General features: G+C 44.3%; 2 protein-coding genes, 1 long non-coding RNA gene and 4 pseudogenes across 3 annotated transcripts; 3 read left to right on the top strand and 4 right to left on the bottom strand.

Moving 5' to 3' along the window:
* Positions 1-4,410: 4,410 nt before the first annotated feature.
* Positions 4,411-5,120, top strand: LOC136500301 (uncharacterized). The gene is made up of 3 exons (XR_010770002.1): positions 4,411-4,520; positions 4,614-4,686; positions 4,767-5,120. It is a non-coding gene; the product is annotated as an uncharacterized lncRNA (long non-coding RNA).
* Positions 5,121-5,869: 749 nt separating this feature from the next.
* LOC136499618 (heterogeneous nuclear ribonucleoprotein 1-like) lies at positions 5,870-6,936 on the top strand (annotated as a pseudogene).
* A 15,215-nt stretch (positions 6,937-22,151) lies between these two features.
* Positions 22,152-24,438, bottom strand: LOC136501722 (F-box/LRR-repeat protein 3-like). Its single transcript, XM_066497247.1, is given in 7 exon segments — positions 22,152-22,578; positions 22,916-22,969; positions 22,971-23,168; positions 23,261-23,555; positions 23,632-23,761; positions 23,835-24,228; positions 24,317-24,438. Coding segments are annotated over 6 exon segments (1,119 nt in total). The 5' UTR covers positions 24,217-24,228; positions 24,317-24,438; the 3' UTR covers positions 22,152-22,518.
* Positions 24,439-24,738: 300 nt separating this feature from the next.
* LOC136499617 (protein FAR1-RELATED SEQUENCE 5-like) lies at positions 24,739-26,629 on the bottom strand. The gene is made up of 2 exons (XM_066495211.1): positions 24,863-26,629; positions 24,739-24,774 (listed from the first exon to the last, which is right to left on the bottom strand). The coding sequence occupies exons 1-2, from the start codon at positions 26,627-26,629 to the stop codon at positions 24,739-24,741; spliced, it is 1,803 nt and encodes a 600-aa protein (XP_066351308.1).
* A 6,306-nt stretch (positions 26,630-32,935) lies between these two features.
* On the bottom strand, positions 32,936-33,739 carry LOC136499616 (germin-like protein 8-11; annotated as a pseudogene).
* Positions 33,740-39,522: 5,783 nt separating this feature from the next.
* LOC136499615 (putative germin-like protein 12-4) lies at positions 39,523-40,331 on the bottom strand (annotated as a pseudogene).
* A 6,892-nt stretch (positions 40,332-47,223) lies between these two features.
* Positions 47,224-48,290, top strand: LOC136499614 (heterogeneous nuclear ribonucleoprotein 1-like; annotated as a pseudogene).
* Positions 48,291-72,089: the final 23,799 nt, after the last annotated feature.

Here is a 72,089-nt window from a genome sequence, read left to right as displayed (position 1 = left end):
AAAATTAGTTCTAAAATATTAGGAAGTAAACCATAAAATGGGGTTATTCCTAGTACACTAGTAGAGAATTGACCTTTCATCCTCTTCGATTTTGGGCTTTAGTATTGGTATTTTTTGCGTCCGGGAGTAAAGGAAGAATTAGTCCCGGTTGGAGCTACCAACGGGGACTAAAGACCCCTGTCCTGGCACGTTTTCGCAGCAGGCCACCTTTAGTCCCGGCTGGTAATACCAACCGGGACTAAATGGTGACCTTTTAGTCCCGGTTGGTGTCACCAACCCGGATTAAAGGTCTCCCACCCGGGACTAAAGGTACCCCACAGGTCAATTCAAAAGGAGAGTGTCCAGGACCCTGTCACATGTGGTGTACAGCTGAATTGATAAGTAGTTTATGCATGAGGAAAGAGGTCCTGGGTTCGAATGTCACACATCGCAAGAGAGGTCTCCCTACAATTTTGTTTATTGTTCTCCTGAGGATGGACCTTTAGTCCTGGTTATGTGACCCGGGACTAAAGGCCAGAACCTTTAGTCCCGGATTCATAGTTCCGGTTGGAAAACCGGGACTAAATCCAGTTCCCAACCGGGACTACAACCTATTTCTCTACTAGTAGTAATTACGAATATTTATCTAAATTAACACAGGTCAATGAGTCGTTTTGGACGGCGTGATTTGTTAATTGTTACCAGGTAAGATACTTGTTTTGTAACGGTGATTATGACATTCCCAGTAATCACGTTAGCTGATGGTGGACTGTGATAGTTGCGTAAAGAACAATATTGGATCAAATGGTCGATCCATGCGTTTGTGCTTACATAAGGATAGAAAGAGTCAACTCCTCATGTTTCCAATGTTTACTTGGTCACCATTTTATCGGGAGCTAACATACATAAATTAATCGAGTGGAATGCGCGCTTCTGTACCAAGGTGGGGACGAACTGGTAAAGGGTAGCCACCGCGCACGCTTTACTTTTGAGTTAATCAGGTGAAGCTTCTGTCTATCAGTACAGTGAGGTAAGCCATTTGGTTGCCTGCTCCCTGACTTTTTCAGATTATATCCGCAATTCATTAACGTCCTGCTGCGTCAGGTAGCGACTTTTTTTTTTTTTTTTTGATCGATCAACCATTTGGTTGGGTCAGCAGTGTTGACCTTGGCATTTCGATGGTACGGCAGTGATGCGCGCCTATTTCAAAATATAAAAAAGAATGGAAAAACGGGACTGTGCCTTCACCCCCGCCACACCTAACCGTGTTGAAACAAAAATTTGGGTCCAAAGGTAAAGAATCACTACCTGTCTGAGTTACCGGTTGACAATATCCGGCAGGGAAATCCTACCTATCACTGCTGGTTGAAGCTTCAAACCTTATCACCGCCGGTTCCAAAGCAATGAGCAGTGATGGCCGATAGTGATTTTATATTTTGTAGGGGTGGCTTATGCCAATATGCCAACTGTAACAAGATGCATTATTGGGGATGTTTAGTCATGCTTTATAAGAGAACTTATATAAAATAAACACTAGTTTACACTACTGCACAACTTCATCTCACTGCCGGTTCAACTATGTACCCCAAAGTGAGCTGTGTTAGCGGGTGCTATCTCGTCCCTTATTTCTCGTACACTTGTCGTCCATCATACTTGTTTCACCGTCTTGTTTGTCACATCTGGTACTGGGAACACCTTTAGGCTAGCAACCAGAACAGTCCCTCCCTCCCTGATCCCATCAACAAGGGAGGCGAGCTGCCGTGAGCAGGCCGAGCACGCATGGGGCGAGCTAGCTGCGGCGGCACACACGTGGCGAGCTGCATCTGCTGGACGGCGAGAGCGGCTGCATGGGCGTGCGATGGCGGCAGTGTTAGCAGGCGGGCAGTGGCGGGGCGGGACAACAGCACTGGAGTCATGGACCATGATGGCGACGTGGGGTGCTTGTCGCCGGTGAAGGGTCCGGTGAAGACCTGGTGAGGGGACCTACGAAGACCTTAGCACCTGGCCTGCGCCGGAGGCGATGCGAAGCAAGTAGCAGCGGGATGTGTGCTGCGGGATGGCGGAGGGTGGAGGTTAGCAGCATGAAGGGGCAGGGGCAGGCCGTCAGCGTCAGCTGGGAGGACTGGGAGGCACCGGTGCAGGGTGTGGAGGAGACATGGCGGCGTCGGTGTCGGTGGTAGGGCGGGGCATCGAACGGGGCCGGGTTCATGAGGATTTCGAGGTTTCTGTTTCACCCAAGAGACTTTTGCCTTCTTTTTTTTTTTACAAAGGCCCAGTTTAGTTCCCCAAAAATTTTGCAAAATTTTTCACATTCCCCGTCACATCGAATCTTTAGACGCATGCATGAAGTATTAAATATAAATAAAAATAAAACTAATTACACAGTTTAGACGAAATCCACGAGACGAATCTTTTAAGCCTAATTAGACTATAATTGGACACTATTTGCCAAATAACAACGAAAATGCTACAGTGCCCATTTTGCCAAAAATTTTGGAACTAAACTGGCCCAAAGCTGAGCGGACCGGTCCTGGGGAAAAGGATGAGACAAGACCGGGCGTAGCTTACTTGGGGTTGAAGCGAAGGTAGCATGGCAGACGATATCTGTTTCATAATTTTTATAGTTGTAGAAGAGACGAAGAGATGGACCATCTGCTGCGATAAAGGAGCTCTATATAGTCTAGATTTTTTTTGTCGAATACACAAAAGATTTGCGTATCATTGTATTAAGTAGAAGAGTTTAAGCAAATATACAACGCGCTTCTATCGAGCGCCGAAGGAGGTTGATCTAACACAGCCGTAGCTGGACCATCCTAGCAAAATACCTCTTGTTTCGATATTACATAAAAGGAAACAACCAATGCCGATGCAGCGATGCGACCTAGGAGATGGCCTTGGACGAGCCCTTTCCAACTGCCGGGAAGAGCGTGTTATTATATGCATCTAGTGACCACCTATGATACTTGACTTTCGTTATTATATGCATCTAGTGGAACACACTGGTCGTGTGGCTCCTAGGCCTACTGGGTTGATTAATTTAATCTTAGCTGCCGGTCGATAGTTCAGTTTAGCTTAGTAATTTTGACGGGTCCATGCAATATTTGTCTCCAAATTACGGTCCAAAAATATTTTTTTTGTGTAACAACATATCATATAAAAACAATATTCAATAAATTTTGTTGGATCCTCACGTAATTCTGTTTAAATATTCGAAAAAGGACATGGTGGTATAGCTTGCAGCAGAGACACAAAACAGTGATTGGTTACAAATATTTCCCATTTATTGTATTATATCTCGACCGTAGCATGTCGTCGTTACACACAGGAGTATGCAAAATGCATATAAACGTATCTTGGTACAATGAAGTGAGTCTCAATTTACTTAGTAGTGGTTGTTCTCCCATAATTGACCTTGGAGCCAATCAATTGTTCCCTTTTGCACCTGGAAAGCTTTGGCCAAGACATCATATGAGATCGATGGTTTTGATCCAAAGACTGTGTTGGCAATAGTAATAGCCCCAGGGTTCTGGCTGCTTAGTGCAGCGATTGCGACAGCTGGCTTGTCATGGATCGGGTTGAGTTGGAAGTGTATGAGCCCTTAGGGGAATACAAACACGTCACCCTTATTGAGAACCTTGGCGAATCGCTTGTTTTCCGGGCCGTAGGAGGTGATTTTTATTTTACATCAGTTTTGGCTCAATCCGTATGTAAAATTAGTGTGCACACTAGCTGTCGGTGCAGAAAGTGACCAACATGTAAATATTTGTAGTTTTGCCGTACGTTGTGATCGGAGGTGGCCTTGCACTCAATGACACAGGGTTTATACTGGTTCAAGCAACGTGCCCTACATCCAGTTTGAGTCGGTCGGTGACTTTATTCCTGAGCCCAGGTGCTCGAAGTTTGCAGTGGGGTTACAAACGAGAAAGAGAAAGATGGGGGGTATAAGAGGTCTGGTCAGAAGGGCCGAGAGCGACGGGAACTCCACTATGAGCTAAGTGTTCGAGCGTGTGCTCGTGGTTTAAACCTGGTGGTGCTGTTGTGTAGTAGTGAACTTGATCGATCTAATGAATCTCCCTGTTGGAAGAGAGCGCATCCCCTTTTATAGATAAAGGGGATGGCCTTACAAGTGAGAGGGAAGGAGTACCTTTGCTGCTAAGTCTTGCTTCCCACGCCAGTAGGTACAAGGTGATTATAGGCGCCCACAATACTGTTGGATGTCAGATGCACGTGGGAAGTTGTGTTGTCTTCTTCGGGTATGGCAGACGTCGGTGCATGCCACACTGTTGATACCTGGAGGCATGCAAGGGGTTTTTGCTCCAATACTCCTCTTTCAAAAAAGAAATTTTTTACAATAATTGGGGAAAAATTCGATGGCTGACATCGACCGAGAGCGGCCAATCCGACGGCAACAAAGGTAGGAGGCAACGGGAGGCAATGGGATGGAGGCAACGGGAGGCGATTGCTGTGTCTATGATCAGTGGGCCATATGCGCAAAAATCGCCTTCCATTGCCTCCGCAAATGTGGGGATTATGACTGGGCGGTAATTCCATTCTCGTAGTTTTTTTTTTGATAAAGGGTAAAATGGTAACTCTATAAATGCAGTACTAATAGTTTTTTTTCGTCATCCGCTCAGGAAGGTAACACGAGCGAGATAGCCTCAGCTGGCAGTGCCAGCCATAACGTCGCCGGAGAAGCACTTTGTAGAGGTAAACTTGGGATGGAAAGATTGTCAACCTTGTTGATGGGCTTTGAATTGCCGGTGTTCAACATGTACTTTGTTCGTCAGGCTATTAGATACTCCATCTTAGGATTTGGAACGGATGAGGACACACTTACCAGGGCGATCATCTCAGGGTCCGAGATCGGCATGAACAAGATCAAAGAGGAATACAAGGTCAGGTTCAAGACCACAGTCACCAGCGACATTGTTGATGACACATCCGAGTATTACAAGGACTTACTGCTGACCTTGATAGGGAGTGAAGATTAAAATTAAAACAACCTGCTTTTGTTGGGAAAGATGTGTAGAATGTGTATCCGCAACCACCCAAAAAAAAGAACTTTCATCAGAGAACATGTACAAAGACCGAAAATATTCTGATGCATTCATGCATATGCATCCATTCTTTACAAGATTTTAAAAGGTCCATATCACGTTCAGATAAACCAAACCATTCTCTCCTTTGTGTTTATTGGATAGTTCTGAAAAGCTCACGTTCAGATAAACCAAACCATTCTCTCCTTTGTGTTTATTGGATAGTTCTGAAAAGCTCCTTTTCCGCTTAAAAAGTCATTAAGCAGAACGCTTTGAGGCCACACAAAAAATTCACAGAAAGTAAAGTGCAGCAATTTCATATTGGCGACTGAGGAATGAACTCATCTAGGAAACTAGGATCCGGGATCAGAGTATTATTATGCACTTTGTTATTCTACTATACTCACAGCATCTTCTGCAGCAACACAAAGTACAACAATCGAAATGTTCCTGAGCCTCATCCTCTACTGTTAAGAATACATTTATCTCTCGTTTGGACGCAATACAAGGTTGGTCTCACACGCAAAGTACAGGAAAAAAGACAAGTGAGCACCCCTTCACACTGAGCACAAAAGTGATGATCATATGTCACCAAGCTTTTGCCCGTCTTGATTTCTTATTCACTTCAAGAGAGAAGATATCTTCATCTTCTCCTGGATGACGAAGAAGCCGCAGCAATTATACCACCAGCAACAAGACCCACAACTCCAAAGGCGCCTGTGATGATAGCCATGCCAATCATACCATCTGCATTTAACCATCAAATAAGCCGTTAGCCCAAGTTAGACAAACCATAAACAGTGCATTGGAATGACTAGAGGTTTGCTCTATTGTTCTTTTCTAATATTTGAAACATGGATACATGGTAGATAACTTTATTAAGACATGATGTCTTGATCCCTACTGCTTTTCAGGGTCCATGGCTGACAGCAGTGGTTGGGGAGGTGAGGTCTCAGATTTGGGGATATATGTGAAACTTATCTCTTGATCAATACAATTGATATTTACATTAGCTTTGGGTTCATCACGTATGATTCAGAAGATGCCATGGATAGGGCATTATTCAAGACACTCCATAAATTGAAAGGTAAGAGGGTCGAGGTCAAGCGAGCTATTTCTAAGGAACCGTCTCCTAGACCTAGCATGTGCTCTCCTATCAATGGGTTCAATTATGTAACTGGTAGAACCAATAGCTTCCTTAATGGATATACCCAGCATTACAATATGAGTCCATTAGGTGGCTATGGAATGAGGATGGATGAATGTTTTGGTCTTCTATTAGGTGGGAATAATGGTTATCCATCTTTTGGTGGTAGTTATGGAATTGGAATGAATTTTGACGCATGGATGAACCCATGTACTGAAAGTGGCTCTAGCTTCAATAGTGGTATCCAGCGTGGATGGCATCTTAATCCATATTACAATGGAAATTCAGGTGGATTCAACAACTATGTTAGCTATGGTGGAGTCAATGAAAATAATGGTTTACTGTTTGACTCACTAGTTAGTAACCTTTTGGGGTATTTTTGCCCTTAATCACTCTTCTAGTTCCACAAGCTCTAATTTCTTTGTGCCATTTAGAAATGGGGACCTTCTTAGTGGAATTGGGAACAATAATGTGAATTGGGGAAACCCTCATCATGTGCCTGCTCTAGGTGCCAATAATTGCTCTGTTTACTGTACTAGAAACTTTGGTTATGGGTCCAATGAAAGCAACTTTGGTCAAGGTTCCAATGTTTATGGAAGGAATGTTGGATCAAGTGGTGTCAGTAACTTAAACCAATCAACCAATGGGTATGCAAGGAACTTTGGAGATTCATCAATAGGTGGTGGCTCCATCTATGGAGACACAACTTCGACATCAGGATCTTTTGAGCGTGATGTTACAAAAATGGTTTCAACCGGTTACATGGGCCATTGACTAATAAAGGTTAGATAGTTTGTTTCTTGTGTCATGATATCATTATCCAGCTTTCAACACTTCATTAATTTATTTTTGATAGTTTTCAATTATTAGATCCAAGCATCTTGACTATGTTAGTGTGCAATGTCGATTGAACTTAACAGACTTTACTTAATGCATCCAAGATTTGGTTTTGGAATTTTTGTGTTGTTTTTCTTTTGTGATCCTAGGTCTCCCTATGGTTCCAAAATTAGTAACCATGTTAAATGTTCTCTAAGATTATTCCTTGCATATGTGCCATAAGAAGAGTTTGTTCAATTATGTTATATGATTGCCCTTTTGTTTGGTACAGGATGGTGTGTGAATTGATTGAGTTTACTTACAGAAGTTGGTCTTTATGGGACATAGACCTATATTTTGTTCTTTTGGGAAGCGATGGTTATAATTGGCCTTTTTTCTGGATTGTGGACTTCTAATGTGTCTAAACTTCTAATGATTTTACAACTTATCTCTTGATCAATACAATTGATATTTACATTAGGACATGGAGAATTACTGGACACCAGCCCTGTTTGCTTCCGCTTATAACAGATTCTCGGTGGAAAAAAAACGAGAATCCCACCAAATGCCTTGATTATCTCAGCTTCTGCTCACCACCGATTCAGAACTTTGAACTAGCAAAATCGAGAATCGAAAAACATCCCTGCATTACGGCGATTGCAAACAGACAGGGCCATCATGTTGGCATTATAGTAGCACATGATAAGCTATTGGCCATTCATTTTCCTAACTTGGTAGTGGACATTATAGTAGGAGATGCAAAATCCATGGGCATCCATTTTATCATTTTAATACATGTCAAATGAAGTGGGTTGTGTAGTACAAATTACATGCAGCCGTGCAAGAAGATACCTGGTGGTCTGACACATCCTCCTCATCACTCCAGTCCTGACACCCATTCAAGCATCTACGGATCTCATGGCTCCAGCAGTTGCAGCACCACGCCAACAGGTCGTCGATGCCACCGACAGGATTTAGGCATGGAGAGACATTGTTCTTGCAGTTGCGGCACAGATACTTATTGCATCGGCCATCGTCAGGGCAGAATTCATGATTGCACACCTGAAATATAATGGATCATATAAAAGAGCATGCATGAGCTATGGACTCGATTGCATAGAAACAAACAGGCATAGGTGTTTCCAATTCAACTACAAACAGATCTCTAAAAATTCGTCGTTCCACAGACATACCTCGTTGGGTGACCTGGGCCTTTTGATAGGAAGATCACATCCTCCGCTCACGCAAGCATTGCGACGACCGCGATTCCAGTTCCAGCAGTTGCAGCAGCTGAAGCCGTCTCTCCCTCTCGGGGAGAGGCATGGAGAGACTCCGTTCACGCAGTTCACGCAGTCAGGGGCCAAGCACCTTTCGGCGCTCTTCTTCAGAGCCATGGATTTTCCCGTCTTCATCTTCTTCTCAGCCGATGATTTTCCTGGATTCATCTCTAGACGGCGTGGATGTGGCCGGCGACGCGGTGAAGGCGGAGATCAGCGGCGGCGGCGCGTCGAGCTCTGGCCGCCGGCGGGCTAGGGCTAGGGCTAAGGCTACGGCTCCGAGCGGCCCCTTTAGGGTTCTAAGGTGGCGGCGCGGTGCTCTGGGCATACTGTTTATAGGGGCGGGCGCGGGGAACCTCAGGGGCCACGATCGAGGGGATCGGGCGGCGGTGGCTACGCCCGGTTGATGCGGCGCGGCGGGGCACGTTCGATGGAGGGGAGGGGTAGTGGGCTTTGGCCCAGAGGCATATCGCCAGGGAGTTGGGGAGAAGTTGCCGCTCTGTGTCCGTCTCCAGGGAAGGAGGCGACACTGTGCGTGGAGCCGCTGACACACGGGCCCTGCAGGTCAGCGACAGGGGCGCGGGCACAGGGCGCTGGGCGTCAGGTTCATCATTGGGGAGGCGGCGGCGGCGCGCACCAGGGCAGGGAAGGGGACGCAGCCCCACGGGGCGAAGGCGAGGAGCAGCGGTGGCGAAGCAGCATAGCAGGAGGAGGGGACGGCAGGAGGGCCTCCGCGATGGCGGCAGCCTGGGCCTGGCAGCCAGCGGGCGTGGGATCTGGGAAGTACATCTAGGGGGGGCGGTGGACGCGGGGAGGGAGAAGCTCGGTCGCGCCGGCGATGGCGGATCAGACGAGGGCGTCTAGCTCGGTCAACTGAGGAACGGGAGTTCGGACAAGGTAATGACCACCCGGCCCCACGTGGCAGTGGAAAGAAGAGAGGGAGGGCTGCGGTTGGTTTGCTGGGCCGGGTAGTGGGCTGTGGCCCAGAACGAAAATAGAGGGGAGTGCGAGAGCGGTGGAGAAGGAAGTCAGCTACATGCCTGGTTTAGTCCCACCTCGCTTGCATATCAATCAAAAGCACAGCTTAAAAGCGCAGGCAAACTAGCCATTTCGAACTCCTATACTACACTGCCTATGCTCTTGAACATTTGTTACCTGTGCTAATTGGGCCGGCGCTGGCCTGGTTGGGCTCCCTTGGAGGTCGAGCCTGGCCTAGCCGTTGCTGGCCCTTAGCACCAATTTTTTTTTCAAACCATCCATTTTGCAATTGAAGTCCCTCTTGAAAACCTTTTTTTTCAAACCATTTATTTTGTAATTGATTTTTTTTGTATCTTCCAGTACTGATTTGTAATATAAAGCCGGACCTTAAAATAAAAAAACTCGGATTCACACATAAAAAACACGTGGATAGAGTGATCGGTTCAACCTATAAGTGCACTCGGATGACACATAAGAGTGATCGGTTCACTTCCTATCATGTTAGGTTAACGGTCTATCAGTCCACTGATCAAACGAGCCGCGAGAATGTAGGTTATGTACTTGTCGTCCTACGAGCACTAGTCTAGCTACTCAGAGGAGACATGAGAGTGATCGGTTGACTTTGTTATCGTGCTATTAGCCTGTTAGTCCACTCGGACGACACGTGATAGTGACGGATTAGTTTGTATCATGTTAAGGCTAGTGGTTCACTCTGTCGAGACATGAGAGTGATTGATTCACTTCCATTCACTTTAGGCCTTTTACTCCACTCAGTCAGTACGTGCAAACTAACTTTTTAGACAAGACATGAGAGTGATCTGATGGACTTAATTTATTACCATGGTTTACGATTATTACTCCACTCAGACAAGACATGAGAACCATCGGTTCACTTTGTATCATGTTAGGCCTATTAGTACATGTCGGAGTGATCGATTCACTTTCGTTCATGTTAGGCCTATCAGTCCACTGATCAGATGAGGCACGAGAGTGTAGGTTGAGTTGCTGTCGTGGTAGGACTACGACTACACTCAGACGATAAGAAATCCATCAGATCACTCTCATGTCTTGTCTGAGTGTAGTCGTAGTCCTACCACGACAGCAACTCAACCTACACTCTCGTGCCTCATCTGATCAGTGGACTGATAGGCCTAACATGAACGAAAGTGAATCGATCACTCCGACATGTACTAATAGGCCTAACATGATACAAAGTGAACCGATGGTTCTCATGTCTTGTCTGAGTGGAGTAATAATCGTAAACCATGGTAATAAATTAAGTTCAACCGAGCACTCTAACCACATGTTACCAAGTGAACCGTATGAGTGCGTATTTCACGTGTTAGTAAAAAACATGTACCCTATTTTGGGTTGTGAATAACTAAACAAAATAAAGTATTTAATAATTTTCCTAAAATTATCTATTTTTTTGGAGATTGGTTTGCAAAAAAAAATTAAAATAAATGGTTTGCAACAACAAAAAATTGGTGCCATGGGCCAGCGACAGCTAGGTCAGGTTCGACCACAAATAGGGCCCTACCAGGCCGCGCCGGCCCAATTAGCCCGGTATATAGCTGACTCCCCGGTCGAGCCCGAGCCCGAGCGCGTGGCCCAAGGCCCACTATGCCCTCGCGCCCAGTTGCGCCGCTCGGCTGCCAAACACGGGGGTAACTGGAAACTGGGTTTGAAGCCACGATCTCCGCGCGTAATTATAGGATCGTAGCCGCCACGTTCCCGGCGTAGTTGCTCTTTCTCTACATCCTTGATTTCTGTCTCGATTTCTCCGGCGAACAACGACAACATCACCTGGAATCGGCACTGGCACCATGGACACGGCAGGAGATGCAGAGCAGTCCCCACGTACTCCATTCAACATGGGTACAGGTGAATGATACATCCCTCCTTCAGTTTAATTAGCACAGGGTTTTTGTACGGGGAATTATTTTGCGTCTTTAGGTGTGCATCTTGGCATTCTTTTGCGTCATGAGGTGTGGATCTTGGCATTCTTTTGTACGGGTATGCGTTGATGGTGAGGTACGACCCGGTCCACTCCAGGAACTCGATCATGGGCTTCATCACCGATTGCGCGATGTCGTCCCGGAACCTGCCCGCGGACGGCGGCCAGGACTCGTTGAGTGCGGTGAACGCGATCGGCGTCGACACCTTCATGGCTGTGTCTAGGCCAAGCTTCACCAGCGCGTCGTGCACATTGGCCATGGCCGGGACGAGCTGCCCGCTCAGGTTCTTGGCCTCCCCGAACACCTCGTTCCCCACGGCCACGCCGTGGATCCGCGTCGCGGAGTAGTACGCCGCCACGTTTCTCTGCACCCACCGTGGCGTAGTCGACGGGTCCGCGGCCATAGCTACGTCGCGGGGTAGTACGCCGCCACGTTTCTTGCACCACCGAAGCCATGTCAGGCAGGTCATTCCCCAACCGGCCGTAGCTCACGCCCACCATGCCGGCATCTACATTGTACACAGTAAAAAACAGTTAGCATAGCACTAGATTGGACCTGGAAAAATAAACAACAGTCTGAGCTGAACGCGGTTACCTGCAGGGGATATACTTTCTTCTTCTCTTAATAGGACGGGTCAGCATGCTGCTTTGGGAAATAACATTAGGAACATCACCATGAGTCCTGCTCTAGGAACGCACACCTCCAGCAACATCTCCAATTATTTTAGTCTTCTTTTGTGGCCTTCCCTCCTCTAGTACCTGCAAGTTCTAATACGTTATTAAGCATGAAATTTTTTCAGTTTACAACATAAGCAATGGTTCAGTTCACATCACTTTGATAGTATATTGGTACTTGCCTCTTTGCCTTTCTCCATCATGCTTCTCTCCATAATCAGTACAAAATTAAAAAAATGCCTGCATCAGTACAAAATTGTAAGAGTAGCCGGTAGCCACCTTGCCTTGTCTTAGTTTCAAATCTTATGAGAGGTCAGAATGAAGCTTATACTAAAAGATTTCTTATGCACAAAATCTGATGCAGATGGCAATCATAGAAGGAGTACTACTACAGGGAAGCGAGATCTGACCAGCAACAAGGTAATCTCAGTATCCAGTTTTAGTTCTTGTGTATGTTGCCTATTCATTTTTACCAACTTATCATCACCAACTGGCTGCTGCAGAAAGTTGATATGCATGTAACACACTCGCCTACGAGACTATTTAACGTCATAGCAGCCTTAAAGGCATCGCAACCACACATTGACGCTATTGAGGCTATGGGATTTGGGGGTCTGATTCAAATGCCAAATATTAGTCTCAGGAAAGGCATGATACAGGACATTGCAGACACATACCAAGTCAGCAATCGAGGATTCAATTTATGTGGTCAAGTAGTTACTATTCATCCAGATGATGTCCAAAATATAATGGCACTCCGGATTACAGGCATTGATGTAGATGAATATATAAATGAAAATATGAAGAGTAAAGATGGAAGTAGGCAGAGTGAATTATTCAATAGGTATGGCAATGATAAACACAAGCTCGACCTAACATGGCTGGAAAAGATGCTTGATAAAGAACGACCTGCGGATGATGACTTTAAAAGAGGCTTCGTCTTGTTCACGATTGGTTGCATCCTAGCATCACCTACAGGGAACGACATCCATTGGAGCTATATAGAAGTTGTTCGAGATGTCTCAAAGATTCCGCAATTCAATTGGGGTCAATTTACTCTAAACCACTTGTTGAACTCATGCCTTAGTTACAAGAATAAGAAAGAAAGAACCATAAAGGGAAATTTGGTTCTGCTACAGGTCAGTTCTATATGGTACGATCAAAACCTATAAACATTGTTTATTTTTGGTCTTACATATTTTCTTCGTTTTGTTTATAGTGTTGGTACTGGGAGCGCGTCAGAGTGCCCAGCCATTATCAGATCGACTACACCAAAAGGACATACCAACCACCTCTGATGGTGTTTTGGGATAAACAGAATGCCGAACGTCGAACGACTGCTTATAATAATGATGGGATATATGGAGGAACTGTAAGTTTCCAAACATAGCACCATTATGGGGCTGTTCTTACACGTACAATTAATCTAACTATCTAGATTGTTTGCAGCTTCATGTGCCCCTTGTTTCGCACACCACCCAACAAAAAAAAGAAGCAACAGAAGCGCCAATGTCACAAGCGCGACAAGCAAAATGTGCACACGACGGTCAAAGCAACCAAGAAGTAAGTATGACATCTTTTTATGAGTTGTACATCACTTGTGTGCTTATTCATTTTTTCCTATTTTGGTAGGTGCAAAGCCTTCCACATTGGAAGAGAGAAACCAAAATGGAGCTTGCAATAGAGGTGGAAAGCAAATTTCTTGATATGAGCTACAAACTTGATCGGCAATTTGTGGAACAGAAGAAGGAGTTTGCTAAATTTACAATCGACAGAAGCCTGGAAGATAGGATCAGTAAGCTCGAAGCTAAGGTAGAGGATTATCATGAACGAATGAGTACGGAGATCCAGGTAACCAGCGTGGTAGTACTCATTTTAGTTACTCCCATGCTTCAATCTCTAACAATGTCTCGAAAAGCAGGAAATCCGAAAGCTAGTGCAGATTCTAATTGAGCAAACTACTTGTACAACTGCACATGTTCAGCCACATATGCCTTCATCTGCACAAGTTCACCCACACATGCCTACGTCTGCACATTTTCAGGTATTGCATCTTCACAAAGTTCAGTTATCACTAGTTCCTGTCTGATGCTAGAATTGATACTTTCGAATCTAACAAAACAACACCAATTGCAGGAACCGCCGCTCAAACTGTTTCCACCAGGCGCAGGATAGAATAAACGCTGAACCACCCACTGCAAGAAATGATACAATGGAAAATACCATGGAGCAGCAAGGCTACCCCCCTACAACGCATATCAAACCAAGAGAGCCAATTATCAACCAAGATTACGCTACCGCTCCAATTGACTTAGAAGCTGCCTTGTTCGTAATACAAAGTTACGAGGACTCTCGGGTTGTAGACATAGATGGCATTATTCTTACAGCAGGACAACTTCGCCGAAATGTCTCAGAGGAATTTATAACAGACGAGGTAATATTGTTTCAGATCCATGTCGTCAGTGTAAACATGTGCACACCTACTATGTACTAACTCAACCCTTTGCAGGTCATAAATGCCTATGTCCATTTGAGCAATGTTGAGACTGATTCAGCCTCATTTATAACAACGTTCGAGGTCCAAAGGTTGGTAGACTCAAATTGGAAGCAAGGCGATACTTTCAAGAAGGAAATTTCTGAGAAATGTAAAGGAAGGCATTTGGTACGTTATATTGATTTTGTTTTGTCACATTTTCTGGGTTGCTATCTCGTGATTTACTATGAATTTTGGAAACGTCACCTGTTTGGATTCAATTCATGCATTCAATAGTTTGTCAATACTTAACTTTCCTAGGTATTCGTGCCAATGCATATTAACGGCAACCATTGGGGTCTCTTGGTGCTAAACTTTATAAAGAAAGAGGTACAGATCCTTGAATCTCTAGGAACACGAGACGAAGACCTAGAGAAGGTATTGGTAAGTATAGATCCTTTGCGCATCATGTACCAACTATTGTGTGTACATCTCTAAAAACATGTTCCCTATAGGTGAAAGCCATACAGTCTTGCATCGACTTTTCTGTCAACAATGACTTGGTTAAATTTGAAAAACCATTTAACTTGCGCGACTGGGAAATAGTTCCCTATGTGGAAGGCATACCGAGACAAGAAAACAGGTACTCTTTTTCCTTTTGTATATTAATGTTGTAATTCAGTTACTAATGTTTATGCTACGTTGCAGTTTTTCATGTGCTGCGTTTGTAATACAATATATTCTGGCATGGGATGGAGAAAAAATGGCTCATGATTTCACAAGTGTGAGTCTTAGAATTATTGTGAATTCCAAATTTGTACGGAATGAAATGAAAACTGCTATGTGACGACATGCACTACATTTCTCTTGTACAGGAGGCAATGGAGAGTTTTTGCTACAAGATATGCACGAGGCTGCTACATTCTGATCGCAATAAAAATCGCTTGGAATCATACAAAAAACCTATCACGGTATATGCTTTTATTGCATTTTGAAATCTTTCGGTTGAGACAGCTTGTTTCAGACTGCACAAAATAATCGGGTTTAACATTTTCTGCTGATGATACTTAGAAGGAAGCGTACTTGGCGGCAAATCCGGATGAACGAGAGGGGAATGGACAGGATGACGATGCAGACGATGTTCATATAATACCGCCACCAACGGGAACTCCAACCACCGCTGCGGCTAGCAACAAAGGAACTCCAGCATCCTCTACGCCGCCCAGCATGAAAGAAAGCAATGCAAGGAAAGAAGGGGAAGCATATACAGTATCGGGATCGGTAATAACGAAAAGAGGACGAGGACGACCACGAAAGATTCAGGATGAAGAAAATTCAGCAACAGGAGGATCTGCAAAAGTTACAGGAGCTGCAACTAGGAAAGGAGGACGACCCCCAAAGAGAAATGTTGACACTGCTCCTCGTACTGTCGTAGATGATTTCCGTATCGAATCTATCACTAAGCGAATTAAACGGAATACGCATCCAGGAAAATATCTAACCAGCCCATATAAGCCTAGTTAGAACTATGTGCTGTCTATTTTGTAATCTGTAATAAGGTGACAGTTGGAGAAATGCAAACTGGTGGATAAACATGGCCAAACACTCATGGTCAGTGAAGTTAGCCTGCTTTATTTTTCTCCAATGTTTCACCTTCAGACACGGTGCTTGATGTCTGTCTATGTGCACTACAAATTGTAGTGTACCTACAACATATGAGCGGATTGGATATAGAAGGGAGCTTCTGTGTTTGCATCATGGCATGTGACATTTGATTTGTGGATTATTAGAGGGAACTGAAACCACATGTCTTATCAAGACATACACAAACAGTTACTACTAACTACTTCAAAAATCAGGCACAATACCAAACAGTTACTACTAACTACTTCCAAAATCAAGACATACACAACCAAACAGTTTTACCCATGAAAAATATCAGTGAACTCACCAATGCCCTTGATGTCAAGAGCTCCAGACGCCACCTCCGGCTCCGGGGAAGATCTCGCGGTGGCACAGCTCCCCACGACCACCGTCGGATTCGCCGAGCTCGTCGACTCCAGAGCTCGATTCGCCCGCTTCGGGTCCCCGTTGATTCGCCCAGCATGAGCTCGGATTGGAGGTGGTGCTTCTGATTCCCGCTGGTCGGAGGCGGAGGCACGAGGGTATGTGGGTTTCTCTGGTGTGGATACGGGGCTGCGTGGGCGTCAGGTTCATCATTGGGGAGGCGGCGGCGGCGCGCACCAGGGCAGGGAAGGGGACGCAGCCCCACGGGGCGAAGGCGAGGAGCAGCAGGCGGCGAAGCAGCATAGCAGGAGGAGGGGACGGCAGGAGGGCCTCCGCGATGGCGGTAGCCTGAGCCTGGCAGCCAGCGGGCATGGGATCTGGGAAGTGCATCTAAGGGGGTGCGGTGGACGCGGGGAGGGAGAAGCTCGGTCGCGCCGGCGATGGCGGATCAGACGAGGGCGTCTAGCTCGGTCAACTGAGGAACGGGAGTTCGGACAAGGTAATGACCACCCGGCCCCACGTGGCAGTGGAAAGAAGAGAGGGAGGGCTGCGGTTGGTTTGCTGGGCCGGGTAGTGGGCTGTGGCCCAGAACGAAAATAGAGGGGAGTGCGAGAGCGGTGGAGAAGGAAGTCAGCTACATGCCTGGTTTAGTCCCACCTCGCTTGCATATCAATCAAAAGCACAGCTTAAAAGCGCAGGCAAACTAGCCATTTCGAACTCCTATACTACACTGCCTATGCTCTTGAACATTTGTTACCTGTGCTAATTGGGCCGGCGCGGCCTGGTTGGGCTCCCTTGGAGGTCGAGCCTGGCCTAGCCGTTGCTGGCCCTTAGCACCAATTTTTTTTTCAAACCATCCATTTTGCAATTGAAGTCCCTCTTGAAAACCTTTTTTTTCAAACCATTTATTTTGTAATTGATTTTTTTTGTATCTTCCAGTACTGATTTGTAATATAAAGCCGGACCTTAAAATAAAAAAACTCGGATTCACACATAAAAAACACGTGGATAGAGTGATCGGTTCAACCTATAAGTGCACTCGGATGACACATAAGAGTGATCGGTTCACTTCCTATCATGTTAGGTTAACGGTCTATCAGTCCACTGATCAAACGAGCCGCGAGAATGTAGGTTATGTACTTGTCGTCCTACGAGCACTAGTCTAGCTACTCAGAGGAGACATGAGAGTGATCGGTTGACTTTGTTATCGTGCTATTAGCCTGTTAGTCCACTCGGACGACACGTGATAGTGACGGATTAGTTTGTATCATGTTAAGGCTAGTGGTTCACTCTGTCGAGACATGAGAGTGATTGATTCACTTCCATTCACTTTAGGCCTTTTACTCCACTCAGTCAGTACGTGCAAACTAACTTTTCATCGCAACCCTACGTTAGGCCTTTTATGAATTTACTAAAGTATTCCAATATTTAGTTAGAGGTTTAGTATTTGAAAATGAGCAAAATGGGAACTTTAGATAAATTTAAAAAATTTAAATTGAGGGATGTTGCATTCATGCCTTTGCATAAATTTGTATTGTTGTCAAAATTGAATTTATAAAATTCTACGTAAGTTCGAATCAAAATTTTGATCTATTTATAAAAATAATTAGATTTTGTTAAATTTTATTTCAAAATCAAGTTCAAAGTTGTATTTCAAAATCAATTTTATTGGGAGACGCGGGCCCATCAGCAATAACAGGCGACGTGGCCTAGCACCCTGTGCCCGCGCCCCTACCGCTGACCTGCGGGGCCCGCGTGTCAGCGGGTCCACGCACAGTGTCGCCTCCTTCCCTGGAGACGGACACAGAGCGGCAACTTCTCCCCAACTCCCGGCGATATGCCTCTGGGCCAAAGCCCACTACCCCTCCCCTCCTTCGAACGTGCCCCGCCGCGCCGCATCAACCGGGCGTAGCCACCGTCGCCCGATCCCCTCGAACGTGCCCCCCGAGGTTCCCCGCGCCCGCCCCTTATAAAGAGTAGGCTCACAGCTCCGCGCCGCCACTTTTCATCCCTAAAGGGACCGCCAGGAGACCTAGCCCTAGCCCGCGCGCCGCCATAGCCGCTGCCAGGAGGTCGACCCGCCGCCGCCGCCGCTGATCTCCGCCTTCACCGTGTCACCGGCCACGAGAACCCTTCCACGACCTTCATTGCGAGGTGAACAATCTGTTGATTGACATTCTTTCAATTTCATGTAATGGGATTGTCCAGAACATTGTGTTTGTTTGATCTCAACTGACAACTTCAATTTTCTTTAGACCTTGCAATCCAATCCGTATAGTACAGGCATTAAGCATTCAAGCATCATTTGTCCTTTGATGTGGTTTTTTGCTTAACAAATACTGGTACCTTTTTTGCTTCCTAATGTCTGTTGAACAATCCATGAAATGTTTTGTTGAAATTTCCAGAAACATTTGATTTTGTTCAAATTTCAAACAAGCTACTAATGGGCAAACATGTTACACATCTCAGGAATTAATTTGGTAATTAAACTATTATTAGTTCATCATATATATTTTTGTTGCCCACTACCTTGTTCCGTAAAAACCTTAGGCACTGCCACAACAGTTTTCAGGTCAGCTCATCTCCTTCAGTTCAGTCTTAGTGATAATGTTGCTTGCTAATTGATGATCCCTATATGGTAGAGACACTTATGAACAGCTACTTTTAGCTGTATATGCTACACACTGCAATTGATCTATTAATCAGCATGTCACTGTTCTACTTCTCAGGACATGCAGGAAAAGCGAAAAGATAAACTTTGGGAATTAAATCATATATGTTGTGCTTTCATGTTTCAAGTTTGCACCGAATACAATACTGATAAATATCTTCAATGATCTGTGGCTATAGCCAAAACTGTTAGAAGTAGCAGGTTGTAGGAAAAAAAATAGTTGGACTATAAGGAGAAAGCTGCTGAAAGGATATGGTGGTGACAGTTAAGGTTGTCCGGCAGTACAGTATGAGAGTTAAACGGGAATGTACACATGCTTTTGATTGCCAACATTCTTTTTCTCATTGTCGTTGACTGCTTGTAGAGTTAACAGTAAGAACTTCACTTGTACCTGTAGTATGTAGTGTGTCAAGGAAGGGCAGATATAGTCCAACTAGACTACTGTCTCCTTTACTACCTCTCATATATGGGATAATTTTATGAATTGCATTATTGAGTGCTGTGTTTTTCATGTGAAAATGATTTGATTGACTGGTTGCTCAGAACTTACTGCATTGTAAATGTGCAAGTGCAAAGATTGCTTGGATATCTGAAATCGTAAGATTCTAATTATATTTTATTCCCCAACTTACGGCATTTTGACTGGGTGTTACTTTATAAATTCGTAGGTGTCATGGAACAAGTTCGGAGGTCCCTGCAAGAGTTCGAGGAGAAGGCTACCGAACTTAAGAAGGTCCACAACAATGAGTATTTGAAGATCAAGCTTGACCGTACCAAAGCTGACATCAAGAAGATGAAACAGCAACATCAAACTGACACGGACATATCATTTGATCGTGACCAGCTGGACAAAGCGGAAGAGGAAGAGCTTGCTGCCTTTACCAAAAGAATTGAAAAAGAACAGGTTGCCCAGCTGAAGAAAGCGCTAAATGATCAGCGTGATCTCTTTGCCCACATGATATCAAAAGAACGTGCTATTGCAGATGAAGTCTTACAAAAGACCCGTCAAGAATATGATGAGAACATGAAGACACAACAACAAACAATTGATTCCTTGAGTAATCAGGCAAGGTCACAATTGGAAGGGTTGCAGAATGACTGCTCAAAGTTGAAGGGTCTGACTGACAACTTGAATGTCGAGGTAACCACGGTATTCTTTTAATTTAAAATTTTTACTATATAGACAGTGATCTTAAACCCTCTATTGTTAGGACTTTAAGGTACCCGATGATATGATTTGTATGCCACGTTGGTACTTCGACATGGCAGTGGACAACTACTGTGCACCGGTATATATAATTTTCGTACATTTTTTTGTGTAAGAACTCGTTGTGCTCAAATGATTCTTATTCGTGTAATCCCTACATGCAGTATTTGGCTATGAGATTTAAGGTTTTCAAATTGGAGGAGCTTTATTCTGATCTAGAGAAGTACGACATTCGAGCAGATTTGAGAGGCTTTGCAATTAAAGGCAGATCTGTTAAGTTCCACAAATTCATGAGGGCTTTGACCTATAATGGGCACATATTCGACTCAGAGGTATACTACCTCAATCCTGCTCCTTGGAGTAAGCCATCAACTGACCTTGTAAAGATAGTCAGAGAAGATGACGTGAACAAAATGGTGCGTGCTCATGCTGAACAGGGGACTAAGATTTGTCTTTTGTACCTAGTGAGCAGATATGAAGACCAAGACCCGGATGTGAGTATTGGTTCCTCTTGAGAAATACTGCTCCTTGGAGTAAGCCATCAACTGACCTTGTAAAGTACTGATGCTCTAACATCTAATGGACTATAATGCAGGATGTGCCAATGGAATCATCTGATGAGTCCGATGATGAAGCTGACGGAACGTCTAATACGAACATGGTACTGAATAGTACTGAGGGCATAAGGTGAGATATTCGATCTATTTTCAAAGATATACTAGTTAAAACTTTAGAATCAGTCGTGTCCATATAGCAGTATGCAAAGTACAGTAACCTTCCATGCAAGTTTTGACATAGCTATGTCCTATGTGTTGCCGCTCTGGTGCTGACATTTAAGAAAGCGATCTCTTAGCATAATCGCAAGACATTTAGTTACTTGTCATGTCGGATACTTGTCATTTATGTAAAGATTGCTTGAAACCAATGAATTAAGAATCCATTGATGATTCATCTTTAAGCTGCACTCAATGTGTGACAAGAAGCTGAAATTTTAATTTATGCAGACAATCTGGAGATGATGGACAACTACCTGGAGCTGGAGACAACCCTTGAGGCAGACCTGAAGGCACTATACCACAGCCCATCTTTAGCGTCGCATGGGAGTCGTTAAAAGTAGCCATCTATTTGACTAGTGGATTTTAGTTTAAAGCGAAGTACTAGATAAAAAAGGAGCATTTGAGTTTAAAGATGTGGATAGGGCAAAAGAATGTTCGATATTTGTATGGGCCTGTTCTTGTAGACACAACTTGGAGATAGTTCTACCTCTATAAAGATGTCATGATTAACCAAATATTTTAAGCTCAGGACCATTCAGTATTCACTATATATATCTACTGTCCAAGTACGGCCTCGATGGGCTACCTTAAGTCAGTCACACCGCCTCCAACTACGTCATTGGCAATGACCACTCGAGTATGCCTTCGACATGCTATCTCGATCCAGCCATGCCATCATCGACCTTGTCATCGACCTCGACCACTTGAGTACACCTTTAAAAGGCTATCTTGAGCCAGTCACACTATCATCGACCATGTCATCGACTATGACCACTTGAGCACGCCACCGTCAGGCTCCCTCGATGGTAACATTGTTTTCAACTATGTCATCTACTATGACTGCTCGGGCACGCCACTCGTGGACTCCCTCGACCTGATCACATCACCATGGCAACTAGTCATCAGTAGCCCCTTCTAAACTCAAATCAGTTTGTTTGAGAGAGGATACGACCGACCAGATCCTGTATGGCGTATGCAACCGGCAAGCCACTTAACTCGAGCACCATAGACAGGCAGAGATCACCAGTATCCTTCATTCTGTTCTTGCATCCCAAACCGAGCAGATAGATGCAATGCAATAATCACAAATATGAATGCAACAGCCAACAAACACAGGCACTGCAACGCATATCTGTCGCACTAAATTTCAAAACCATTTTATTATCAACCAAAACCATCTCTTCCGTATCAATATCTTCCCTTCATCTTACATGCTAATATTCTATACAGCAACTTCCTAGCTGTGCTCCACTGAAATTTAATTTACTCCCAGGCATATGATCACCTCACCAAACAAATGTGAGATTGAGGGTGAGTTGGGATTGGATCTACCCATCTAGTAGTATACAACATCAGGATATACACTACTACTCAAAGTCGGCATATCACCATGGTACCCCACCGATTACAGTACAAAATTGAGTTGTTCTTCAGGCTTCACTTCTGGATACCAAACAGAACCCATCCCATCTACAGGATGCATGACCTGGTTTCCACAATAGCTACACTTCAGGTCTTCTCATCGTACAAGCACATCTTGGGACTGTTGCTTCCATACATCACAAGGTTCCACCTCAACCTGCACAAGGCCACACATGTTATTAGATGCTTGACTTTTGCATGATTGTAATTCTAGTAACAACAAATCCACTCAACAGATATAAGACAACTGTGCTATCCTCTTTAGGGATTTTTTTAAACACCATGCATAAGCAAGTCATGATTTTTGTGTTTTGAAGCATAGGAAAAATACTGAAAGTACAAAAAACAGCATTGCATTTAGATTTGGCTAGAACCACAACTTTTCTGAGGCAAATTATGTAGTGTTCTCAAGTAGCAAATCGGGCAAGACGCCTATACGACTTGGTCGCAAGGGTTTAACGCTGTGTAAAGCAACCAGGGGAGCAATACAATACCTTAAATGGTTTATCGATCCACTGGAAAACACACCCTCGTGCCTCGATATTTTTTTATCATATGAGGCGGCATCATGGATTTGAATGCTTCATGAAGCTTCACTTTCGTCAAACAACCACAAACCATAAGAGTAGCTGTCACGCCATTCGGCGTTATACCCGCTAAATGGACGATGGTCATGTTCTGCAAGCCGGATATGCTAGAAAGGGACAGAAGTCCGATATCGGTGACTGAACAATACGACAAGTTTATCTGTGATGAGACATAGATGGTATTATCACAATTGCAGAACATACATGGTACCATCAGATTCTAGTTACAGTTACAGGAGAAAAGGATAATACCTGACGGAGGCTATGAGAGAACTGGGAAAGGTAAAGCATTCCCACATCATTAATATCAAAGCATTTCTTAATATCAAGCTTGGAAAGTAGCCTGCACCCCATCGCTATTTCTGAGAGCCCAGTGGATGTAATCATGGGGCAGCCACGAATCTCCAGAGTATTCAGCTTTGCGCATTTTGAAAGTGATATCAGTGAACTGTCTGTTATTTCTGTACAGTAGGATAGATTGATACACTCTAGCATTGGACAACCCTGTGCAATTTGAATAATTCCATCATCACTAAGGCCTCCAAACCTGAAACAGAAAATATAAGTTAGTTTACTGACAAAGAACCAAATAAAGAAAACCATAAGGCATGTCTAATAATTACCTGTACAGATCAATGTCGCGGAGTTTTGGGCAAGACCTTCCAATGTGGGTAAGACCTTCATCGCTAATCTTCAAGCAAATTCCAATTTTTAGACTTGAAAGTTTGCTGCATCTGGCAAGAGCTTTCAATCCTACACAATATATCCAGGGTCAACTTTATGTTCATCTGGCAAAGAATAATTCAGTACCCAGTTCAGTAAGTACCTTCACCATCCAAATCACTGTCAGTAAGGTCCAACTCTTCCAAGTGAGAACAGTGCTTCCCGATCAGTTGGAGTGCTCCACTGGAAACATGGCTACAAGACTCCATCCTCAGAGAGACGAGGGAAGTGCATGAACTAGTTATGGCCGCTAGTGAAACATCAGTGATATTGCGGCAACAAGTAATGTCCAGCTTCAGCAGGTTCTTTAGTCTTGACACCGCAAAAGAGAGTTCTGTATCCGTCACTCCAGAGCACTTGCTCAAGCTTAACTCCCTTAAAGAAACACAAGAGGTTCCAATAGCTTTTAGTCCATCAGCTATGAATTTGCAGCCTTCCAGCTTCAGGGTCCGCAGTTTAGGAATCTTCTGTAAGCTTCTCACCATAGAAGGAGTAACCTGATACACAAAGGATGTAAGTTAAGCTGTGAGGGCTCAAGTTATGCCCAGGTGATAGAATAATACGACTAGATGGTTGGCTACTTACAGGACAGCAGTATGAAAGATCTAGTTCCAATAGATTGGGTACCGACTTCAGTATGGCTGAAACTCCCACATCAGTGATATTCTGACACTGAGACAGATCAAGCACCTGCAACAGTGCAAGCATGCGAGTTCAGTCATAAGCGGAGCTACTATCAAACAATTTCTTTTGTGAATTATGAAAAAATACATATTTTAGTCAGTTGACTAGTTCATACAAGGTATCAGCAGAATTCAGAACCTAACAGTGACCAAGCAGATCAAAATACTACCAGTGTTTCAAATGAAGGTGATGTGTGATTGCTAGTAACAAGTATAAATCAACAAAAACAGCAAGGGTATGGGTTTCACATGACAAGGAAAGCAAATGTGCTAAACAGTGTAGTGTTTACACAAGACTAGGCCACTTTAGTTACCTTTGGCAAATCATATATCCGGCACATCCTCAGGGAGCATTGTTTCCTACAAATGAAGAGGAACATTACCCATAAGTACACATGCCTCACAGACAGCCAGTTTTCAGCTTTGATGAACATTACACTTAGCTTACCTCTTCTCTCTTGGAGCATGTTCGCCGATTGTGACCCTCACCCTTACACAGGGTACATTTCTTCTTAGATTTATCTGAAACTGACTTCAACTTTTTCTTTGGGGCCCCTCTGCCAGGCACATGTATGGGATCAAAGACATCTATAGAATCAACATCTAGGGCTTGCGGCAGCACAGGACCAAACCTCTTGCCTCCGTTCTCTCCTCCATTTAGAGGGATCATAGCAGCTTCCTCATGAAGAACGCGTTTCAGCCGCCCATATGCTTCAAGTGATTGAGATGCTATGAAGGATGCCGTTTGACTGATATTGTGTAGCTCATGGTACCTCTGTAGGCTATCGGAATAGTCATACATGGCGCTCTTCCTTATAGGAGGAAATCCACGCTTGGCCCCCCTCGTCCACCTTTCCAAAACACAGCAGTCTGGAAGCTTGTGTTCTCCTCGACGACCCAATACAAAGAAGATGTGTGAGCATGGGGTTCCAAGGGACTGTAACTTTAGACAAGAACAAGAAATTTCCTTCAGCTTGCGTTCAACAACGCATATCTCACATTTCACATAGTATTGTTTGTCTCCTTTATCAACCCTTCCAACAATATACTCAACAATATCATAGCCATCTACAGTCTCAATCCAATAACACTTATCGGCTGCTTTTACGCTGTACTGCACATCAGCAAAATAAACACTTGGTGTGAACAAATTCGCAGCCTCTTTCTCAATAGTTGAAGCATATGGTTGTAAGCATGGCTTAGAACTTGCTTGAAAGTCCAGATACGCTTCATTACTGCGCAACTTTGAAAGACAGTGGTCAACGTGCTGTATCAGCTCTAACAGTGTCATTTTCCGATCTAGATTAAACTGAATCCTAGAGTGTAGGCTCTCACTACGCTGGTTGCTCCTCAGTCCTAAGTAGCACTTACCAGCATGATACGCCGCACACCAGATTTCCCTCATCTCATACATCTGGTACAGCCACGAGTCCTTATCTGTAACTTTCTCCTTTGCCAAGAATGCTATCCATTTCCTCTCAGTTTTTTCTATGGAGCAACGATCATAAAGAAAACCCCTAACCTTATCCTTCAGATCCTGGGTGTGAAGATTACGCGCAATGCACACCTCAATATGCCATACGCATAGCCTATGCGATGAATTCGGCCACACAATACTGATTGCTTTCTGCATAGCACGGTCTCCATCGGTGATCACAGAAACCGGATGCTTCTGAATCATGGCATCACAGAATGACCTAAGCAGCCACACATACGACTCAGTATCCTCGTGAGAAAGAATTCCACAGGCAAAAAGAACCGTGCTTTTATGGTGATTCACCCCAACAAAAGGAACAAGGGTCAGGTTGTATCGATTCATTTTGTACGTGCCATCAAACACGACGACATCACCAAACGCTCTATAATCCATCTGACATTGAAAGTCACACCAGAGCAGTCTCGTCAGGTGCCCTCTCCCATCAGTCTTGTACTGGAAAAAGAAATCAGGATCTCTACGTTTCGATTCTATCATGTAACTGATGATTGTTCGAGCATCACCACCGGAAAGTGTCTCCGCCTTGTTGCGATGGCAGAAATTGTAAAGGTCCCTTGATGTAAATCCAACCTTATCATACCCACCGTACCGCCTAACCATAATATCCATTATCTGGTGTTTGCGGATCCCAGAAATCTGCAACTGCACAATCTCTGCTTTCTGATCATCGCTGATTCTTCTATGTGAACGCAGAAAGCAAGCAAGGTCTGGTTCCGTCATCGGATGGTTGTGCTCGTCGATGAAATCCTTCACATACCATTGCTCTGTGTTTGGATCCTGTGCAATCACAAGTTGAGCACGGCATCCACGACGAGTGATATTCCGCGGCCTCCGCTTCTTGATCTCCCTCCTCACCTCCTTCTCTGCGCGGAAACCTTCACAGCTGCAAACAAACTTCCGAAGGGTCCTCTCATTGTGGCCGTTGTCCCACTCGCAGTATTCCTTTCTCACACTAAATCCTTTCTCATAAGCGTAGTTGTTATAAAACTCAAATCCGTCGTCCTCACTGCCAAACATCTTCATAACAATTTCACTGTACTCCAGCAAAGAATCATCATCCGACATTTCCTCCTGAAAAATGAAGCTTTCATTAGGATGCACAGGTTTTCATTATTGAAATTCACTTTGCACTTGAAGTTTCAAATTTCAGCAGCCTGCCATGTTCTAAAACAGCAGCCTATGTTTATATGCCGACCGCCGACGAGCGAGTCAAGGAAGGCCGCCGCTGCCGCCGCCAAGGACTCCAGCTCGAGGCATCGACAGCTCCGGTGCTCCGACCTTCGGCTATCGGCTCGTCGCCTCCGCCGTCTCGGTCACTCCGTGGATTATTTTGCTCATGTTGACTGATGCCAGGGCCCAGGTCCCAACTCCCAAGTGCAGACTTGCACGTGGCCAATCACCTGGTGGGCTAAATTAGCTAGCGGACTTGCACATCTGCAGCATATATCCTCTCTTTTTTACGGGGCAAGGGGGGGCCAGAGCCCTCTATGGCCAATACGTGGCTCCGTCGTTGACAAACCTGCTGAGGAGATCAACGAAGCTGCGGAATCTGATGTCTACAAGAGTTGTGCCTCCTTCCTGGATGTCGTCGCCGCCGAAAATCGGAGCTGCCGCCGCCCTGTAACAGACCATGGTGGAGGAAGCTGTGGTACTGCGTTTGATCTAGGTGGAATTTTTGCTGAAGAATCAGATTTGGATGAGAAAGAAAATGAGTGATTTGCCGCTGGGGAGAAGAACAGAAGTGAGAACTCGTCGCTGCGACCATGGAGATCGGTGGTGAGAACCGGCAGTTGGGATAAGGTTGATTTTTTTATTGTATTATAGTGGACCCCATATATGGTAACGATGTCAACTCATCCATTATTCATTTGAACTTCTATCCAAATTATATGGTACAATAATTAATTTTTTTGTCATAGTTGCTTTCACTCATTCATCAATCAACAAATAATCTATTACCAGCCTAGAGGCATATAAGTCATTTTACATTCATGATAGAGAATCTATCGACAACTATCAGGATTGCCAAACACCTAGATTTTTCAGACTGTAGATTTATTAGACCGCAGCTTATCAGAAAATTCTGATCAGATTAAAACCGACTCTCAGATAAGCATTCTCAAACAGGGCCAAAGCTAACTTCTGGATGAATCTTCTGACAAGATTTCATCCTACTAGAATAAGAACATGACATGAAGCACTTAATCAATGAGTCAGAATATACAAATGGCAAATAATCACCATTACATCTACATAAGAACTTTCATGAACTTTAATCACCATGGGTAGCCAACAGCTAACACTAATATTTTAAAAACCAATCAGGAATGGCTACAGAAACCAAAAGTAACCAGCCAAGTTACAACTGGTCCATCAGGTGGGCACTGGTAGGTGGTAACGCTGTACCCACTAGTGCAGACATCGGTTTGGATTTTTTTTCCCAAATAAATGAAACTAGTACACATCCTTATATGTTTCAAGGTCAAGATAAATTTGAAGAATATCAAGATAAAATTGTGACATGACTTGTTCAGTCACCCAAATAGCATCAGTTATACAACCTATTTTATTGGATTAATGTGGCTTGACAAATGATTTTACAGTAATATTTTGGGGCATTTGTCATGCATATGGACTAACATACCTGCTATGCCCAAGGCATGACAAAACTGTATAAAAAATGCAACCAATTGGCTAAGTCAGCAAATGATGTATATTAGTATCATAGTTTTCCTTTCCATTAATGCAAACACATCTACTGCAACACTTTATATGCAATGCAAAAACTAAGTCATATTCAACGTTCTGCATCCAAATGTTAAAAACCATCAATTATTGGTTCAGTTTTTTCGATGCATTGCGGCAATGTAGCACAAAGACTGAAAGACATATTCGAAAGAATATCTTATTACAAGTATAAACATGCCACCAGAAAAATGTTAGCATACTAGCAAGTCCAATCAACTCACTCATAAGGAATAGATTTGTGAAGAAGTTAGCAGCACGCACCTCCCAAGCGCATAGCCTTGAGCTTGAGAAGACCATTTCCTTGGGGCCCCGACACCGGGAAAGTGCAGGAGACAGAATGCTTCACGTGATTCACAGCAATGGAAGCACTGTACCAGGGACCCCGCACAATCGGCTTACCAATGGCATTGACTATCTGCTGGTTGGCCTTCTCTATTGCCTGGCTGCAGCACGGGCACCAAAGGAAGTGAGCCATAGCAATTCCTCTTGTGGACAAAGGAAACAAAATCCAACAACGGTGAGCACAATAGCACAATACATGAAGAAAATAGCATCACCCAAAGGGCCAAAGGTCGCGACGAGGCTCCGGCGGCGGCTAGAGGGAGGGAGAGAGCAGGGCAGCGGTCGCTAGGGTAAGAGCAGGGCAGTGCGGAAGGCGGCGACGGAGGCGACCACCGCGGCCCTCGCGCTGGGGGTGGGGGCAGCGGCGCGGCTGGGCCGCCGTCGCGACGCTGGCGGCGGCTAGAGGGAGGGAGAGAGCAGGGCAGCGGTCGCTAGGGTAAGAGCAGGAGTGCGGGCGATGGCAGGCCGGCGCGAGGGCGAGTCAGGCGCGGATCGGGACGACGGCGTCGGGCGCGGATCGGGGAGTGGGCGCGGCTGAGTAGTGATAGGCACGTGAAATGACCAACGTACCCTTTTCGATGATAATTAATATTTTATGGAGGCAATGGGAGGCAACGCGAGGCAATTTCAAGTACTGTAAAAGGGCTCTTCAAAAAATCGCACACATCTCAAAGCAGCTCAGCTAATTAGTTAAACATTTTCTTAATCATTTTTCACCTGGTCTCGCATATTCTCGGCCCGCCAAGCCCAGACACAAGCCGAACTTCATGTCTACTCGATCCTGCTTTCTTCGGATCCAGGTCATTGGAGGATGGATCTTTTCATCCTTCGGATGCCGTTGATTGGAGGATTTTGTTTTCATCATCCTTCGGATCCCTTCGATTCCCCGGAGAGGAGCTCCGGCAGCGCTGTTCTATTTCGCGTGAGGAAGTCCACGCGACAGCGCCGCTTCCTGATGGACGTCCGCTGCTGGCTGCTACTGCTACTCGTGTGTCGTGTGTGAGGCCAGCCACCGCGACGGCGGCCATGGATGATGGATGCCGCTGCTGGCGCTAACCGACGAAGCAACGCATCAAGGTGCATGTCGATATATATGCAAGCAGTGAATAGGAGCAGAATCCGAAACAAAAGCATGTCGAGAGGATTAAGTTCGGCTTTGGTTCAAGCTGGGCACGGGCTGGATAGGACGCTCCGGGCCCAAGCCCATGCGTGACACAGGTGAAAAATAAAGAAACATTTAATTAATTAGTTAGGCTGCATTAAGATACGTGTATTTTTTTAAAAGAGGAGTACTGGAGCACATCTCATTTATTTAAATTTCAACGCAGGTAAATAAGTCCTTTTGAACGGTGCGGTTTGTTAATCGTTGCTGGGGTAATATGGAGAGATGATTAAGATGTTGATAACATGGAGAGATGATTTATTTTATTTTCTAATGGTGATTAAGACATTCCCAGAAGCAGTTGCTGATGGTGGACTGTGATGGTTGAAATGGTCGATCCATGCGCTTGTGCTCACATACGAATAGAGAGAGTCAACTCCTCGTGTTTCCAATGTTTACATGGTCATCATTTTTTCGGGAGCTGACGTACATGAATTAATCGACTGGAATGCTTCCGTACCAAGGCGGGCACGAACTGGTAAAAGCCTAAAGGGTAGCTAACGCACACGCTTTACTTTGGAGGTAATCTGTGGTGAAGCTTCTATCCATCATGTGTCCTCCGTGCTTCACCAGTGAGGTCATCCCGTAAGCCCGCAGCCTGCTATAGCCACAACACATAGCAAAATGTTAACTTTCTATTCACTGGATCCCTAACATTTTGATATGATACCGGCGCTTCATTAACATCCTGCTGCATCTGATAGTGATTTTTTTAGACCGCATCACTGAACCCGTCAATGTCAAGTTATACATCTGTCAGGAATGGTAAAAGGACAAGGTGACGCTCGGCCAGGCCTGGCCTGTGGGAGACAGGACCATTAATGGTCGCCCAATTCCACAGGGGTACGCTCGCGTCACCATTGACAGAATACTTGATAAGAAGTATAACAAAGATACACATTAAGTATCCTGCAGCGGAAGACAGACCGAAACTTGGTCATAACAAGGGCTCTCAAGTGGCTTGGCGCAAGCGCTTCGTTAAGCTTGACCACCAATTGTCTTCTTATGTTGAGGATGACTGCGAGTCTACACTTCCACTAGGAAATGGGCCATTGCTATGTTATTTTCTACGGAAAGAAACCTGTAATTTATATGTCTTGGCATGAGGGTAGTAAACGTGTGCTTGGGTTCAAAAATACTATACACAAGAAGTACAACAACTATGACCATGCACTTAGAGATTTTAATGCTTATGTTGGAGCAACAACTACCTCCCCTAAACTGGCCCTAGCTGATAGTGGTGAAAGCATCCCCCTCAGGGTGGTAGAGTGGTTCTTGAAAGAATGTGGTGATTATCAGTCTGTTGGTGATGGTGTTTGGACTTCGGTTGAGGCTTTCCATGAGCTGCCAATGCAAATGCAATACTTAGGCCTGTGATGACACAATTAGATGGTCGATGTAGTTGAATAACATAATTATATGATGATTTAATTATGGTGTCCGAGGCCTATTAGTTTGGATAACACTAATTGTATGTTGATAGCTATATTTTGGTTGCAATGCAACTTCATCTATTAATACTAATGCTGCTACTGTCGTACTATTAATACTACTGCTGCTGTCCTACTACTACTACTACTACCTCTCCATTGGCACGCAGTTGATGCTTTGTAGACTCTCCTCTCCTAGTCATACTACTTCTACCCCCTCCTCTCCTGTCCTCTACTCCTACTTTTCCTACTCCTGTCCTCTCCTATACTTCTCTACTATAACTGTTTTCCTTGACATAAATTTAGGAGAAGAAATGGCCGAACTCCCTTCGCCGGATCTACCAGATAATTATGCATTTGATCTGGGCTTCCAACCAACATTGGGGAGGGCAAACCACCCATATCCAAGCATTGTAAGTAACATGTTTTAAAGACACCTCTAGATATTTTGTTCTAATACATATAATTTTTAAATGTAGACAGTTCAACCTATACCATGGCTCGGAGAGAGACTCAAATTTCAAGGTTGATTACCTCAATGTTGGTACATTCCCTATGTTGGTACATTCCCTATAGATGGTGGACTCAAGCAATGTCGAATTGGGTTTTCTATTCTAGTTAGGGCGGGTAACTAATAAGGTCTAGTTTTGTACATCGAGAGGATGGGCAGCGCACAATATCACGATATTAGTGTGTAAAAATATGTTGTGCAAGAATATTTAAGGGTGCTTCAAAGAATTGGGTGCAATATTCCTACATACTCCTCCATTAGGATTGAATCTTTGGATGTGAGCCACCACCACGATATTGGGCATTATTGTGCATAGCTTGCTGAGTACAACATAAATGATGTGGTCAGTCTCATAACTTATATCCAGATTAATTGTTATGTCTATATATATGCATGGTTCTCATAACCACATTTTTTCCAACAGCGGTAGATTGAGGAGAATGGCGTAACATACGCAAGTGGTAGCTTTGAAGCCATTATAAACCATGCCATGCATCAATTGCGTCGTTATAGATCGGAATATGGTGGCCCTGTTCTCACTGCAGAGGGATCCATGAAAATGTTCTTGTGACTAGGAGAGAAGGTTCTCGACAAATGATGATCCAGGTTAATAGACCTTGTGAGCGATCACAAGCAGCCTCTAAAAATTGAATTGTAGGGGCGGCTTGGTAACCGCCCCTACAAACCCTTGATTTGTAGAGATGGTGTGGTAGGGGCAGCTGGCAAAACCGCCTCTACAAACCATCTCCAGCCACCTGTACAAATGCTTACTGTAGTAGTGTGCAAAATGCATATAAACGTATCTTCGTACAATGAAGTAAGCCTCAATTTACTTAGTAGTGGTTGTTCTCCCTGAATTGAGCTTGGAGCCAATCAATTGTTCCCTTTTGCACTAGGAAAACCTTGGCCAAGACATCACCTAAGATTGGGGGTTTTGATCCAAAGACTGCGTTGGCAATAGTAATAGCCCCAGGGTTCTGGATGCGTAGTGCAGCGATTGCGACAACTGTCTTGTCAGGGATCGGGTTGAATTGGTAGTGTATGAGCCCCTTGGGGAATACAAACACGTCACCCTTATTGAGAACCTTGGCGAATAGCTTGTTACCATTGTCTATGTTAGAGGTGACAAATCCTACATAGAGTGCACCCTCAAGCACTGTGAGAATCTCTGTGGCACGTGGGTGGGTGTGTGCCGAATTTTGACCTAATGGTGCGTAGTCGATGCGAGCCAACGAGATGCCGAGGTGTTGAGTCTAGGTAGCATGACATTGGATCCGACCTTGTTTTCATGGTGTCCCTAGGCTTGTCAAGGTTTGCTGCCTTGAAAAAGTCATCTGCGTTCACGGCCATGGGGTCCTTGCTAACAAATCCACTCACCTTCACTGCATATACAAAGACGAAGGAAAGAAAATATTAGGAAATACATAAAAAGTATAATGTTTGTTGTGACAAATGATTATTATTTGATCTTCGGTTTAGTACAAGAATATAGCATGACTTAAAGTGAGTGCATGCATATCTAGAGAATGTATGTCAGCTACACAGAAGTCCTGGAGCAGGCTAGGGTCAGAAGCAATGGCCTGGGAAGTGACCAATGCTAGAAAAGAAACGAGGAGAAAGTAGGTGGTGGGAGCCATCTGGTTTAATTTTCCGCTCGCTAGCTGTTATGTTTGTGCTCTCCGAACTCAGCTATAGAGAGCTTCTTGTTGAGTTTGCGTCTCTTTGTTGATGCTTTGGGCATGGGTATGTTGTGTTTATATAGGCTACCACAACGGCAAGTGTGGCGACGTGAACGTGTTAATGACTGAAAAAGTCCAAGTTCAACCTACCAAAGAACTTTGCAAACCTACCTCGATTTTAATATTTTCACACGCAGTACAGTAACAAATTGTCGATACGGGACCCACCGGATACCCCATAAGGAAGGAAGAAGATCTAGTCTAACTAGGATTTCTTTCCCTGTAAACTTAGTAGTATTATTATTCTGTAATCCTACTAGGAACCTCATTGTAAACCGACTAGGACTCTAGCCTCCTGACTATATAAAGGAGGGCAGAGTTCCTGGAGAGAGGATGAAGAACACAACGAAACACAACACTTGACAATCAATCCAATGCAAAGGCAAACGCCGACTGGACGTAGGGCTATTACTCGATCACAATCGAGGGTCCGAACCAGGATAAATCGACTGTCTTTGGCGTTTACCGTCGAGTTCTGCATACGCTGAAGCCCAAACAAACTGCCCCGGGGACCCCTGTGCAGGCTATCGGTGGTGAAACATCGACAGCTGGTGCGCCAGGTAAGGGCTTTCGGCGAATTTGCATCCGAGAGTTCGATGGACCTCGACAACATTATCTTCTTGACGGGATCAACCTTCATCTTCGGTTCATGGATCTGCGAGGCAGGCGACGACGGCAAGCTCCAAAACCATCTCCTCAAAGATTCGGATCACCTGGAAGGCCTTTCTATTTCAGCAACTATGACAGACCAACTCGGCAATGGTGGTGACGTGAACGTGTTAATGACCGGAAAAGTCCAAGTTCAACCTACCAAAAGAAGAAATGGTCTCCGGCTGCTAGAACCTGTAGACGAAACAACACAATTATCTTAATACTATAGCCAACCTTTCCAAACCTACTCATGGTTTTAATATTTTCACATGCTTTACATTAACAAATCCAATGTGATCTCTTTGGAATATGTATTCTTTCTTTCTTTGGTGTTTTTGGGTGGAAGGATCAAGGTCATTATCCTTTTAAAAATTAATTCCAAAATATTAGGAAGTAAACCATAAAATGGGTATTCCTAGTAATTAGTATTTATTTAGGCTTTGCTCCAATACTCCTCTTTCAAAAAATCGCACACATCTCAAAGCAGCTCAGCTAATTTAATTAAACATTTTCTTAATCATTTTTCCACCTGGGTCTCGCATATTCTCGGCCCGCGCCAAGCCCAGACGCAAGCCGAACTTCATGTCTACTCGAATCCCGCTTTCTTCGGGATCCAGTTCATCGGAGGATGGATCTTTTCATCCTTCGGATCCCGTTGATCGGAGGATTTTGTTTTTCATCATCCTTCGGATCCCTTCGATTCCCGGAGAGGAGCTCCGGCAGCGCTGTTCATTCGCGTATTTTACGCTTCCTGATGGACGTCCGCTGCTGGCTACTACTGCTACTCGTGTGTCGTGTGTGAGGCCAGCCACCGCGACGGCGGCCATGGATGATGGATGCCGCTGCTGGCGCTACCGACTGAAGCAACGCATCAAGGTGCATGTCGATATATTGCAAGCAGTGACTAGGAGCACAATCCGAAACAAAAGCATGTCGAGAGGATTAAGTTCGGCTTTGGTTCAAGCTGGGCACGGGCTGGATAGGACGCTCCGGGCCCAAGCCCATGCGTGACACAAGTGAAAAATAAAGAAACATTTAATTAATTAGTTAGGCTGCATTGAGATACGTGTATTTTTTTAAAAAGAGTAGTACTGGAGCACATCTCATTTATTTAAGTTTCAATGCAAGGTAAATAAGTCCTTTTGAACGGTGCGGTTTGTTAATTGTTGCTGGGTAATATGGAGAGATGATTAAGATGTTGATAACATGGAGAGATGATTTATTTTATTTTCTAATGGTGATTAAGACATTCCCAGAAGCAGTTGCTGATGGTGGACTGTGATGGTTGAAATGGTCGATCCATGCGCTTGTGCTCACATACGAATAGAGAGAGTCAACTCCTCAGTGTTTCCAATGTTTACATGGTCATCATTTTTTCGGGAGCTGACATACAATGAATTAATCGACTGGAATGCTTCCGTACCAAGGCGGGCACGAACTGGTAAAAGCCTAAAAGGTAGCTAACGCACACGCTTTACTTTTGAGTTAATCTGTGGTGAAGCTTCTATCCATCATCTGTCCTCCGTGCTTCACCAGTGAGGTCATCCCGTAAGCCTGCAGCCTGCTATTGCCACAACACATAGCAAATTGTTAACTTTCTATTCACTGGATCCCTAACATTTTGATATGATATCGGCGCTTCATTAACGTCCTGCTGCATCTGATAGTGACTTTTTTTTTTTGGACCGATCAAGCATTTGGGTGCTCGCTACCCGTAACTAGCAATCACTGCTGGTTTGGAACCAGCGCTTTGGTGCCAGATTTCAATCCGCCAGTGGTTAATGGACGGTGTTGGTCTTGGCGTTGCACTGCCGGTTTGTCACCGGCAATGATGCTTATTCTCACATAATAACAAAAAAAAGCATGGTGATCGCGATCCCGCTGCATGAACCGTGTTGACGCAAAAATTTAGGTCCAGGGCTAAAGAATCACTGCTGGTCTCTGTTACCAATTGGCAATATGTGAAAGCCCATCTATCACTGTCGGTTATACTATCACTGGCGGTTGAAGCTACGAAGCTTATCACTACCGATCGGCGAAACACTGATGGTATACTCTGTAGTAGTGGCTTTCAAACACTGATGGTATACTCTGTAGTAGTGGCTTTCACTATAAAGCTGCACATGGGCATAGCCAATAAGACTTCTTTACCAATACCAAGCATCAAGGGCTTCTCCGCTGCAAGCAAGCACAAAAGCTAGAGCAAGATGGCGGCAAGAACCAAGCTCAAGTAAAGAAGATGAGAGCGGAGAATCTCCTGAAGTGCAGATGAGTACCCAGTGCACATGCCAAAAAGACTGCCAAGGCATGTGGGCATTGTTTGGAGGATGAGTATACTCCATAAGTCTCGACCATCTTCGAGTGTATATGTTAATAATGAGGAAGGATTGAAGGAAAGAATCAAGAAGAAGGAGAAAGCCAAGGAAAAAGGAACAAAGGAGCAGGCGGCTTTCCTCGCCATTCAAGAATGGACAAGTGTTGACCCTTTACTGCCGGTTCTTTGCTCTAAAAACCAGAAATTACTACAGAATAGCACTTCACTGCCAGCCTCATCACTGCCTGGAATTAGGAGAACCGGCAGTGTTGACCCTTCACTGCCGGTTCTTTGCTCTGAAAACCAGAAATTGATTTGGGATGTGACCGAACCGGCAGTGATGACAACTATCATTGCCGGTTTGTGTCTCTAACCGGCAGTGGCTTGATGGCCACATATCACTGCCTGTTCAAGCCAAGAGCCGACAGTGATTAGGCTCTATCACTGTCGGTTCTATCCATGAACCGACGGTGATAAGCCTACAGTACAAAAAGGCTGCATCCATCCTCTCCTTCCTCCTCTCTTCCATCCCGAGAATAGAGGCGCGCGTTTGGGCCCTTCCCTACATTATTGCGGCTGCTCTTCACCATGAAGCTAGCGCTTGGATTTTGAAGAATGGCTTGATCTTTTTGCTTTAAGGTTAGTAACAAATATCCACTCCTTTGATTTTGTTGCTTAATTAGTTTCGTTTTGATGGCTACATTGCTTGATTCTTATTCTAGTTCTTTCTCCATTCTAGAGAGCACTTTTTCAATTGGACATTTGTGCAAGGCTCAAATTGTGGCGAATCCATCGTCCAAAAGGTTGGTGTCTATGAACATATTTAAATTCCTAGCTAATTATTCCATGGTGGTCAAGATCATCATTGTTAGTATGTGATGCTATAATTAGTTCTTAGAAGTAGAGTAGATTCTTTTACAATTTGTTGAGAAAATTAATCTATGTGTCACATAACAAGCGCACTGTTTGGAGCTACATTGTTGTTCATGATCATGTCTCCAATTTTAGACTTATTTTTAAAATTAGTGTCTCCATTTTTATGTGGCATGGAGTAGAATAATTGTTCTTCATTATTGTGCAATAATTTTTTTATGGGGTTGCGTTTTTCAATTTATATGGGTATTGTTTGGAGCTACATTGTTGTCCTCTGCTCCTACTTCTCCTACTCCTCTCCTCTCCTATCCTTCTCTACTATAACTGTTTTCCTTGACATAAATTTAGGAGAAAGATGGCCGAACTCCCTTCGCCGGATCTGCCAGATAATTATGCATTTGATCTGGGCTTCCAACCAACATTGGGGAGGGCAAACCACCCATATCCAAGCATTGTAAGTAACATGTTTTAAAGACACCTACTAGATATTTTATTCTGATATATATAATTTTTAAATGTAGACAGTTCAACCTATACCATGGCTCAGAGAGACACTCTCAAATTTCGAGGTTGATTACCTCAATGTTGGTACATTCCCTATGTTGGTACATTCCCTATAGATGGTGGAATCAAGCAATGTCGAATTGGGTTTTCCTATTCTAGCTAGGGCGGGTAACCAATAAGGTCTAGTTTATACATCGAGAGGATGGGCAGCGCACAATATCACGATATTAGTGCGTAAAAATATGCTATGCAAGAATGTTTAAGGGTGCTTCAAAGAATTGGGTGCAATATTCCTAACATACTCCTCCATGAGGATTGAATCTTTGGATGTGGGCCTCCACCACGACATTGGGCATTATTGTGCATAGCTTGCTGAGAACAACATAAATGATGTGGTCAGTCTCATAACTTATATCTCAGATTAATTGTTATGTCTATATATATATGCATGGTTCTTATAACCACATTTTTTCCAACAGAGGCAGATTGAGGAGAATGGCGTAACATACTGCAAGTGGTAGCTTTGAGCCATTATAAACCAGGCCATGCATCAATTGGGTCGTTATAGATCGGAATATGGTGGCCCTGTTCTCACTTCAGAGGGAATCCAGGAAAAAATTCTTGTGACTAGGAGAGAAGGTTCTCGACCAATGCTGATCGTCGTCAATAGACCTTATGAGCGATATTATGAAGCAAGGGAGAGTGCACTAGTAAATACATTGCGCTACATCAGTGACATTTTGGCATATGAAATCAGTGATCTGCACTTCTCCGAGTACTGTGGCATGATGTTGGGAAGTTCTAGAAATTTAAATTCTCTGATCTAAATTATTATCGTTTATAATGAACAAATTTAAATTATTATGTGTTTGTAATGAAGTAATCTAGATTATTATGGGATTTATAATGTATATATCTTCTTGTCAATTAGCTGTTGATATAATGTCCTTATGAATTATATATTATATCAGATATATTTATGTATACATGTTCTGGTCAGATTTGAATTTTGGAATTTCAAATTTTTGGTGGAAAAATGTACTGTAGAGTGAACCGCCCTTACAAATAGGAATTATTGGGGTGGCTAGTGTTACAACCGCCCCTATAAATCATTTTTGTAGAGGCGGCTGGTGACACAAGCTGCCTCTAAAAATTGATTTGCAGTGGCGGCTTGGGAACCGCCCCTACAAACCCTTGATTTGTAGAGATGGTATGGTAGGGGTGGCGGGCAAAACCACCTCTACAAACCATTGCCAGCCGCCCGTACAAATGCTTACCGTAGTAGTGTCCAAAATGCATATAAACGTATCTTCTTACAATGAAGTGAGTCTCAATTTACTTAGTAGTGTTTTTTCTCCCAGAATTGAGCTTGGAGCCAATCAATTGTTCCCTTTTGCACCTGGAAAACCTTGGCCAAGACATCATCTGAGATTGGTGGTTTTGATCCAAAGACTGCGTCAGCAATAGTAATAGCCCCAGGGTTCAGGCTGCTTAGTGCATCGATTGCAACAGCTGGCTTGTCATGGATCGCGTTGAATTGGAAGTGTATGAGCCCTTGGGGGAATACAAACACGTCACCCTTATTGAGAACCTTGGGCGAATAGCTTGTTACAATTGTCTGTGTTAGAGGTGACAAATCCAACATAGAGTGTAACCTCGAGCACGGTGAGAATCTTGTGGCACATGGGTGGATTGGTGGCGAATTCTAATCTAATGGTGCGTAGTCGATGCGAGCCAACGAGATGCCGAGGGTGTTGAGTCCAAGCAACTGCATGACATTGGATCCGACCTTGCTTTTCATGGTGTCCCTAAGGTTGTCAAGGTTTGCTGCCTTGAAAAAGTCATCTGCGTTCACGGCCATGGGGTCCTTGCAAACAAATCCACTCACCTTCACTGCATATACAAAGACGAAAGAAAGAAAATATTAGGACATACATAAAAAGTATAATGTTTGTTGTGACAAATGATTATTATTTGATCCTCAGTTTAATACAAGAATATAGCATGACTTAAAGTGAGTGCATGCATATCTGGAGAATGTATGTCGGCTACATAGAAGTCCTGGAGTGGGATAGGGTCAGAAGCAATGGCCTGGGAAGTGACCAATGCTATAAAAGAATCGAGGAGAAAGTAGGTGGCGGGAGCCATCTGCTTTAATTTTCCGCTCGCTAGCTGTTATGTTTGTGCTCTCCGAACTCAGCTATAGAGAGCTTCTTGTTGAGTTTGCGTCTCTATGTTGATGCTTTGGGTATGGGGATGGTGTGTGAAAGGATCAAGATGTCCAAGAGGGGGGGTGAATTGGACTAATTCTAAATTTCTTTGTAATAATTAAATCCAACGGTTAGCCCAGTTAACCCCTTGTGCCTAGAAAGTGTTTCTAATGTTCTACCGCACAAAAAGTCTTGCAACCTAAGTTCCAATTCTACTCTAGCATGGCAATTCTATGAATGTAAAGACAAGTATTGAATTGCTCAAATTAAATGCTCAAAGTAAATGCTTAAAGTAAAGAGAGAAGGAGGAATGCGGCGATGTTTTGCCGAGGTATCGGAGAGTCGCCACTCCCCACTAGTCCTCGTTGGAGCACCCCGCGCAAGGGTGTAGCTCCCCCTTGATCCGCACAAGGATCAAGTACCAGAAGCAGTTGCTGATGGTGGACTGTGATGGTTGAAATGGTCGATCCATGCGCTTGTGCTCACATACGAATAGAGAGAGTCAACTCCTCATGTTTCCAATGTTTACATGGTCATCTTTTTTTCGGGAGCTGACATACTATTAATCGACTGGAATGCTTCCGTACCAAGGCGGGCACGAACTGGTAAAAGCCTAAAAGGTAGCTAACGCACACGCTTTACTTTTGAATTAATCTGTGGTGAAGCTTCTATCCAAGTTCAACCTATTGTCATTAATCACGTATTGTCATTAATCACCGAAACCCAACTAAGGGCTTAGATGCTTTCAGTGTGTTTATATAGGCTGCCACAACGGCAAGTGTGGCGACGTGAACGTGTTAATGACTGAAAAAGTCCAAGTTCAACCTACCAAAGAACTTTGCAAACCTACCTCGATTTTAATATTTTCACATGCAGTACAGTAACAAATCCAATGTGATCTCTTTGGAATGTGTATTCTTTCTTTCTTTGTTGTTTTTGGGTGGAAGGGTCATGCTTATTATCCTTTAAAATTAGTTCTAAAATATTAGGAAGTAAACCATAAAATGGGGTTATTCCTAGTACACTAGTAGAGAAATTGACCTTTCATCCTCTTCGATTTTGGGCTTTAGTATTGGTATTTTTTGCGTCCGGGAGTAAAGGAAGAATTAGTCCCGGTTGGAGCTACCAACGGGGACTAAAGACCCCTGTCCTGGCACGTTTTCGCAGCAGGCCACCTTTAGTCCCGGCTGGTAATACCAACCGGGACTAAATGGTGACCTTTTAGTCCCGGATTGGTGTCACCAACCCGGATTAAAGGTCTCCCACCCGGGACTAAAGGTACCCCACAGGTCAATTCAAAAGGAGAGTGTCCAGGACCCTGTCACATGTGGTGTACAGCTGAATTGATAAGTAGTTTATGCATGAGGAAAGAGGTCCTGGGTTCGAATGTCACACATCGCAAGAGAGGTCTCCCTACAATTTTGTTTATTGTTCTCCTGAGGATGGACCTTTAGTCCTGGTTATGTGACCCGGGACTAAAGGCCAGAACCTTTAGTCCCGGATTCATAGTCCGGTTGGAAAACCGGGACTAAATCCAGTTCCCAACCGGGACTACAACCTATTTCTCTACTAGTGGTAATTACGAATATTTATCTAAATTAACACAGGTCAATGAGTCGTTTTGGACGGCGTGATTTGTTAATTGTTACCAGGTAAGATACTTGTTTTGTAATGGTGATTATGACATTCCCAGTAATCACGTTAGCTGATGGTGGACTGTGATAGTTGCGTAAAGAACAATATTGGATCAAATGGTCGATCCATGCGTTTGTGCTTACATAAGGATAGAAAGAGTCAACTCCTCATGTTTCCAATGTTTACTTGGTCACCATTTTATCGGGAGCTAACATACATAAATTAATCGAGTGGAATGCGCGCTTCTGTACCAAGGTGGGGACGAACTGGTAAAGGGTAGCCACCGCGCACGCTTTACTTTTGAGTTAATCAGGTGAAGCTTCTGTCTATCAGTACAGTGAGGTAAGCCATTTGGTTGCCTGCTCCCTGACTTTTTCAGATTATATCCGCAATTCATTAACGTCCTGCTGCGTCAGGTAGCGACTTTTTTTTTTTTTGATCGATCAACCATTTGGTTGGGTCAGCAGTGTTGACCTTGGCATTTCGATGGTACGGCAGTGATGCGCGCCTATTTCAAAATATAAAAAAGAATGGAAAAACGGGACTGTGCCTTCACCCCCGCCACACCTAACCGTGTTGAAACAAAAATTTGGGTCCAAAGGTAAAGAATCACTACCTGTCTGAGTTACCGGTTGACAATATCCGGCAGGGAAATCCTACCTATCACTGCTGGTTGAAGCTTCAAACCTTATCACCGCCGGTTCCAAAGCAATGAGCAGTGATGGCCGATAGTGATTTTATATTTTGTAGGGGTGGCTTATGCCAATATGCCAACTGTAACAAGATGCATTATTGGGGATGTTTAGTCATGCTTTATAAGAGAACTTATATAAAATAAACACTAGTTTACACTACTGCACAACTTCATCTCACTGCCGGTTCAACTATGTACCCCAAAGTGAGCTGTGTTAGCGGGTGCTATCTCGTCCCTTATTTCTCGTACACTTGTCGTCCATCATACTTGTTTCACCGTCTTGTTTGTCACATCTGGTACTGGGAACACCTTTAGGCTAGCAACCAGAACAGTCCCTCCCTCCCTGATCCCATCAACAAGGGAGGCGAGCTGCCGTGAGCAGGCCGAGCACGCATGGGGCGAGCTAGCTGCGGCGGCACACACGTGGCGAGCTGCATCTGCTGGACGGCGAGAGCGGCTGCATGGGCGTGCGATGGCGGCAGTGTTAGCAGGCGGGCAGTGGCGGGGCGGGACAACAGCACTGGAGTCATGGACCATGATGGCGACGTGGGGTGCTTGTCGCCGGTGAAGGGTCCGGTGAAGACCTGGTGAGGGGACCTACGAAGACCTTAGCACCTGGCCTGCGCCGGAGGCGATGCGAAGCAGTAGCAGCGGGATGTGTGCTGCGGGATGGCGGAGGGTGGAGGTTAGCAGCATGAAGGGGCAGGGGCAGGCCGTCAGCGTCAGCTGGGAGGACTGGGAGGCACCGGTGCAGGGTGTGGAGGAGACATGGCGGCGTCGGTGTCGGTGGTAGGGCGGGGCATCGAACGGGGCCGGGTTCATGAGGATTTCGAGGTTTCTGTTTCACCCAAGAGACTTTTGCCTTCTTTTTTTTTTTTACAAAGGCCCAGTTTAGTTCCCCAAAAATTTTGCAAAATTTTTCACATTCCCCGTCACATCGAATCTTTAGACGCATGCATGAAGTATTAAATATAAATAAAAATAAAACTAATTACACAGTTTAGACGAAATCCACGAGACGAATCTTTTAAGCCTAATTAGACTATAATTGGACACTATTTGCCAAATAACAACGAAAATGCTACAGTGCCCATTTTGCCAAAAATTTTGGAACTAAACTGGCCCAAAGCTGAGCGGACCGGTCCTGGGGAAAAGGATGAGACAAGACCGGGCGTAGCTTACTTGGGGTTGAAGCGAAGGTAGCATGGCAGACGATATCTGTTTCATAATTTTTATAGTTGTAGAAGAGACGAAGAGATGGACCATCTGCTGCGATAAAGGAGCTCTATATAGTCTAGATTTTTTTTGTCGAATACACAAAAGATTTGCGTATCATTGTATTAAGTAGAAGAGTTTAAGCAAATATACAACGCGCTTCTATCGAGCGCCGAAGGAGGTTGATCTAACACAGCCGTAGCTGGACCATCCTAGCAAAATACCTCTTGTTTCGATATTACATAAAAGGAAACAACCAATGCCGATGCAGCGATGCGACCTAGGAGATGGCCTTGGACGAGCCCTTTCCAACGGCCGGGAAGAGCGTGTTATTATATGCATCTAGTGACCACCTATGATACTTGACTTTCGTTATTATATGCATCTAGTGGAACACACTGGTCGTGTGGCTCCTAGGCCTACTGGGTTGATTAATTTAATCTTAGCTGCCGGTCGATAGTTCAGTTTAGCTTAGTAATTTTGACGGGTCCATGCAATATTTGTCTCCAAATTACGGTCCAAAAATATTTTTTTGTGTAACAACATATCATATAAAAACAATATTCAATAAATTTTGTTGGATCCTCACGTAATTCTGTTTAAATATTCGAAAAAGGACATGGTGGTATAGCTTGCAGCAGAGACACAAAACAGTGATTGGTTACAAATATTTCCCATTTATTGTATTATATCTCGACCGTAGCATGTCGTCGTTACACACAGGAGTATGCAAAATGCATATAAACGTATCTTGGTACAATGAAGTGAGTCTCAATTTACTTAGTAGTGGTTGTTCTCCCATAATTGACCTTGGAGCCAATCAATTGTTCCCTTTTGCACCTGGAAAGCTTTGGCCAAGACATCATATGAGATCGATGGTTTTGATCCAAAGACTGTGTTGGCAATAGTAATAGCCCCAGGGTTCTGGCTGCTTAGTGCAGCGATTGCGACAGCTGGCTTGTCATGGATCGGGTTGAGTTGGAAGTGTATGAGCCCTTGGGGGAATACAAACACGTCACCCTTATTGAGAACCTTGGCGAATCGCTTGTTTTCCGGGCCGTAGGAGGTGATTTTTATTTTACATCAGTTTTGGCTCAATCCGTATGTAAAATTAGTGTGCACACTAGCTGTCGGTGCAGAAAGTGACCAACATGTAAATATTTGTAGTTTTGCCGTACGTTGTGATCGGAGGTGGCCTTGCACTCAATGACACAGGGTTTATACTGGTTCAAGCAACGTGCCCTACATCCAGTTTGAGTCGGTCGGTGACTTTATTCCTGAGCCCAGGTGCTCGAAGTTTGCAGTGGGGTTACAAACGAGAAAGAGAAAGATGGGGGGTATAAGAGGTCTGGTCAGAAGGGCCGAGAGCGACGGGAACTCCACTATGAGCTAAGTGTTCGAGCGTGTGCTCGTGGTTTAAACCTGGTGGTGCTGTTGTGTAGTAGTGAACTTGATCGATCTAATGAATCTCCCTGTTGGAAGAGAGCGCATCCCCTTTTATAGATAAAGGGGATGGCCTTACAAGTGAGAGGGAAGGAGTACCTTTGCTGCTAAGTCTTGCTTCCCACGCCAGTAGGTACAAGGTGATTATAGGCGCCCACAATACTGTTGGATGTCAGATGCACGTGGGAAGTTGTGTTGTCTTCTTCGGGTATGGTAGACGTCGGCGCATGCCACACTGTTGATACCTGGAGGCATGCAAGGGGTTTTTGCTCCAATACTCCTCTTTCAAAAAAGAAATTTTTTACAATAATTGGGGAAAAATTCGATGGCTGACATCGACCGAGAGCGGCCAATCCGACGGCAACAAAGGTAGGAGGCAACGGGAGGCAATGGGATGGAGGCAACGGGAGGCGATTGCTGTGTCTATGATCAGTGGGCCATATGCGCAAAAATCGCCTTCCATTGCCTCCGCAAATGTGGGGTTTATGACTGGGCGGTAATTCCATTCTCGTAGTTTTTTTTTGATAAAGGGTAAAATGGTAACTCTATAAATGCAGTACTAATAGTTTTTTTTCGTCATCCGCTCAGGAAGGTAACACGAGCGAGATAGCCTCAGCTGGCAGTGCCAGCCATAACGTCGCCGGAGAAGCACTTTGTAGAGGTAAACTTGGGATGGAAAGATTGTCAACCTTGTTGATGGGCTTTGAATTGCCGGTGTTCAACATGTACTTTGTTCGTCAGGCTATTAGATACTCCATCTTAGGATTTGGAACGGATGAGGACACACTTACCAGGGCGATCATCTCAGGGTCCGAGATCGGCATGAACAAGATCAAAGAGGAATACAAGGTCAGGTTCAAGACCACAGTCACCAGCGACATTGTTGATGACACATCCGAGTATTACAAGGACTTACTGCTGACCTTGATAGGGAGTGAAGATTAAAATTAAAACAACCTGCTTTTGTTGGGAAAGATGTGTAGAATGTGTATCCGCAACCACCCAAAAAAAAGAACTTTCATCAGAGAACATGTACAAAGACCGAAAATATTCTGATGCATTCATGCATATGCATCCATTCTTTACAAGATTTTAAAAGGTCCATATCACGTTCAGATAAACCAAACCATTCTCTCCTTTGTGTTTATTGGATAGTTCTGAAAAGCTCACGTTCAGATAAACCAAACCATTCTCTCCTTTGTGTTTATTGGATAGTTCTGAAAAGCTCCTTTTCCGCTTAAAAAGTCATTAAGCAGAACGCTTTGAGGCAACACAAAAAATTCACAGAAAGTAAAGTGCAGCAATTTCATATTGGCGACGAGGAATGAACTCATCTAGGAAACTAGGATCTGGGATCAGAGTATTATTATGCACTTTGTTATTCTACTATACTCACAGCATCTTCTACAGCAACACAAAGTACAACAATCGAAATGTTCCTGAGCCTCATCCTCTACTGTTAAGAATACATCTATCTCTCGTTTGGACGCAATACAAGGTTGGTCTCACACGCAAAGTACAGGAAAAAAGACAAGTGAGCACCCCTTCACACTGAGCACAAAAGTGATGATCATATGTCACCAAGCTTTTGCCCGTCTTGATTTCTTATTCACTTCAAGAGAGAAGATATCTTCATCTTCTCCTGGATGATGAAGAAGCCGCAGCAATTATACCACCAGCAACAAGACCCACAACTCCAAAGGCGCCTGTGATGATAGCCATGCCAATCATACCATCTGCATTTAACCATCAAATAAGCCGTTAGCCCAAGTTAGACAAACCATAAACAGTGCATTGGAATGACTAGAGGTTTGCTCTATTGTTCTTTTCTAATATTTGAAACATGGATACATGGTAGATAACTTTATTAAGACATGATGTCTTGATCCCTACTGCTTTTCAGGGTCCATGGCTGACAGCAGTGGTTGGGGAGGTGAGGTCTCAGATTTGGGGATATATGTGAAACTTATCTCTTGATCAATACAATTGATATTTACATTAGCTTTGGGTTCATCACGTATGATTCAGAAGATGCCATGGATAGGGCATTATTCAAGACACTCCATAAATTGAAAGGTAAGAGGGTCGAGGTCAAGCGAGCTATTTCTAGGGAACCGTCTCCTAGACCTAGCATGTGCTCTCCTATCAATGGGTTCAATTATGTAACTGGTAGAACCAATAGCTTCCTTAATGGATATACCCAGCATTACAATATGAGTCCATTAGGTGGCTATGGAATGAGGATGGATGAATGTTTTGGTCTTCTATTAGGTGGGAATAATGGTTATCCATCTTTTGGTGGTAGTTATGGAATTGGAATGAATTTTGACGCATGGATGAACCCATGTACTGAAAGTGGCTCTAGCTTCAATAGTGGTATCCAGCGTGGATGGCATCTTAATCCATATTACAATGGAAATTCAGGTGGATTCAACAACTATGTTAGCTATGGTGGAGTCAATGAAAATAATGGTTTACTGTTTGACTCACTAGTTAGTAACCTTTTGGGGTATTTTTGCCCTTAATCACTCTTCTAGTTCCACAAGCTCTAATTTCTTTGTGCCATTTAGAAATGGGGACCTTCTTAGTGGAATTGGGAACAATAATGTGAATTGGGGAAACCCTCATCATGTGCCTGCTCTAGGTGCCAATAATTGCTCTATTTACTGTACTAGAAACTTTGGTTATGGGTCCAATGAAAGCAACTTTGGTCAAGGTTCCAATGTTTATGGAAGGAATGTTGGATCAAGTGGTGTCAGTAACTTAAACCAATCAACCAATGGGTATGCAAGGAAATTTGGAGATTCATCAATAGGTGGTGGCTCCATCTATGGAGACACAACTTCGACATCAGGATCTTTTGAGCGTGATGTTACAAAAATGGTTTCAACCGGTTACATGGGCCATTGACTAATAAAGGTTAGATAGTTTGTTTCTTGTGTCATGATATCATTATCCAGCTTTCAACACTTCATTAATTTATTTTTGATAGTTTTCAATTATTAGATCCAAGCATCTTGACTATGTTAGTGTGCAATGTCGATTGAACTTAACAGACTTTACTTAATGCATCCAAGATTTGGTTTTGGAATTTTTGTGTTGTTTTTCTTTTGTGATCCTAGGTCTCCCTATGGTTCCAAAATTAGTAACCATGTTAAATGTTCTCTAAGATTATTCCTTGCATATGTGCCATAAGAAGAGTTTGTTCAATTATGTTATATGATTGCCCTTTTGTTTGGTACAGGATGGTGTGTGAATTGATTGAGTTTACTTACAGAAGTTGGTCTTTATGGGACATAGACCTATATTTTGTTCTTTTGGGAAGCGATGGTTATAATTGGCCTTTTTTCTGGATTGTGGACTTCTAATGTGTCTAAACTTCTAATGATTTTACAACTTATATCTTGATCAATACAATTGATATTTACATTAGGACATGGAGAATTACTGGACACCAGCCCTGTTTGCTTCCGCTTATAACAGATTCTCGGTGGAAAAAAAAACGAGAATCCCACCAAATGCCTTGATTATCTCAGCTTCTGCTCACCACCGATTCAGAACTTTGAACTAGCAAAATCGAGAATCGAAAAACATCCCTGCATTACGGCGATTGCAAACAGACAGGGCCATCATGTTGGCATTATAGTAGCACATGATAAGCTATTGGCCATTCATTTTCCTAACTTGGTAGTGGACATTATAGTAGGAGATGCAAAATCCATGGGCATCCATTTTATCATTTTAATACATGTCAAATGAAGTGGGTTGTGTAGTACAAATTACATGCAGCCGTGCAAGAAGATACCTGGTGGTCTGACACATCCTCCTCATCACTCCAGTCCTGACACCCATTCAAGCATCTACGGATCTCATGGCTCCAGTAGTTGCAGCACCACGCCAATAGGTCGTCGATGCCACCGACAGGATTTAGGCATGGAGAGACATTGTTCTTGCAGTTGCGGCACAGATACTTATTGCATCGTCCATCGTCAGGGCAGAATTCATGATTGCACACCTGAAATATAATGGATCATATAAAAGAGCATGCATGAGCTATGGACTCGATTGCATAGAAACAAACAGGCATAGGTGTTTCCAATTCAACTACAAACAGATCTCTAAAAATTCGTCGTTCCACAGACATACCTCGTTGGGTGACCTGGGCCTTTTGATAGGAAGATCACATCCTCCGCTCACGCAAGCATTGCGACGACCGCGATTCCAGTTCCAGCAGTTGCAGCAGCTGAAGCCGTCTCTCCCTCTCGGGGAGAGGCATGGAGAGACTCTGTTCACGCAGTTCACGCAGTCAGGGGCCAAGCACCTTTCGGCGCTCTTCTTCAGAGCCATGGATTTTCCCGTCTTCATCTTCTTCTCAGCCGATGATTTTCCTAGATTCATCTCTAGACGGCGTGGATGTGGCCGGCGACGCGGTGAAGGCGGAGATCAGCGGCGGCGGTGCGTCGAGCTCTGGCCGCCAGCAGGGCTAGGGCTAGGGCTAAGGCTACGGCTCCGGGCGGCCCCTTTAGGGTTCTAAGGTGGCGGCGCGGTGCTCTGGGCATACTGTTTATAGGGGCGGGCGCGGGGAACCTCAGGGGCCACGATCGAGGGGATCGGGCGGCGGTGGCTATGCCCGATTGATGTGGCGCGGCGGGGCACGTTCGACGGAGGGGAGGGGTAGTGGGCTTTGGCCCAGAGGCATATCACTGGGAGTTGGGGAGAAGTTGCCGCTCTGTGTCCGTCTCCAGGGAAGGAGGCAACACTGTGCGTGGAGCCGCTGACACACGGGCCCTGCAGGTCAGCGACAGGGGCGCGGGCACAGGGCGCTGGACGTTAGGTTCATCATTGGGGAGGCGGCGGCGGCGCGCACCAGGGCAGGGAAGGGGACGCAGCCCCATGGGGCGAAGGCGAGGAGTAGCGGTGGCGAAGCAGCATAGCAGGAGGTGGGGACGGCAGGAGGGCCTCCGCGATGGCGGCAGCCTGGGCCTGGTAGCCAGCAGGCGTGGGATCTGGGAAGTACATCTAGGGGGGGGCGGTGGACGCGGGGAGGGAGAAGCTCGGTCGCGCCGGCGATGGTGGATCAGACGAGGGCGTCTAGCTCGGTCAACTGAGGAACGGGAGTTCAGACAAGGTAATGACCACCCGACCCCACGTGGTAGTGGAAAGAAGAGAGGGAGGGCTGCGGTTGGTTTGCTGGGCCAGGTAGTGGGCTGTGGCCCAGAACGAAAATAGAGGGGAGTGCGAGAGCGGTGGAGAAGGAAGTCAGCTACATGCCTGGTTTAGTCCCACCTCGCTTGCATATCAATCAAAAGCACAGCTTAAAAGCGTAGGCAAACTAGCCATTTCGAACTCCTATACTACACTGCCTATGCTCTTGAACATTTGTTACATATGCTAATTGGGCCGGCGCGGCCTGGTTGGGCTCCCTTGGAGGTCGAGCCTGGCCTAGCCGATGCTGGCCCTTAGCACCAATTTTTTTTCAAACCATCCATTTTGCAATTGAAGTCCCTCTTGAAAACCTTTTTTTTCAAACCATTTATTTTGTATCTTCCAGTACTGATTTGTAATATAAAGCTAGACCTTAAAATAAAAAAACTCGGATTCACACATAAAAAACACGTGGATAGAGTGATCGGTTCAACCTATAAGTGCACTCGGATGACACATAAGAGTGATCGGTTCACTTCCTATCATGTTAGGTTAACGGTCTATCAGTCCACTGATCAAACGAGCCGCGAGAATGTAGGTTATGTACTTGTCGTCCTATGAGCACTAGTCTAGCTACTCAGAGGAGACATGAGAGTGATCGGTTGACTTTGTTATCGTGCTATTAGCCTGTTAGTCCACTCGGACGACACGTGATAGTGACGGATTAGTTTGTATCATGTTAAGGCTAGTGGTTCACTCTATCGAGACATGAGAGTGATTGATTCACTTCCATTCACTTTAGGCCTTTTACTCCACTCAGTCAGTACGTGCAAACTAACTTTTTAGACAAGACATGAGAGTGATCTGATGGACTTAATTTATTACCATGGTTTACGATTATTACTCCACTCAGACAAGACATGAGAACCATCGGTTCACTTTGTATCATGTTAGGCCTATTAGTACATGTCGGAGTGATCGATTCACTTTTCGTTCATGTTAGGCCTATCAGTCCACTGATCAGATGAGGCACGAGAGTGTAGGTTGAGTTGCTGTCATGGTAGGACTACGACTACACTCAGACGATAAGAAATCCATCAGATCACTCTCATGTCTTGTCTGAGTGTAGTCGTAGTCCTACCACGACAGCAACTCAACCTACACTCTCGTGCCTCATCTGATCAGTGGACTGATAGGCCTAACATGAACGAAAGTGAATCGATCACTCCGACATGTACTAATAGGCCTAACATGATACAAAGTGAACCGATGGTTCTCATGTCTTGTCTGAGTGGAGTAATAATCGTAAACCATGGTAATAAATTAAGTTCAACCGAGCACTCTAACCACATGTTACCAAGTGAACCGTATGAGTGCGTATTTCACGTGTTAGTAAAAAACATGTACCCTATTTTGGGTTGTGAATAACTAAACAAAATAAAGTATTTAATAATTTTCCTAAAATTATCTATTTTTTTGGAGATTGGTTTGCAAAAAAAAATTAAAATCAATGGTTTGCAACAACAAAAAATTGGTGCCATGGGCCAGCGACAGCTAGGTCAGGTTCGACCACAAATAGGGCCCTACCAGGCTGCGCCGGCCCAATTAGCCCGGTATATAGCTGACTCCCCGGTCGAGCCCGAGCCCGAGCGCGCGGCCCAAGGCCCACTATGCCCTCGCGCCCAGTTGCGCCGCTCGGCTGCCAAACACGGGGGTAACTGGAAACTGGGTTTGAAGCCACGATCTCCGCGCGTAATTATAGGATCGTAGCCGCCACGTTCCCGGCGTAGTTGCTCTTTCTCTACATCCTTGATTTCTGTCTCGATTTCTCCGGCGAACAACGACAACATCACCTGGAATCGGCACTGGCACCATGGACACGGCAGGAGATGCAGAGCAGTCCCCACGTACTCCATTCAACATGGGTACAGGTGAATGATACATCCCTCCTTCAGTTTAATTAGCACAGGGTTTTTGTACGGGGAATTATTTTGCGTCTTTAGGTGTGCATCTTGGCATTCTTTTGCGTCATGAGGTGTGGATCTTGGCATTCTTTTGTACGGGTATGCGTTGATGGTGAGGTACGACCCGGTCCACTCCAGGAACTCGATCATGGGCTTCATCACCGATTGCGCGATGTCGTCCCGGAACCTGCCCGCGGACGGTGGCTAGGACTCGTTGAGTGCGGTGAACGCGATCGGCGTCGACACCTTCATGGCTGTGTCTAGGCCAAGCTTCACCAGCGCGTCGTGCACATTGGCCATGGCCGGGACGAGCTGCCCGCTCAGGTTCTTGGCCTCCCCGAACACCTCGTTCCCCATGGCCACGCCGTGGATCCGCGTCGCGGAGTAGTACGCCGCCACGTTTCTCTGCACCCACCGTGGCGTAGTCGATGGGTCCGCGGCCGTAGCTACGTCGTGGGGTAGTACGCCGCCACGTTTCTTGCACCACTGAAGCCGTGTCAGGCAGGTCATTCCCCAACCGGCCGTAGCTCACGCCCACCATGCCGGCATCTACATTGTACACAGTAAAAAACAGTTAGCATAGCACTAGATTGGACCTGGAAAAATAAACAATAGTCTGAGCTGAACGCGGTTACCTGCAGGGGATATACTTTCTTCTTCTCTTAATAGGACGGGTCAGCATGCTTCTTTGGGAAATAACATTAGGAACATCACCATGAGTCCTGCTCTAGGAACGCACACCTCCAGCAACATCTCCAATTATTTTAGTCTTCTTTTGTGGCCTTCCCTCCTCTAGTACCTGCAAGTTCTAATACGTTATTAAGCATGAAATTTTTTCAGTTTACAACATAAGCAATGGTTCAGTTCACATCACTTTGATAGTATATTGGTACTTGCCTCTTTGCCTTTCTCCACCATGCTTCTCTCCATAATCAGTACAAAATTAAAAAAATGCCTGCATCAGTACAAAATTGTAAGAGTAGCCGGTAGCCACCTTGCCTTGTCTTAGTTTCAAATCTTATGAGAGGTCAGAATGAAGCTTATACTAAAAGATTTCTTATGCACAAAATCTGATGCAGATGGCAATCATAGAAGGAGTACTACTACAGGGAAGCGAGATCTGACCAGCAACAAGGTAATCTCAGTATCCAGTTTTAGTTCTTGTGTATGTTGCCTATTCATTTTTACCAACTTATCATCACCAACTAGCTGCTGCAGAAAGTTGATATGCATGTAACACACTCGCCTACGAGACTATTTAACGTCATAGCAGCCTTAAAGGCATCGCAACCACACATTGACGCTATTGAGGCTATGGGATTTGGGGGTCTGATTCAAATGCCAAATATTAGTCTCAGGAAAGGCATGATACAGGACATTGCAGACACATACCAAGTCTGCAATCGAGGATTCAATTTATGTGGTCAAGTAGTTACTATTCATCCAGATGATGTCCAAAATATAATGGCACTCCGGATTACAGGCATTGATGTAGATGAATATATAAATGAAAATATGAAGAGTAAAGATGGAAGTAGGAAGAGTGAATTATTCAATAGGTATGGCAATGATAAACACAAGCTCGACCTAACATGGCTGGAAAAGATGCTTGATAAAGAACGACCTGTGGATGATGACTTTAAAAGAGGCTTCGTCTTGTTCACGATTGGTTGCATCCTAGCATCACCTACAGGGAACGACATCCATTGGAGCTATATAGAAGTTGTTCGAGATGTCTCAAAGATTCCGCAATTCAATTGGGGTCAATTTACTCTAAACCACTTGTTGAACTCATGCCTTAGTTACAAGAATAAGAAAGAAAGAACCATAAAGGGAAATTTGGTTCTGCTACAGGTCAGTTCTATATGGTACGATCAAAACCTATAAACATTGTTTATGTTTGGTCTTACATATTTTCTTCGTTTTGTTTATAGTGTTGGTACTGGGAGCGCGTCAGAGTGCCCAGCCATTATCAGATCGACTACACCAAAAGGACATACCAACCACCTCTGATGGTGTTTTGGGATAAACAGAATGCCGAACGTCGAACGACTGCTTATAATAATGATGGGATATATGGAGGAACTGTAAGTTTCCAAACATAGCACCATTATGGGGCTGTTCTTACACGTACAATTAATCTAACTATCTAGATTGTTTGCAGCTTCATGTGCCCCTTGTTTCGCACACCACCCAACAAAAAAAAAGAAGCAACAGAAGCGCCAATGTCACAAGCGCGACAAGCAAAATGTGCACACGACGGTCAAAGCAACCAAGAAGTAAGTATGACATCTTTTTATGAGTTGTACATCACTTGTGTGCTTATTCATTTTTTCCTATTTTGGTAGGTGCAAAGCCTTCCACATTGCAAGAGAGAAACCAAAATGGAGCTTGCAATAGAGGTGGAAAGCAAATTTCTTGATATGAGCTACAAACTTGATCGGCAATTTGTGGAACAGAAGGAGTTTGCTAAATTTACAATCGACAGAAGCCTGGAAGATAGGATCAGTAAGCTCGAAGCTAAGGTAGAGGATTATCATGAATGAATGAGTACGGAGATCCAGGTAACCAGCGTGGTAGTACTCATTTTAGTTACTCCCATGCTTCAATCTCTAACAATGTCTCGAAAAGCAGGAAATCCGAAAGCTAGTGCAGATTCTAATTGAGCAAACTACTTGTACAACTGCACATGTTCAGCCACATATGCCTTCATCTGCACAAGTTCACCCACACATGCCTACGTCTGCACATTTTAGGTATTGCATCTTCACAAAGTTCAGTTATCACTAGTTCCTGTCTAATGCTAGAATTGATACTTTTGAATCTAACAAAACAACACCAATTGCAGGAACCGCCGCTCAAACGTTTCCACCAGGCGCAGGATAGAATAAACGCTGAACCACCCACTGCAAGAAATGATACAATGGAAAATACCATGGAGCAGCAAGGCTACCCCCCTACAACGCATATCAAACCAAGAGAGCCAATTATCAACCAAGATTACGCTACCGCTCCAATTGACTTAGAAGCTGCCTTGTTCGTAATACAAAGTTATGAGGACTCTCGGGTTGTAGACATAGATGGCATTATTCTTACAGCAGGACAACTTCGCCGAAATGTCTCAGAGGAATTTATAACAGACGAGGTAATATTGTTTCAGATCCATGTTGTCAGTGTAAACATGTGCACACCTACTATGTACTAACTCAACCCTTTGCAGGTCATAAATGCCTATGTCCATTTGAGCAATGTTGAGACTGATTCAGCCTCATTTATAACAACGTTCGAGGCCCAAAGGTTGGTAGACTCAAATTGGAAGCAAGGCGATACTTTCAAGAAGGAAATTTCTGAGAAATGTAAAGGAAGGCATTTGGTACGTTATATTGATTTTGTTTTGTCACATTTTCTGGGTTGCTATCTCATGATTTACTATGAATTTTGGAAACGTCACCTGTTTGGATTCAATTCATGCATTCAATAGTTTGTCAATACTTAACTTTCCAGGTATTCGTGCCAATGCATATTAACGGCAACCATTGGGGTCTCTTGGTGCTAAACTTTATAAAGAAAGAGGTACAGATCCTTGAATCTCTAGGAACACGAGACGAAGACCTAGAGAAGGTATTGGTAAGTATAGATCCTTTGCGCATCATGTACCAACTATTGTGTGTACATCTCTAAAAACATGTTCCCTATAGGTGAAAGCCATACAGTCTTGCATCGACTTTTCTGTCAACAATGACTTGGTTAAATTTGAAAAACCATTTAACTTGCGCGACTGGGAAATAGTTCCCTATGTGGAAGGCATACCGAGACAAGAAAACAGGTACTCTTTTTCCTTTTGTATATTAATGTTGTAATTCAGTTACTAATGTTTATGCTACGTTGCAGTTTTTCATGTGCTGCGTTTGTAATACAATATATTCTGGCATGGGATGGAGAAAAAATGGCTCATGATTTCACAAGTGTGAGTCTTAGAATTATTGTGAATTCCAAATTTGTACGGAATGAAATGAAAACTGCTATGTGACGACATGCACTACATTTCTCTTGTACAGGAGGCAATGGAGTTTTTTTGCTACAAGATATGCACGAGGCTGCTACATTCTGATCGCAATAAAAATCGCTTGGAATCATACAAAAAACCTATCACGGTATATGCTTTTATTGCATTTTGAAATCTTTCGGTTGAGACAGCTTGTTTCAGACTGCACAAAATAATCGGGTTTAACATTTTCTGCTGATGATACTTAGAAGGAAGCGTACTTGGCGGCAAATCCGGATGAACGAGAGGGGAATGGACAGGATGACGATGCAGACGATGTTCATATAATACCGCCACCAACAGGAACTCCAACCACCGCTGCGGCTAGCAACAAAGGAACTCCAGCATCCTCTACGCCGCCCAGCATGAAAGAAAGCAATGCAAGGAAAGAAGGGGAAGCATATACAGTATCAGGATCGGTAATAACGAAAAGAGGACGAGGACGACCACGAAAGATTCAGGATGAAGAAAATTCAGCAACAGGAGGATCTGCAAAAGTTACAGGAGCTGCAACTAGGAAAGGAGGACGACCCCCAAAGAGAAATGTTGACACTGCTCCTCGTACTGTCGTAGATGATTTCCGTATCGAATCTATCACTAAGCGAATTAAACGGAATACGCATCCAGGAAAATATCTAACCAGCCCATATAAGCCTAGTTAGAACTATGTGCTGTCTATTTTGTAATCTGTAATAAGGTGACAGTTGGAGAAATGCAAACTGGTGGATAAACATGGCCAAACACTCATGGTCAGTGAAGTTAGCCTGCTTTATTTTTCTCCAATGTTTCACCTTCAGACACGGTGCTTGATGTCTGTCTATGTGCACTACAAATTGTAGTGTACCTACAACATATGAGCGGATTGGATATAGAAGGGAGCTTCTGTGTTTGCATCATGGCATGTGACATTTGATTTGTGGATTATTAGAGGGAACTGAAACCACATGTCTTATTAAGACATACACAAACAGTTACTACTAACTACTTCAAAAATTAGGCACAATACCAAACAGTTACTACTAACTACTTCCAAAATCAAGACATACACAACCAAACAGTTTTACCCATGAAAAATATCAGTGAACTCACCAATGCCCTTGATGTCAAGAGCTCCAGACGCCACCTCCGGCTCCGGGGAAGATCTCGCGGTGGCACAGCTCCCCACGACCACCGTCGGATTCGCTGAGCTCGTCGACTCCAGAGCTCGATTCGCCCGCTTCGGGTCCCCGTTGATTCGCCCGCATGAGCTCGGATTGGAGGTGGTGCTTCTGATTCCCGCTGGTCGGAGGCGGAGGCACGAGGGTATGTGGGTTTCTCTGGTGTGGATACGGGGCTGCGTGGGCGTCAGGTTCATCATTGGGGAGGCGGCGGCGGCGCGCACCAGGGCAGGGAAGGGGACGCAGCCCCACGGGGCGAAGGCGAGGAGCAGCGGCGGCGAAGCAGCATAGCAGGAGGAGGGGATGGCAGGAGGGCCTCCGCGATGGCGGTAGCCTGAGCCTGGCAGCCAGCGGGCATGGGATCTAGGAAGTGCATCTAAGGGGGTGCGGTGGACGCGGGGAGGGAGAAGCTCGGTCGCGCCGGCGATGGCGGATCAGACGAGGGCATCTAGCTCGGTCAACTGAGGAACGGGAGTTTGGACAAGGTAATGACCACCCAGCCCCACGTGGCAGTGGAAAGAAGAGAGGGAGGGCTGCGGTTGGTTTGCTGGGCCGGGTAGTGGGCTGTGGCCCAGAATGAAAATAGAGGGGAGTGCAAGAGCGGTGGAGAAGGAAGTCAGCTACATGCCTGGTTTAGTCCCACCTCGCTTGCATATCAATCAAAAGCACAGCTTAAAAGCGCAGGCAAACTAGCCATTTCGAACTCCTATACTACACTTCCTATGCTCTTGAACATTTGTTACCTGTGCTAATTGGGCCGGCGCGGCCTGGTTGGGCTCCCTTGGAGGTCGAGCCTGGCCTAGCCGTTGCTGGCCCTTAGCACCAATTTTTTTTCAAACCATCCATTTTGCAATTGAAGTCCCTCTTGAAAACCTTTTTTTCAAACCATTTATTTTGTAATTGATTTTTTTTGTATCTTCCAGTACTGATTTGTAATATAAAGCCGGACCTTAAAATAAAAAAACTCAGATTCACACATAAAAAACACGTGGATAGAGTGATCGGTTCAACCTATAAGTGCACTCGGATGACACATAAGAGTGATCGGTTCACTTCCTATCATGTTAGGTTAACGGTCTATCAGTCCACTGATCAAACGAGCCACGAGAATGTAGGTTATGTACTTGTCGTCCTACGAGCACTAGTCTAGCTACTCAGAGGAGACATGAGAGTGATCGGTTGACTTTGTTATCGTGCTATTAGCCTGTTAGTCCACTCGGACGACACGTGATAGTGACGGATTAGTTTGTATCATGTTAAGGCTAGTGGTTCACTCTGTCGAGACATGAGAGTGATTGATTCACTTCCATTCACTTTAGGCCTTTTACTCCACTCAGTCAGTACGTGCAAACTAACTTTTCATCGCAACCCTACGTTAGGCCTTTTATGAATTTACTAAAGTATTCCAATATTTAGTTAGAGGTTTAGTATTTGAAAATGAGCAAAATGGGAACTTTAGATAAATTTAAAAAATTTAAATTGAGGGATGTTGCATTCATGCCTTTGCATAAATTTGTATTGTTGTCAAAATTGAATTTATAAAATTCTACGTAAGTTCGAATAAAAATTTTGATCTATTTATAAAATTAATTAGATTTTGTTAAATTTTATTTCAAAATCAAGTTCAAAGTTGTATTTCAAAATCAATTTTATTGGGAGACGCGGGCCCATCAGCAATAACAGGCGACGTGGCCTAGCACCCTGTGCCCGCGCCCCTACCGCTGGCCTGTGGGGCCCGCGTGTCAGTGGGTCCACGCACAGTGTCGCCTCCTTCCCTGGAGACGGACACAGGGCGGCAACTTCTCCCCAACTCCCGGCGATATGCCTCTGGGCCAAAGCCCACTACCCCTCCCCTCCTTCGAACGTGCCCCGTCGCGCCGCATCAACCGGGCATAGCCACCGTCGCCCGACCCCTCGAATGTGCCCCCCGAGGTTCCCCGCGCCCGCCCCTTATAAAGAGTAGGCTCACAGCTCCGCGCCGCCACTTTTCATCCCTAAAGGGACCGCCAGGAGACCTAGCCCTAGCCCATGCGCCGCCATAGCCGCTGCCAGGAGGTCGACCCGCCGCCGCCGCCGCTGATCTCCGCCTTCACCGTGTCACCGGCCACGAGAACCCTTCCACGACCTTCATTGTGAGGTGAACAATCTGTTGATTGACATTCTTTCAATTTCATGTAATGGGATTGTCCAAAACATTGTGTTTGTTTGATCTCAACTGACAACTTCAATTTTCTTTAGACCTTGCAATCCAATCCGTATAGTACAGGCATTAAGCATTCAAGCATCATTTGTCCTTTGATGTGGTTTTTTGCTTAACAAATACTGGTACCTTTTTTTGCTTCCTAATGTCTGTTGAACAATCCATGAAATGTTTTGTTGAAATTTCCAGAAACATTTGATTTTGTTCAAATTTCAAACAAGCTACTAATGGGCAAACATGTTACACATCTCAGGAATTAATTTGGTAATTAAACTATTATTAGTTCATCATATATATTTTTGTTGCCCACTACCTTGTTCCGTAAAAACCTTAGGCACTGCCACAACAGTTTTCAGGTCAGCTCATCTCCTTCAGTTCAGTCTTAGTGATAATGTTGCTTGCTAATTGATGATCCCTATATGGTAGAGACACTTATGAACAGCTACTTTTAGCTGTATATGCTACACACTGCAATTGATCTATTAATCAGCATGTCACTGTTCTACTTCTCAGGACATGCAGGAAAAGCGAAAAGATAAACTTTGGGAATTAAATCATATATGTTGTGCTTTCATGTTTCAAGTTTGCATCGAATACAATACTGATAAATATCTTCAATGATCTGTGGCTATAGCCAAAACTGTTAGAAGTAGCAGGTTGCAGGAAAAAAAATAGTTGGACTATAAGGAGAAAGCTGCTGAAAGGATATGGTGGTGACAGTTAAGGTTGTCCGGCAGTATAGTATGAGAGTTAAACGGGAATGTACACATGCTTTTGATTGCCAACATTCTTTTTCTCATTGTCGTTGACTGCTTGTAGAGTTAACAGTAAGAACTTCACTTGTACCTGTAGTATGTAGTGTGTCAAGGAAGGGCAGATATAGTCCAACTAGACTACTATCTCCTTTACTACCTCTCATATATGGGATAATTTTATGAATTGCATTATTGAGTGCTGTGTTTTTCATGTGAAAATGATTTGATTGACTGGTTGCTCAGAACTTACTGCATTGTAAATGTGCAAGTGCAAAGATTGCTTGGATATCTGAAATCGTAAGATTCTAATTATATTTTATTCCCCAACTTACGGCATTTTGACTGGGTGTTACTTTATAAATTCGTAGGTGTCATGGAACAAGTTCGGAGGTCCCTGCAAGAGTTCGAGGAGAAGGCTACCGAACTTAAGAAGGTCCACAACAATGAGTATTTGAAGATCAAGCTTGACCGTACCAAAGCTGACATCAAGAAGATGAAACAGCAACATCAAACTGACACGGACATATCATTTGATCGTGACCAGCTGGACAAAGCGGAAGAGGAAGAGCTTGCTGCCTTTACCAAAAGAATTGAAAAAGAACAGGTTGCCCAGCTGAAGAAAGCGCTAAATGATCAGCGTGATCTCTTTGCCCACATGATATCAAAAGAACGTGCTATTGCAGATGAAGTCTTACAAAAGACCCGTCAAGAATATGATGAGAACATGAAGACACAACAACAAACAATTGATTCCTTGAGTAATCAGGCAAGGTCACAATTGGAAGGGTTGCAGAATGACTGCTCAAAGTTGAAGGGTCTGACTGACAACTTGAATGTCGAGGTAACCACGGTATTCTTTTAATTTAAAATTTTTACCATATAGACAGTGATCTTAAACCCTCTATTGTTAGGACTTTAAGGTACCCGATGATATGATTTGTATGCCACGTTGGTACTTCGACATGGCAGTGGACAACTACTGTGCACCGGTATATATAATTTTTGTACATTTTTTTGTGTAAGAACTCGTTGTGCTCAAATGATTCTTATTCGTGTAATCCCTACATGCAGTATTTGGCTATGAGATTTAAGGTTTTCAAATTGGAGGAGCTTTATTCTGATCTAGAGAAGTACGACATTCGAGCAGGGCACATATTCGACTCAGAGGTATACTACCTCAATCCTACTCCTTGGAGTAAGCCATCAACTGACCTTGTAAAGATAGTCAGAGAAGATGACGTGAACAAAATGGTGCGTGCTCATGCTGAACAGGGGACTAAGATTTGTCTTTTGTACCTAGTGAGCAGATATGAAGACCAAGACCCGGATGTGAGTATTGGTTCCTCTTGAGAAATACTGCTCCTTGGAGTAAGCCATCAACTGACCTTGTAAAGTACTGATGCTCTAACATCTAATGGACTATAATGCAGGATGTGCCAATGGAATCATCTGATGAGTCCGATGATGAAGCTGACGGAACGTCTAATACGAACATGGTACTGAATAGTACTGAGGGCATAAGGTGAGATATTCGATCTATTTTCAAAGATATACTAGTTAAAACTTTAGAATCAGTCGTGTCCATATAGCAGTATGCAAAGTACAGTAACCTTCCATGCAAGTTTTGACATAGCTATGTCCTATGTGTTGCCGCTCTGGTGCTGACATTTAAGAAAGCGATCTCTTAGCATAATCGCAAGACATTTAGTTACTTGTCATGTCGGATACTTGTCATTTATGTAAAGATTGCTTGAAACCAATGAATTAAGAATCCATTGATGATTCATCTTTAAGCTGCACTCAATGTGTGACAAGAAGCTGAAATTTTAATTTATGCAGACAATATGGAGATGATGGACAACTACCTGGAGCTGGAGACAACCCTTGAGGCAGACTTGAAGGCACTATACCACAGCCCATCTTTAGTGTCGCATGGGAGTCGTTAAAAGTAGCCATCTATTTGACTAGTGGATTTTAGTTTAAAGCGAAGTACTAGATAAAAAAGGAGCATTTGAGTTTAAAGATGTGGATAGGGCAAAAGAATTTTCGATATTTGTATGGGCCTGTTCTTGTAGACACAACTTGGAGATAGTTCTACCTCTATAAAGATGTCATGATTAACCAAATATTTTAAGCTCAGGACCATTCACTATTCACTATATATATCTACTGTCCAAGTACGGCCTCGATGGGCTACCTTAAGTCGGTCACACCGCCTCCAACTACGTCATTGGCAATGACCACTCGAGTATGCCTTCGACATGCTATCTCGATCCAGCCATGCCATCATCGACCTTGTCATCGACCTCGACCACTTGAGTACACCTTTAAAAGGCTATCTTGAGCCAGTCACACTATCATCGACCATGTCATCGACTATGACCACTTGAGCACGCCACCGTCAGGCTCCCTCGATGGTAACATTGTTTTCAACTATGTCATCTACTATGACTGCTCGGGCACGCCACTCGTGGACTCCCTCGACCTGATCACATCACCATGGCAACTAGTCATCAGTAGCCCCTTCTAAACTCAAATCAGTTTGTTTGAGAGAGGATACGACCGACCAGATCCTGTATGGCGTATGCAACCGGCAAGCCACTTAACTCGAGCACCATAGACAGGCAGAGATCACCAGTATCCTTCATTCTGTTCTTGCATCCCAAACCGAGCAGATAGATGCAATGCAATAATCACAAATATGAAAGCAACAGCCAACAAACACAGGCACTGCAACGCATATCTGTCACACTAAATTTCAAAACCATTTGATTATCAACCAAAACCATCTCTTCTGTATCAATATCTTCCCTTCATCTTACATGCTAATATTCTATACAGCAACTTCCTAGCTGTGCTCCACTGAAATTTAATTTACTCCCAGGCATATGATCACCTCACCAAACAAATGTGAGATTGAGGGTGAGTTGGGATTGGATCTACCCATCTAGTAGTATACAACATCAGGATATACACTACTACTCAAAGTCGGCATATCACCATGGTACCCCACCGATTACAGTACAAAATTGAGTTGTTCTTCAGGCTTCACTTCTGGATACCAAACAGAACCCATCCCATCTACAGGATGCATGACCTGGTTTCCACAATAGCTACACTTCAGGTCTTCTCATCGTACAAGCACATCTTGGGACTGTTGCTTCCATACATCACAAGGTTCCACCTCAACCTGCACAAGGCCACACATGTTATTAGATGCTTGACTTTTGCATGATTGTAATTCTAGTAACAACAAATCCACTCAACAGATATAAGACAACTGTGCTATCCTCTTTAGGGATTTTTTAAACACCATGCATAAGCAAGTCATGATTTTTGTGTTTTGAAGCGTAGGAAAAATACTGAAAGTACAAAAAACAGCATTGCATTTAGATTTGGCTAGAACCACAACTTTTCTGAGGCAAATTATGTAGTGTTCTCAAGTAGCAAATTGGGCAAGACGCCTATACGACTTGGTCGCAAGGGTTTAATGCTGTGTAAAGCAACTAGGGGAGCAATACAATACCTTAAATGGTTTATCGATCCACTAGAAAACACACCCTCGTGCCTCGATATTTTTTTATCATATGAGGCGGCATCATGGATTTGAATGCTTCATGAAGCTTCACTTTCGTCAAACAACCACAAACCATAAGAGTAGCTGTCACACCATTCGGCGTTATACCCGCTAAATGGACGATGGTCATGTTCTGCAAGTCGGATATGCTAGAAAGGGACAGAAGTCCGATATCGGTGACTGAACAATACGACAAGTTTATCTGTGATGAGACATAGATGGTATTATCACAATTGCAGAACATACATGGTACCATCAGATTCTAGTTACAGTTACAGGAGAAAAGGATAATACCTGACAGAGGCTATGAGAGAACTGGGAAAGGTAAAGCATTCCCACATCATTAATATCAAAGCATTTCTTAATATCAAGCTTGGAAAGTAGCCTGCACCCCATCGCTATTTCTGAGAGCCCAGTGGATGTAATCATGGGGCAGCCACGAATCTCCAGAGTATTCAGCTTTGCGCATTTTGAAAGTGATATCAGTGAACTGTCTGTTATTTCTGTATAGTAGGATAGATTGATACACTCTAGCATTGGACAACCCTGTGCAATTTGAATAATTCCATCATCACTAAGGCCTCCAAACCTGAAACAGAAAATATAAGTTAGTTTACTGACAAAGAACCAAATAAAGAAAACCATAAGGCATGCCTAATAATTACCTGTACAGATCAATGTCGCGGAGTTTTGGGCAAGACCTTCCAATGTGGGTAAGACCTTCATCGCTAATCTTCAAGCAAATTCCAATTTTTAGACTTGAAAGTTTGCTGCATCTGGCAAGAGCTTTCAATCCTACACAATATATCTAGGGTCAACTTTATGTTCATCTGGCAAAGAATAATTCAGTACCCAGTTCAGTAAGTACCTTCACCATCCAAATCACTGTCAGTAAGGTCCAACTCTTCCAAGTGAGAACAGTGCTTCCCGATCAGTTGGAGTGCTCCACTGGAAACATGGCTACAAGACTCCATCCTCAGAGAGACGAGGGAAGTGCATGAACTAGTTATGGCCGCTAGTGAAACATTAGTGATATTGCGGCAACAAGTAATGTCCAGCTTCAGCAGGTTCTTTAGTCTTGACACCGCAAAAGAGAGTTCTGTATCCGTCACTCCAGAGCACTTGCTCAAGCTTAACTCCCTTAAAGAAACACAAGAGGTTCCAATAGCTTTTAGTCCATCAGCTATGAATTTGCAGCCTTCCAGCTTCAGGGTCCGCAGTTTAGGAATCTTCTGTAAGCTTCTCACCATAGAAGGAGTAACCTGATACACAAAGGATGTAAGTTAAGCTGTGAGGGCTCAAGTTATGCCCAGGTGATAGAATAATATGACTAGATGGTTGGCTACTTACAGGACAGCAGTATGAAAGATCTAGTTCCAATAGATTGGGTACCGACTTCAATATGGTTGAAACTCCCACATCAGTGATATTCTGACACTGAGACAGATCAAGCACCTGCAACAGTGCAAGCATGCGAGTTCAGTCATAAGCGGAGCTACTATCAAACAATTTCTTTTGTGAATTATGAAAAAATACATATTTTAGTCAGTTGACTAGTTCATACAAGGTATCAGCAGAATTCAGAACCTAACAGTGACCAAGCAGATCAAAATACTACCAGTGTTTCAAATGAAGGTGATGTGTGATTGCTAGTAACAAGTATAAATCAACAAAAATAGCAAGGGTATGGGTTTCACATGACAAGGAAAGCAAATGTGCTAAACAGTGTAGTGTTTACACAAGACTAGGCCACTTTAGTTACCTTTGGCAAATCATATATCCGGCACATCCTCAGGGAGCATTGTTTCCTACAAATGAAGAGGAACATTACCCATAAGTACACATGCCTCACAGACAGCCAGTTTTCAGCTTTGATGAACATTACACTTAGCTTACCTCTTCTCTCTTGGAGCATGTTCGCCGATTGTGACCCTCACCCTTACACAGGGTACATTTCTTCTTAGATTTATCTGAAACTGACTTCAACTTTTTCTTTGGGGCCCCTCTGCCAGGCACATGTATGGGATCAAAGACATCTATAGAATCAACATCTAGGGCTTGCGGCAGCACAGGACCAAACCTCTTGCCTCCGTTCTCTCCTCCATTTGGAGGGATCATAGCAGCTTCCTCATGAAGAACGCGTTTCAGCCGCCCATATGCTTCAAGTGATTGAGATGCTATGAAGGATGCCGTTTGACTGATATTGTGTAGCTCATGGTACCTCTGTAGGCTATCGGAATAGTCATACATGGCGCTCTTCCTTATAGGAGGAAATCCACGCTTGTGTTCTCCTTTCCAAAACACAACAGTCTGGAAGCTTGTGTTCTCCTCGACGACCCAATACAAAGAAGATGTGTGAGCATGGGGTTCCAAGGGACTGTAACTTTAGACAAGAACAAGAAATTTCCTTCAGCTTGCATTCAACAACGCATATCTCACATTTCACATAGTATTGTTTGTCTCCTTTATTAACCCTTCCAACAATATACTCAACAATATCATAGCCATCTACAGTCTCAATCCAATAACACTTATCGGCTGCTTTTACGCTGTACTGCACATCAGCAAAATAAACACTTGGTGTGAACAAATTCGCAGCCTCTTTCTCAATAGTTGAAGCATATGGTTGTAAGCATGGCTTAGAACTTGCTTGAAAGTCCAGATACGCTTCATTACTGCGCAACTTTGAAAGATAGTGGTCAACGTGCTGTATCAGCTCTAACAGTGTCATTTTCCGATCTAGATTAAACTAAATCCTAGAGTGTAGGCTCTCACTACGCTGGTTGCTCCTCAGTCCTAAGTAGCACTTACCAGCATGATACGCCGCACACCAGATTTCCCTCATCTCATACATCTGGTACAGCCACGAGTCCTTATCTGTAACTTTCTCCTTTGCCAAGAATGCTATCCATTTCCTCTCAGTTTTTTCTATGGAGCAACGATCATAAAGAAAACCCCTAACGTTATCCTTCAGATCCTGGGTGTGAAGATTACGCGCAATGCACACCTCAATATGCCATACGCATAGCCTATGCGATGAATTCGGCCACACAATACTGATTGCTTTCTGCATAGCACGGTCTCCATCGGTGATCACAGAAACTGGATGCTTCTGAATCATGGCATCACAGAATGACCTAAGCAGCCACACATACAACTCAGTATCCTCGTGAGAAAGAATTCCACAAGCAAAAAGAACCGTGCTTTTATGGTGATTCACCCCAACAAAAGGAACAAGGGTTAGGTTGTATCGATTTGTTTTGTACGTGCCATCAAACACGACGACATCACCAAACGCTCTATAATCCATCTGACATTGAAAGTCACACCAGAGCAGTCTCATCAGGTGCCCTCTCCCATCAGTCTTGTACTGGAAAAAGAAATCAGGATCTCTACGTTTCGATTCTATCATGTAACTGATGATTGTTCGAGCATCACCACCGGAAAGTGTCTCCGCCTTGTTGCGATGGCAGAAATTGTAAAGGTCCCTTGATGTAAATCCAACCTTATCATACCCACCGTACCGCCTAACCATAATATCCATTATCTGGTGTTTGCGGATCCCAGAAATCTGCAACTGCACAATCTCTGCTTTCTGATCATCGCTGATTCTTCTATGTGAATGCAGAAAGCAAGCAAGGTCTGGTTCCATCATCGGATGGTTGTGCTCGTCAATGAAATCCTTCACATACCATTGCTCTGTGTTTGGATCCTGTGCAATCACAAGTTGAGCACGGCATCCATGACGAGTGATATTCCGCGGCCTCCGCTTCTTGATCTCCCTCCTCACCTCCTTCTCTGCGCGGAAACCTTCACAGCTGCAAACAAACTTCCGAAGGGTCCTCTCATTGTGGCCAGTTGTCCCACTCGCAGTATTCCTTTCTCACACTAAATCCTTTCTCATAAGCGTAGTTGTTATAAAACTCAAATCCGTCGTCCTCACTGCCAAACATCTTCATAACAATTTCACTGTACTCCAGCAAAGAATCATCATCCGACATTTCCTCCTGAAAAATGAAGCTTTCATTAGGATGCACAGGTTTTCATTATTGAAATTCACTTTGCACTTGAAGTTTCAAATTTCAGCAGCCTGCCATGTTCTAAAACAGCAGCCTATGTTTATATGCCAACCACCGACGAGCGAGTCAAGGAAGGCCGCCGCCGTCGCCAAGGACTCCAGCTCGAGGCATCGACAGCTCCGGATGCTCCGACCTTCGGCTATCGGCTCGTCGCCTCCGCCGTCTCGGTCACTCCGTGGATTATTTTGCTCATGTTGACTGATGCCAGGGCCCAGGTCCCAACTCCCAAGTGCAGACTTGCACGTGGCCAATCACCTGGTGGGCTAAATTAGCTAGCGGACTTGCACATCTGCAGCATATATCCTCTTTTTTATGGGGCAAGGGGGGGGCCAGAGCCCTCTATGGCCAATACGTGGCTCCGTCGTTGACAAACCTGCTGAGGAGATCAACGAAGCTGCGGAATCTGATGTCTACAAGAGTTGTGCCTCCTTCCTGGATGTCGTCGCCGCCGAAAATCGGAGCTGCCACCGCCCTGTAACAGACCATGGTGGAGGAAGCTGTGGTACTGCGTTTGATCTAGGTGGAATTTTTGCTGAAGAATCAGATTTGGATGAGAAAGAAAATGAGTGATTTGCCACTGGGGAGAAGAACAGAAGTGAGAACTCGTCGCTGCGACCATGGAGATCGGTGGTGAGAACCGGCAGTTGGGATAAGGTTGATTTTTTTATTGTATTATAGTGGACCCCATATATGGTAACGATGTCAACTCATCCATTATTCATTTGGACTTCTATCCAAATTATATGGTACAATAATTAATTTTTTTGTCATAGTTGCTTTCACTCATTCATCAATCAACAAATAATCTATTACCAGCCTAGAGGCATATAAGTCATTTTACATTCATGATAGAGAATCTATCGACAACTATCAGGATTGCCAAACACCTAGATTTTTCAGACTGCAGATTTATTAGACCACAGCTTATCAGAAAATTCTGATCAGATTAAAACCGACTCTCAGATAAGCATTCTCAAACAGGGCCAAAGCTAACTTCTGGATGAATCTTCTGACAAGATTTCATCCTACTAGAATAAGAACATGACATGAAGCACTTAATCAATTAGTCAGAATATACAAATGGCAAATAATCACCATTACATCTACATAAGAACTTTCATGAACTTTAATCACCATGGGTAGCCAACAGCTAACACTAATATTTTAAAAACCAATCAGGAATGGCTACAGAAACCAAAAGTAACCAGCCAAGTTACAACTGGTCCATCAGGTGGGCACTGGTAGGTGGTAACGCTGTACCCACTAGTGCAGACATCGGTTTGGATTTTTTCCCAAATAAATGAAACTAGTACACATCCTTATATGTTTCAAGGTCAAGATAAATTTGAAGAATATCAAGATAAAATTGTGACATGACTTGTTCAGTCACCCAAATAGCATCAGTTATACAACCTATTTTATTGGATTAATGTGGCTTGACAAATGATTTTACAGTAATATTTTGGGGCATTTGTCATGCATATGGACTAACATACCTGCTATGCCCAAGGCATGACAAAACTGTATAAAAAAATGCAACCAATTGGCTAAGTCAGCAAATGATCTATATTAGTATCATAGTTTTCCTTTCCATTAATGCAAACACATCTACTGCAACACTTTATATGCAATGCAAAAACTAAGTCATATTCAACGTTCTGCATCCAAATGTTAAAAACCATCAATTATTGGTTCAGTTTTTTCGATGCATTGCGGCAATGTAGCACAAAGACTGAATGACATATTCGAAAGAATATCTTATTACAAGTATAAACATGCCACCAGAAAAATGTTAGCATACTAGCAAGTCCAATCAACTCACTCATAAGGAATAGATTTGTGAAGAAGTTAGCAGCACGCACCTCCCAAGCGCATAGCCTTGAGCTTGAGAAGACCATTTCCTTGGGGCCCCGACACCGGGAAAGTGCAGGAGACAGAATGCTTCACGTGATTCACAGCAATGGAAGCACTGTACCAGGGACCCCGCACAATCGGCTTACCAATGGCATTGACTATCTGCTGGTTGGCCTTCTCTATTGCCTGGCTGCAGCACGGGCACCAAAGGAAGTGAGCCATAGCAATTCCTCTTGTGGACAAAGGAAACAAAATCCAACAACGGTGAGCACAATAGCACAATACATGAAGAAAATAGCATCACCCAAAGGGCCAAAGGTCGCGACGAGGCTCCGGCGGCGGCTAGAGGGAGGGAGAGAGCAGGGCAGCGGTCGCTAGGGTAAGAGCAGGGCAGTGTGGAAGGCGGCGATGGAGGCGACCACCGCGGCCCTCGCGCTGGGGGTGGGGGCAGCGGCGCGGCTGGGCCGCCGTCGCGACGCTGGCGGCGGCTAGAGGGAGGGAGAGAGCAGGGCAGCGGTCGCTAGGGTGAGAGCAGGAGTGCGGGCGATGGCAGGCCGGCGCGAGGGCGAGTCAGGCGCGGATCGGGACGACGGCGTCGGGCGTGGATCGGGTAGTGGGCGCGGCTGAGTAGTGATAGGCACGTGAAATGACCAACGTACCCTTTTCGATGATAATTAATATTTTATGGAGGCAATGGGAGGCAACGCGAGGCAATTTCAAGTACCGTAAAAGGGCTCTTCAAAAAATCGCACACATCTCAAAGCAGCTCAGCTAATTAGTTAAACATTTTCTTAATCATTTTTCACCTGGGTCTCGCATATTCTCGGCCCGCCAAGCCCAGACACAAGCCGAACTTCATGTCTACTCGATCCTGCTTTCTTCGGATCCAGGTCATTGGAGGATGGATCTTTTCATCCTTCGGATGCCGTTGATTGGAGGATTTTGTTTTCATCATCCTTCGGATCCCTTCGATTCCCGGAGAGGAGCTCCGGCAGCGCTGTTCTATTTCGCGTGAGGAAGTCCACGCGACAGCGCCGCTTCCTGATGGACGTCCGCTGCTGGCTGCTACTGCTACTCGTGTGTCGTGTGTGAGGCCAGCCACCGCGACGGCGGCCATGGATGATGGATGCCGCTGCTGGCGCTACCGACGAAGCAACGCATCAAGGTGCATGTCGATATATATGCAAGCAGTGAATAGGAGCAGAATCCGAAACAAAAGCATGTCGAGAGGATTAAGTTCGGCTTTGGTTCAAGCTGGGCACGGGCTGGATAGGACGCTCCGGGCCCAAGCCCATGCGTGACACAGGTGAAAAATAAAGAAACATTTAATTAATTAGTTAGGCTGCATTAAGATACGTGTATTTTTTTTAAAAGAGGAGTACTGGAGCACATCTCATTTATTTAAATTTCAACGCAGGTAAATAAGTCCTTTTGAACGGTGCGGTTTGTTAATCGTTGCTGGGTAATATGGAGAGATGATTAAGATGTTGATAACATGGAGAGATGATTTATTTTATTTTCTAATGGTGATTAAGACATTCCCAGAAGCAGTTGCTGATGGTGGACTGTGATGGTTGAAATGGTCGATCCATGCGCTTGTGCTCACATACGAATAGAGAGAGTCAACTCCTCGTGTTTCCAATGTTTACATGGTCATCATTTTTTCGGGAGCTGACGTACATGAATTAATCGACTGGAATGCTTCCGTACCAAGGCGGGCACGAACTGGTAAAAGCCTAAAAGGGTAGCTAACGCACACGCTTTACTTTGGAGGTAATCTGTGGTGAAGCTTCTATCCATCATGTGTCCTCCGTGCTTCACCAGTGAGGTCATCCCGTAAGCCCGCAGCCTGCTATAGCCACAACACATAGCAAAATGTTAACTTTCTATTCACTGGATCCCTAACATTTTGATATGATACCGGCGCTTCATT

Source organism: Miscanthus floridulus, chromosome 13 (genome assembly GCF_019320115.1).
Source record: "Miscanthus floridulus cultivar M001 chromosome 13, ASM1932011v1, whole genome shotgun sequence".
Taxonomy (NCBI): Eukaryota; Viridiplantae; Streptophyta; class Magnoliopsida; order Poales; family Poaceae; genus Miscanthus; species Miscanthus floridulus.
This window is presented reverse-complemented; position numbering and strand designations above follow the sequence as displayed.

What these genes read in the sequence shown, in the direction of transcription:
- LOC136499617 (XM_066495211.1), bottom strand. Translation starts at nt 26,629, where the DNA reads ATGACGGAACCAGACCTTGCTTGCTTTCTGCGTTCACATAGAAGAATC. An exon ending in CATGCTCCAAGAGAGAAGAG is followed by an intron (nt 24,775 to 24,862) that starts GTAAGCTAAGTG and finishes CTTCATTTGTAG; the next exon opens with GAAACAATGCTCCCTGAGGA.